At 41.5% G+C, this 72,089-nt stretch overlaps 1 protein-coding gene and 1 pseudogene across 1 annotated transcript; both read right to left on the reverse strand.

Annotated features, from left to right (window-relative positions):
* Positions 1–246: 246 nt before the first annotated feature.
* Positions 247–30,762, reverse strand: Sbspon (somatomedin B and thrombospondin type 1 domain containing). The gene is made up of 5 exons (XM_020180219.2): positions 30,443–30,762; positions 18,700–18,894; positions 9,508–9,598; positions 7,640–7,816; positions 247–5,721 (listed from the first exon to the last, which is right to left on the reverse strand). Exons 1-5 carry the CDS (start codon positions 30,654–30,656, stop codon positions 5,604–5,606), a joined length of 795 nt encoding a protein of 264 aa, XP_020035808.1. The 5' UTR covers positions 30,657–30,762; the 3' UTR covers positions 247–5,603.
* Positions 30,763–38,144: 7,382 nt separating this feature from the next.
* On the reverse strand, positions 38,145–39,213 carry LOC109676153 (4-hydroxybenzoate polyprenyltransferase, mitochondrial-like; annotated as a pseudogene).
* Positions 39,214–72,089: the final 32,876 nt, after the last annotated feature.

The following is a 72,089-nucleotide window of genomic DNA, read 5'->3' on the forward strand; positions in this document are numbered from 1 at the left end:
TCCCCCTCTGCTTTCTGTCCATCATAAGTAGTCTCTGACACTCCCTCTACCTCACCAATGCCCAGTCGATAGGACACTGAGGACTATGAATTGTAACCTCTGAAACCATGAGCCAAAATAAATAATTCTTATCTTTAAGTTGATCGATTTTCTCAGGTATTTTTTATAGTGATGGAAAAAGTGACTAACACATTAACATAAATTATATGATTCTCTCTCCCCCCCACCCCCAACCACCTACTCAGTAGCTCAAAATCATACCACAGTGATTTATACCACATTTTTATCATAATTTTATTTTCAATTTCTTACCGAAACTTTTATTTCCATTCTTACGAAAATAATACATGCTCATAATTTTAAAACTAGAATTGTTCTACATGGCTTAAAATGGAAAACTTTATTTCCTTCCACCAACTTTCCTTTCCACCTTAAGGTGACACTTCTCAACTCTTTTCTCTCTTTTCCTAGGTATTTTTGTTTTGTTTTTCGGTACGGGGTATTGAACTCAGGGCATCCTAGACAAGCACTCTACCACTTGAGCCATGCCCCAGTCCCCTTGGGTGTTTTATATTTATTAAAAACATGCTCATGTTTCTATTTGTTACTTTTCAGTTTGAGATATATCATTGATCTCTCATTGTGGGATGAGGTGTCAAGTCTCTAGCCTGATCCCCTAACCACATCCCACAGACAAACTCATCCCCCATACATGTGCTCCTCCTCCACTATTCTTTCAGTGTGTTTGACAGCTTTTCGCTAAATAGTCAATGTTTATGTTGTTACAGCTCTACAACCATTATTTATACTTATATTTACATTTGTAAGTGTAGTCTCCATGTGTCACTTGTTCATCTCCAAAATCTCTGACCAAACTGAAAATCTCCAAACATGTTGATATGTGTCAGCCATTTCTTTTCTCAATTCATCAAGAGATGAACTGTTTTCCTGCCATTCCTCCTCTGCTCCCAGGGAGCCTGGCTCTTTCTTCCCCAGCCCTGCTGGCAAGCTTACATTGTGCTTCTGCTGTGACCTGGGGATCCCATTTTTATCCCTCCTGAGCATGTTCCCTATTTCCTGGGCCCTTTTTTTTTTTTTCCCATGGGACAGGGGTTTGAACTCAGAGCTTCACACTTGCAAAGCAGGCACTCTACCACTTGAGCCACACTTCCAGTCCATTTTGCTCTGGTTATTTTGGAGATGGGGTCTTGAAAACTATTTGCTGGGGCTGACCTTGAAACTCAATCCTCCTGATCTCAGCCTCCCAAGTAGCTAGGATTACAGTGTGAGCCACTGGTGCCTGGCTGGACCCTCTTTCCTGGTTTACATTCCTGTTTAAGTTGAGCACCCCTTCCTTTACCCTCCCAGAAAAGATGCATACAATGGAGAGTTTTTGTGCCTTACTTGTCTGAAAACACCATTATTCTATCATCACATAGGATTAATAGCTTTATTGGATATAGAATTTTAATTTCAAAAATATTTTTTTTCTAATTTCAAAGGCATTGCTTTGTTGACTTCAGATGTTGCTTTAGGTAGTTTGAAATCCTAATGACTGATCCTACACATGACTTACTTTTTTTTTCCTCTCTTTCTCTCTAGATTTTAGATTCTTCTATGTTTGGAATTTCATGATAAGGTGGCTTGGGGTGATCCTTTTCTTAAAGAAAACTACTGAAGAAAACTAATTATTCAGATGTCAAATTTTTTTTTTTTTTTTTTTTTGCAGTACTGGGGTTTGAACTCAGGGTCTACACCTTGAGTCACTCCACCAATCCTTTTTTGTGAAGGGTTTTTTGAGATAGGGTCTCGCATACTATTTGCCCAGGCTTGCCTCAAACTTCTATCCTCCTAATCTCCACCTTCTGAGTAGCCAGGATTACAGTTGTGAGCTACCAGCGCCTGGCAGATGTTGGATATCTTTGATCCTCTAACTTCCTTCTATTTTTGTCTTCTAATATCTGTCTCTATAAATTTCACTTTCTGAGGAAAAGTAGGACTTTTAATAAAGGACTACTTTTAAGTTTGTGCACCCCTGAAAGTCTGTATCTTGCTTTTACACTTAATTAATAATGGTTGATAGAGAATGTGGGTTTCAATTTTATTTTCCCTCAGAGCTTGGGGGCTTTATTCTGTTAGATTTCAAACAGGAACCTACTGATGCTAATGCCTTCTCATGGGGACTTCTGCTCCTTTATTAGTTTATCTGGTTTTCTCTCTCTGGAAGATTTTGCGTTTTTGTTTTGTTTTGTAAATCCTTGTTTTTAAATTTTACAGTTTGTCTCTAGGGGTGTTTTTTCTTTTTTGTTTTGGTTTTTTTAGGTTGGATATTGCTGAGTAGATCAAGTTGGCCTCACCAAAGTCCTGCCTTAGCCTCCTGAGTGCTGGGATTCAAGTCTGTTCCACATACCTCTGTGAGGAGGGGATGAAAAAAAAATCCATCTTTCCGTTAATGAGACCTCCTGGCTCTAGGAAGAATGATTCTTACCTCTGATTCTACCTTCTTCTCTACAAGGCATGTAAGGCAGGTCTCTCCATCCACTGATGGATGGTTTATCCTTCAGTAGAATTTCATGTTTTCAATCTTCAAAAAACTTCAAAATCTCTGAGCTAAATCTGCCCACCCCTTCTTCTGGTCTACATTATAGGCTTAATCTCTTTCTTTTGTGAGTCCTGTTACCTCAAGGGGGTTTTAAGAGGAAAGGAAGATAAACAACTGTATCTGTCACTTAGAAGTTTCACTTCTTTTCCAAAAATGCTCACTGATTGCTTCTAACTCAGAATGCCCAGGCCTTGCTTTCTTTTCTTTTTTTTTTTTTAAAAGCAGGACTGGGTTTGACCTCAGGCTTCGAGCTTGCAAAGCAGCTGATCTACCACTTGGGCCATGCTTCTAGTCCATTTTGTGCTGGTTATTTTGGAGATAGGGTCTTCAGAACTATTTACCCAGGCTGACTTCGAACCACGATCCTCCTGATATCAACCTCCCAAGTAGATAGGATTACAGGCATGAGCCACCGGTGCCTGTGGGCACTACTTTCTAAGTCAACTTGCAATTGTTTATATGAACCTCTACTAGAATATTCTTAGAAGGGAGACACCAGTTTTAGTGTACATCATTTTTGTGCATACCTAGAAAAAGATGGCTAATTAAAATTTTTATGCCAAAAGAAACCCAAATAGTTTTAATTATTACCGTCTCTATTTATACTTAATTATGGCATTCTCAAATAAAAATAACCAAAGCAAGACTCTTAAAAAGAAATGGAGCCATTATAGCTCATCTTGTTCATTTTTTTTCCTTTCTCATTTTTTCCCTTTTCTAAGTGGTCATTATCCCTAATTCTTTTCCCCTTCTTTTGTGATGGGTGTATTTATTTTTGTTCAAATTGCTTTCCACATACACTTTTGAAAATCATTCTAATAAGATGATTTTCATAAATCATCCTAAGTGCCTGTGGAAAGGACTCTAACACTAAGCTACTCGTTTAAAAAGATGCCAAGAGGTCTTACATACTTTGATCTTTAACTCTGAAAATAAAAACTTTTGATTCTTCATTAATCATTTAGATTACATGTTGCAGTACTGAACTGTTTCCTAGGGCTTTGCTTAAATTAATAACAAGCTTTTCAAAGCCTTTATTAAATAGTTATGTCTTTCAGCCTATGAAAAATTTTCAAGAATAGAAATAAGAAAAATTTAACTTCAACATGAAAGTAATTGGTGGTTATGCACCAAAAATTAAATGTATAAAATGAAAAATTGATTTTATGCAACTCAATTATGTTGAATGTTGTAATATATTGGAACCAAAAACACATCATAGTCGTATTGCTGTTAGTAGTCATGGTACCTACAGCTATTAATTCTGAAGGATTTTTTGCTTGTGTGTAAAATTTTAGTCATTCTCAGGCCAGTCTAGAAATGTTGTATTATTTTTCAAACAAGTGAAAGCGTTTATTAATGTGAACAGAAAATTTATTTACCAGTGTAAAAATTTTAAGTAACACAGGAGAGTTCCCAGACATGTCTTCAAAAATCCTGCTATACAGTGTTAAAAATAGCCTTAACATGTTCATACTGAACTCGTAGTCGAAGTTTCTAGCCTTGAAAAGATTCAAATATTTTATGATAAATTTCTGAGGAATTTTATTTTCCATAAAACAACCTTGACAGTTAAATGAATATATGACCAGAAATACTGTTGCTCTTAGCATGAAATCTGGGAACTCTTCCATCCCTTCTATGCTTGCTCTTGTCATTCTGTTGCTACATACTAAATACCATAAAATGTGTAGTTTACTTAGCTATTTGTTAATGAATAACTTTTGAATCCAAAGGAACTTTATACAGTTCAAATCTCAAACTCGATTCTCCAAAGAAAATATTCTGAAACAGGCTAAATTCACACAGTGCAGTCTTGGCAGAGTCAAGCTGATTTTCTTTTTCTTTTTCTGAAAAAAAGCTGAATCCTGTATCAGACCCTACACTGAGCCAACTGCAGAGTGACCTTGTCATCTCAGACCTTTAACCATACCACTTTTCTCCCATCATAAATAAGGAGACTAAATCTCTCTCCTTGTGTGTGAGCTCACAGCATTTGCAATGATATTACTGACTTCTATCATCAGTATCTCTGCCTTCCACCCCAAGCACAAGATGTATGCTGTATAAAAGGAGTACACACTTAACTAAACTTAGACTCTGAAAGAATACAAAAGATTATTTTATTCAGTTCAGGCTTTAGGCCTTGGAAATAGTCTTAGATATGAACAACTGTTGCTCTAGAACAACCATTTAACTTTCCTCTTTTGATAGTACTGGGTCTTGAACTCAGGGACTCATGCCTGCTAGGCAGACATTCTATCACTTGAGCCACTCCACCAGTTCTGTTTTGCATTGGGTTTTTTCAGAATAGAGTCTCAAGAACTATTTGTCTCAGGCTGGCTTTGAACTGTGTTCTTCCTGATCTCTGCCTCCTGAGTAGCTAGAATTAAAGGTGTGAGCCACCAGCACCTGGCTTGACTGATCTTTTCAATTAACAAAAGAAAATTTCTTCTTCATTACACAATGTTTTTAGTATGGCTGTTGGTTTTTCATTACAAAATGCTTACTGAAGTTTTAAATTTGCCCTGTGGAAAATGACTTGCTTAAAGTTATCACTTCAGAATTTATGGGATAACATATGTGTAACCGTGTATAAATGAATACATTCTTTAAGCGAGAAGCTTTTAAGAGATTATGGAATATGGAATATAGAGAAAGACTGCAAGATTCAAAGCACGGATACCCTTAAACAACAACTTACCAAAACCTGGATCACATGTAGTAATTATAGTGTAGATAGACATATTCGGTGACTGCATGGAAAGACAAGGACATAAACCCACAGAGGTTTTAGGGTTCATCTTCAATTTAGTAAATAAAAGTAAAGATCCTGTGCTCCTTGAGAACCACCCCCTCAATTTCCTCTCTCAACAGCAGAGGGTGCCCAGGAATTTTGGTCAAGTAGTTTTGAAGGTTTCTGAAGCATTAAACACAATTTAACAATATCTAGCATGTTTACAAACATATTTTGAAACAAATTTTGAAATTTCTTGGCAATCTATATAAAAATGAAACTGTGCACAGCTGGACATGAGCACTGGTCTACTCGCCGGACTTTTTTCCAGGTTCCTTGACACCGAGGATTGCCAATAGCTTGCCAGTAGAGAGTTTCATTTCTGAAATGGTATTTTGGACATGTCAGTAACACTAAAAGCAAATGGAAGAAAACTAACAATTATAATTTGAAGGTTTGGTTTTTTTACAAAACAACAACAAAAAACTCATACAGAGTTGGGTTTTTTTGTTGTTGTTGTTTGCAGTACTGGGGTTTGAACTCAGGGCCTACACCTCAAGCCACTCCACCAGCTCTTTTTGTGATGGGTTTTTTTGAGATAGGGTCTTGCAAACTATTGCCTGAGACTGGCTTCAAACCACAATCCTCCTGAGTTGCTAGGATTACAGGCGTGAGCCACTGGTGCCCAGTTCATAGAGAGTTTTGAAGTACATTACAAATAAAAATTTTAAAAAATTATTACAAAGAGGGTTTCTTTTCCTTATGTCCTATCAAGGTAGGCTAGGGCACTCTCAGGCTGAGGGTGTTGTTTGAGGTTATTGCATCCATTTCTCCTACTTGATCTGAATACTAGCACTACAAAAAAGAAAATGGCATTTCGTGTATATTTAAATTAAGAGTCTAAACCAAATGATCTCTTTCATTCCTTTCCAACTCTTTGATTTTATAATAAAAAAATGGGAGAAGTAGAAAGAAAGCAATGCCAGACTATTCAAATTATTATTTTTAGAATCACTAGTACCTTAGCCAGGGTTTAAATGCTTTCTTTATTGGGTACAAATTGAATTATAAACTCATTTAAAATCAAAATATGGATGAGGTATTCAGAAAAGTATTAAGCCTAAATATTAAGTTTCATTTGATAGGCATTCCTCACCACTTTATTGTTCCTATGGTGTGCTCAATAGAGGCTGCTAGGCACGAGTGACTAATAAGCAAAAATTCAAATTATTAAATATTAAAAACTATAATGGGAATAATGATTAACTGGAAAGGTCAACATTTTACTTTTTAATCACCATTTTTACCAGTTCCACCTGACCTACTAAAAACCATAATCCATGAGTGACCTAACTTGGTCCTTGTGGTTCAGTGTGAAGTTGACTCCTCTCTTAGTTATGAATGACGTTATGATATTTATCTTATAAATAAATGAAGAACTGGGATAGTTCTGCAGGTGTGGCAAAAAGAATTGGAGGGAGCCAATTCTTTCAGAAAGACCTATAGACTTATACAGGGTTATCATCCTGCAGAGCTGTGCCTACCACTGTCTCAGGCATGATTTCATGAAAAAGCCCTGCTGTACAGTGGAACTGAAACAAGACTATAGGTTTGAATCACCTGGAAAGGGGTAGCAAACTGACCCCTTTATAGGCCAAATCCAGCCCACACCTTCTTTTTATGGACCCTAAGTTAAGAATGAATTTTAAGTTATCAAGAGTTTTAAAAAAAATCAAGAGAATAACAATATTTCATGACACATGAAAATTATATGAAACTTATATTTTAGTGTTAAAAAAAGGTTTTGTTAGTACAAAGCTGAGGTTTACATGTGCTGCTTTCATTCTACAATGTCAGTAGTTGAGTTCAGTTATTGACATAGAGGCATATGGGATGCAAAGCCAAAAACATCTATTCCCTGGCATTTTATAGAAGAAGTTTTCTGCCTTTAACCTAAGAGATGATTAAAAATCCACCCCCAAAAAACTGATTCAATTGGTCTGAAAGTGGACCTGGAATTTGCATATTTTTAACCTGCATCCCAAGATGGAGGTGGGCTTCAGAATACCACTTTGGGGCAATCAGGTCTTTGGTGGTCACTTGTAAGCTTCATCTTGAACCCAAGTATCCATATTGACCCCTGCAATTCTGGTACAGAGAGCCTAGACAGATGGTTCTCCTTACTGCCAAACTTGTCTTGATAGGTTCCATACTGGTCAGCTGCTCAGGACACAGAGAGGACAGAACCTCAGAGTGAGTAACCAGAAAAATTATTTGATCAGTTAGTTTCCCTCACTTACCCATCAGAGTCCAGGCCATCTCCCGAACAACGAAGGCTCACAGCATTCATAGCTGGAGGTTGACAGTCCACACACACCGTGTATCCCTCCCGGAGATACTGCATCCACCGAGTCAGGGGCCGGTTTTCCAGAGCACAGTGAGGAGTCAGGGACTCCGTCTTGAACTCCATACAGTATCTAAAACAAAAGAAGTAATGATTTCATTTGCAGTCACAAGTGGCCTAACGCTGTTCAGTCTTAGCCAGGGCATCCAGCATCCTGGAGCAGGGAGGGGTCACATCTCCACAAACTTTACATTCATCACAGAAAGTCTTTGAAACTTTTCAGTCACCTAACTATGATGACACATGAGTGACAACCCCAGAGAACCTATTTTTGCTCTTTATAAATCTGTGATTGAATTAACTGGTCAAGCATGAATTTTCAGATTTGATACCCTGTTTACTAACAGATTAAGAATGTGTATAATCAGACTAACAAATTGTGTATAAAAGCATGTATTTTATAGGAAATTAGCCCTTAATAGCTTTTCAAATACTTAAAAGAATTATGTAAATTGAACAAGTACTTGCACAAGCCTGAGAACCCTTCAATATGACCCAGGAGGACTTGTCCTTGACACCCAGGCTAGGACCTGTGCTTTCTGTTCCATGAAAGTTGCCAGGGGCCTTCCCTACACCCCCCACCCAGCCCAGTGCATGATCTTGGGTCATGTCAACGTGTCTTGAAGTCAAGCATCAAAGTTGCATCAGACATCATGGATGAAAGCAGAAATGGGAAGCTGAGGTATGTTTTTCTATGACAGGTAGGTGTCACATTATACTGGAAAACATGTTAACATTATATGTGACTAGATTCTAAAGGCCTCAGGGGAGCATCAAGACATTGGTGAAGCTGGTGGAGTAGCTCAAGTGGTAAAGCACCTGCCTAGCAAGCATGAGGCCCGAGTTCAAGACCCAATACTGCAAAATAAATCAATAAATCACTAAAATAGACATGGGTGAATATTTAAAAGCTTGGTATACTTAAAAGCAACACAATTATCTAGTTCTCCAAGGAAACAAAACACAATAAAAATCCTGAGTGTTGTAAAAGAAATTTATTGCATTTACAGTTCAGTAGGCTAATTTCTTATCTGTTGAATTATGAGTTATAATAGATTAAATGGAAAATGTCTGGGGATTCTGCTACAAAGATCTGTAGCCATGGTACTATTCCTTTACTGAAGGAGGAGATTCTACAAGGCAGCTTCAATCAAGGAGACAATCTGGATATCTCTGCAATGCTTTTTCTCATTAAATGTTCACACCAACCCCATGTGGCTGGTATTAATATTCTCATTTTTTAACTACCAAAAAACTTGAGCTGGAACAACTCATAACTTGTGAGTGGGACTGAGTGGGAATATCTGAATGTGCAGTCATTTGGTCCCTTTGTCTGATGGAAGAAGAGTGAGTCTCAAATGAGCATGGAGAAGGCCTTCCAGCCTATGCCATGAGGTTTCAATAAGAAGTCCTCTGAGTTGATTGTGTGCCACTTTCAAATTCATTAAGCAGACATGATGCTGGAGTCTGTGGTTCCATAAAGACTATCAGAGGAGCACCCTTAGTGTGATCAGTCAAATAATACCTCAGTTTATATAGTTTGTTTCTTCTTGGAGATCAGACTTGGAGACAGATAAATCTTTAGTGTCCCACACAAATGGTGAGGACAAGTACTTCTCAACTCTGTGATGAACTAATGTTTTACCCAAAGTTAATGAACAAATAACAGAAGAAAAAGGAGTCAAACCAAGTTCATGCTTTCATCTGTAACAAACTTGACTATATGACTGGAAAAACAGAACAATTTAAGCAACGCCAAATTACCCGGCATCCTCTGTGTGGGTAGACCACTGTGGAGACGCAACTTGTCTTGTTCTCTCCTTGTTGAATGCAGAGGTAGTTATAAAGGCAGGGACTGGAAAAGGGAGAATTACATTGAATTCACACAACCAAAGTACTCAGAGCAAGGTTTCCCAAACTTGGTTTCATGCCAGTATAAAGGCCTCCATTTCTAAATCCAAGGACCTTGGCATGCCATCGATGAGTGAAATAAGGCTAAGTTATGAGGTCTGCAAAACCAAATTGGCTAAAGATTCATGTGCATGCAGATGAGTCAAGGAGGGAATGCAAGCTCTGACAAGCACATTTGTCTGCAATAATAAAACTATGATAGGAAGGAGAGGGGCCAAAGAGAGAAAAGAGGATGGAAGGAGAGAAAACAGGCAATGAGACAGAAAATGAGAAAGACAAAAACAGAAGTGTGTGCACCCCCAAGTCTCTTGGTAACCACAGTCTGGAAGCTGTGCCACTGTGTGACTGCCCAGCGCAAGCCAGCACAACAAGTCCCCGGAGGCAGCAGACCCCTCCCTTTCCCTCTCCTCCCAATCCTACCCCAACTCTGCCACTCTGGATCAGAGAAAACAAGGAGCAAGGAATTCTTCCGTTCTTCCTCCTACCTTCTCTCTCTCTCTCTCTCTCTCTCAACTAGGGTCTGAACTCAGGCTTCTAGCTTACAAAACAGGTGCTCTCCTTCTTGAGCCACAACTCCAATACACTTCTGATCTCTTTATTTTGCTTTGTTTTTGTGTCTCATCCCTACATCTAGGGAGCCATCTGTAGCACCTATAGGTAACCCCTTCCTTCCAGTCTACTGTCAGTGCAAGGAAGCAGGATTTGCCTTGCTCATTATACCCCTTACTCATTTACACACCCAACAAATAGTTGTGCAGTAAGCGAATGGGCCAGTGAGTAAGCAAATGAAGTCACAGGATGGCTACCAAAACACAGAAGTCCTCCTTCCCTGTGGTCTTCTGTTCCTATACAGCCATCCTTCTTTACCTTGTGAGGACCCCTACCCTCTGCCCACACAGAGGACACTAAAATCCTTAAATGCTCAAGTCCCTTAAATAAAATGTCATAGCATTTGCATAATCTATGCACATCCTCCAGTACACTTTAAATCATCCCTATATTACTTATAATCCCCAGTACAATGTAAGGCTGTGTAAACAGTTATGATTCAGCATTGTTTAAGGAATAAAAATAAGAAAAAAATCTGTGCATATTCAGTACAAACAAAATTTTCCCCCAAATATTTTCTGTCTTCAGTTGATTGAATCTGCAGACACAGAACAAGTGGGTGTGGAAGGCTGACTGTACCAAGCCTCACAGCTGAGATGGCGTCACAGTTCTTCCTACCCTTTGTTTCAGAAACTGGACAATCCTGGGAAAGGTGGGGTCAAGCAGATGTTGCCTGGGAGATGTCAAAGCCATCATCACCATGAGCAAAGTGAGGTGAGGCCACCAGTTGCAAAGAAGATGCTTCCAGCCTGCATGTGGGTTTTAACTGTCTCCTCACTGCCACAAGATGGCAGACCTTCATTCTTTTTTAGATTTTTCTTAATGAAGAGTCATTTTGATATTACTGGGGACTACAAGCCAAGAACAGCCTAACACCAGGTTGCCTCTTGCTGCCACAAGTTGTAGGTACAGCTCTTGTCTCCTGTGGTTTGGTGTATCTAATTTTTGCAGTATGAAAATTATCCACACCTAGAGTAAACCCTGGAGTCCTGGGTTGCCAAGGCTTTCTTGTTGCACTGACATGTTTAATTGTTTTCCAAACAGAGCATGTCATGCTTTCTAAATGTGATCACAGCTTTTGCATTTCTAAAACTCAGAACTAAGAGAAGTAAGTGAGTGCATATATCGGATTCTTCTGTTTCTCTAAGACCCGATGATCAGAAACAAAACATCTAAAGGATTTTAGTCTTTCCATATGTTTTCATTTCTTTTGATATGCTTATGTGTTTATTCACTAGGTGAAGAATAATTTAGTGCTAAACACAAGTCAGACTACAAAATGTCCAGGATATTTCTTTAGCTCAAAGCATCTATGTGATCTTCTCATTTATACTGCATGTACCATTAAAAAGTTCAAAGGGAAGATACTTAATGTTACAGCTCAGAAAAAAATGAGATTAGGGGCTGGCAGAGTGGTTCAAGTGGTAAAGTGCCTGCCTGGCAAGCATGAGGCCTTGAATTCAAACCACTGTACTGCCAAAATAAACAAACAAAAAAAAACAAAAGCAAGAGAAGTGAAATAAAAGCCTCAGAAAAGGCTTAGGAAGTGAAACAAAAGCCTTAGAAAAGGTTCTACAACAACAAAAATAAAAGCTAACAATTATGATGCACTTCCAAGTTTCAAGGCACAGTGCTCAGTCACTTTTCATGTATTTATTAATTTCATTCTTACAGCTACCTTCAGGGATAGATTTCATTATTTCCCCATGTCACAGATGAGCAAACTGGATAGAGAGGTTAAGAAATGTGTTCAGGCTGGGCACAGTGGTACACACCCATTAAGTCCCAGATATGTGGGAGGCACAGGTAGGAGGATCTCCCTCCCAGGCCAGCCCCAGGCAAATATCTGAGACCCTAACTGAAGAACAACTAGAGCAAACAAAAGAGCTGAGGCATGGCTCAAGTGGTAAAGCAAGCTCAAGCTGTTAAAAATCTAGTGCCACCAAGAAAAAAAAGAAAAGGAAGGGGAAAATTTTAGCCCATTATAATCTGAATTCCCATCAGGCCCTGCCAGAGGGGTAACAAACCAGCTAGAGTGGGCACAGGCTGACCCTGCAGCAATATGGCCCCTGTGTTTTCATAGCCTGCTCATTTATAGAGTAATTTCATATCATCTGTGCTCATTCTTCACAAAAAAAAAATTGTAAAGAGGTGTTATACCAATTTTAATTCATCAGAAAACTGAGCCCCATAGAGGCTACATGGACGGAAAATAGCAAGAAGATGACTGTGCCAGGTTTCCAAACCAGAGGGCACTTTCTGCTTTTCGGAGTTCTCCATATTCAGTTTCTGTGCTCTGTGTCTGTGGTCTGTGGGTCTGGTGTATCCTAAAAGCCAGCCAGTTGCTCAGTTTCCCTTCCCAACCCCCACATCCCTGGGGTTTGGATCTGTGGTACATTCTACGGCGAGGCCATTCTCCCCACCTACTCCCCCCACCTACTCCCCGCCCCCCACTCTCCCACAGACCAGGAGCCAGATCGCCTGGAGCACTCCAGATCACAGTCACTATTTAACATGCCCCGCGAATTTAATTTTCACTACTTAAGAGTGGCAAATCATTTAGAAATAACTTTTTACCTTCAGTCCCATGTCTGTTTATGTGTGGAAGCACGTAGCTGATGCCCCAGGACAATGGCTCTCCATAAATGTTAGCTCCCCTTCCTTTCCCCTTCCTGGCACCAATATTCAAATGTAATATAGTCTTTGTTCACAGGCTATTTGCCAGCTTTTCTGGCAATCTAAGAGCCTACCATTGTTTGGTTTTACAACAACTTCCATTTTAAAAAAGCATGGCACTGCACATATTTCCTTTGAACATGAAAGTAAATTAAATTTGCTTTGGGAATTTCATAAGCCCTCTGACACAATAGGGTGTCACAAAAGCAGGCTTAGAATCACTGCTCTGCAGATGCAGTGCAGAAGAGAATAAAATGGAAATTCAACAACACCTCCTGGAAGCATCCAGTTTATAATAGTGCACACTGACCTTGAGGAGAGAAAAATGCATATATGAACATCAGTAATGTGCAATAAATTCAACAGTTCAGCCATTTACATTCGTTTTTGTGATAAAATCTAACCATATGCATTAACTGAAATAAGAAAAACTCATTAACAAGAAAGCTTCAATGGTCCACTGGCTTCCTAGGGCCTTTATAGTTCTACTTGGTTGCCAGAATCTGTAATTAAAATTTTAGCTCTAATGATGACACCTAACAGCAAAACAGTATGCAGGAGGGAAAATCTCCACAGAACTTGCAACCAGGAGATTCAGGTTTACATTCTGGTAGTTCTTCACAAGTTCTGCCACCTCCCAGAACTCTAATGTACTCTTGTGTAAGCCAAGGACCTCGTTCGTTCTACTCCTTATCTTGATAAAACAGAATGGCCAAAGATACCCATGTCCTAATCCCCAGAACCGGTGAATATGTCACATTACATGGCAAAGAGAAATGAGAGTTATGGATGGAATTAAAGTTGCTATTCAGTTGAATTTAAAATAAGGAAGATTTTCCTGGATCTTCCTGATGGGCCCCTTGTAATCATGGGGCCTTCAAAGAGATCAAGTCAGAAGGTGATGTGACTATAGATGAAAAGAACAGAGAGATGAAAGCAAGCTGGCTGTGAGATAAAGGAAGGGCCATGAAAGAAGGAACGTGTGAGGCAGTGGATTCTCCACCTGAGCCTCCATGAAGGAAAGCAACCTTGCTGACACCTTGACTTTAGCCCAGCACAACCTATGTCAGACCTCTGACTCACACAACTGTAAGATAATAAATTTGTGTTGCTCAGGTCACTTAGTTTGTGGTAATTTGTTACCTCTCGCTTTCTGAACTACTAAAAGGTTTTACAGCAGTATCCTCAGTATTTTTCTACAGAACCTGCTCATCAAACCTTGATTCCATTAGGATTAAACATGTTTTCCCTCCATCTACATCTTGTTACTTCTCTATGACAAGTAGCAAGAAGAAACCAGGTTGCACCTTTAACACTTTGCTTGGAACGCTTCTTAGCTAAATATCCAAGTTCAGCTCATGTCTTGCAAGTTCCACTATCTACATAACTGGAGGATACAATCTGCTCTGCTTTCTGTCTCTGAATATCAAGGACCCCTTTTATCTATACAAAGGCAAGGACATGGGTTCCCTCTAGCACCTATAGAAAAGAACAGAGTCTGCTGACACTCTGATTTTAGTCCAGGTAGACCTGTGTTGAAATTCTCTCCCATAGAATTATAAAAGATAATATTTTAAGCTTTTAAATTTGTGATAATTTGTTACAGTAGCTGTGGAAAACGAATACATTTCCTTGTAGGGTTGTTATGAAGACAGAATCAATAATATTGATAAAAGCTCTCTGCCATGCAAATGTGAGGGGTGAGTATGTACTGGGATTAAAAGGCTGACGGGAGTGCAGGGAGGAAGTAACAGGCACACAGGTGACAAAAACTGGAGTGACAGCCCCCAGATTGCTCCCACACCCACCTGCACATCTTTCCACCACAATGCTCATCACTCTGAGTTATAAAGAGCTGTGATACACTTATTATTCAAGTTTGGATTTCCAAAACCTAGCACACTGCTGGCACACAGAAGTGGGAGCCTTGAGTTAATGAATCACATAAATGAATGCACAGTAACTGGAGTAAAACAAACTGGAGGCCTGAAGAACCACCGGATTGGACACTCTTGTTACTGTCTCTCATTTCCCTCCTGCTTTCGTTAGCTGTCCATCATTTTCTCAAGTGTATTCCATAATTACTAGTGACTTTAGTGAAATTCCCCTACGAGAAAACGTTCATCCAATCAAAGTGGGAAAACACTCTCTTGTACAGTGTCATGCATATAGCATCATAACTTCTGAAAAGTTCTTCAGTACAGAAAACTAATCCTCTGTTTTTGCACACTATTTTATAAAAGAGGATGCACTTTGGGAACTTTTGCCAGCTGTGACACAGACAGGGGTGTGTGTCCCTGCTTAGGCTAGAGCCAGCAGTTCTCAAACTCCAGTGAGAACCGCAATCCCTAGAGGCCTTGTAATGACAGTCCACTCGCAGCGATTCTGAACCTATGGCTCTGGGTGGCACCACAGGAACTTGTATTTCTAACAAGTCCCCAGGTGAGGAGGATGTGGCTGGTCCAGAAGCAGTGTTAGGAACCACTGGACTGGAATACTCAAGGAGTCCTACAGTCCCCTCCACCAGGTTGCAACAGGAGTCACCATTGCCAAGACATCCCCAGAGGGAAGGAAACTCTTGGGAACAAAGTCAGGGCTAAAAATGGGGAGAATTCCTTTTCTTTCCAAAATTGGAGATTGATATTTTATGTTAGTAGGAAAGGAGACAAGTCCAGATCTCTCCTGCCAGTGTTAAACCAGTCATTAACAGCTTTCCAGCATGTGAGAAGAGGACTGCTTGCTCCATCAAATTCTATTAGTGAACTGTAGTGACAGGATCAGGAGGAGTAGTAATTTGGGAACATCTGGAGGAGGGCAGGTCAGCCAGAGGAGAGAGGAGGGACATCTCCAGACAGTGAGGAGTCCCTCAGGGGCTGTGTGGGGCCAGATTTACCCACACTGTCCCTGGTATCAATGATAATCACGTTCCCTGGCGCCTTTGGCCCATGTGCCATAGCATCCTCTTGACCTTCCTGCAGCATTGTCCTGTTGGAAAGAGAGCCAGGGATGGGAAAGAATATGCCACAGCCTGCGGCAGCACTCAAAGGCCTAATGTCCTGAGGAAACACTTTCTACAGCCAAACACCGTAAAGAAGAAGAGTGGATACTTTTCCTGAGTTGACCCTCAATTTAAGAGCCACCAAAAAAATCAATAATGTCCTACGGCAACCACCTCCCTGAACCTGTTCTGTTGTGTTTCTGCAGAGCACCTGAGCTGAATGTGATTGTGCTGTATGACTGCTTCTGTGAGCAACCACTTGGAAGCGATAAATTATTTTTCTGTGAGCTTAATGAGGCCTCCCACCACCCTCCACTACAGAGTGATTCTTTCCAATCACAGATGTGAGTATAATGGCCCCTGCAGAAAACACCTCAATGGCTTTCTAGGGCTCTTCAGGAAAATATCAGAATCCTAAATAGGGTGCCCTCTGTGATCCCATACAACAGCCTTCTTTTGGGTTCTGAAATGGCACTTGTGCTTCCCCAGTGTTATACAGTCAAGCCACAGATGGTCCCTAGCTCAGCTATGTCCTCAATACAGGTTGAGATCCTTTAGCTCAAAACCCTTTGGCACCAAACTCAAATTTTTACACATGTAGTTGTTTTTAAAATAGCCAAACAAGCAGATTTTTAGCCATGTAGGGCCTGCCTGCTTTGCATACCAGTGACCCTATACCCAGGACCTACTGGCCATTGATAAGGCAGAGCCTCATGCTCCTAACACACCAGCTGCCACTGCCCTCCATAGTTCTCTGATCCAGAGACTCCCACCATGCTGCTAGGTGTGGTCACCTACATGCACAAAGCCCCTCTTCAATCTCTTCTATCTTGGGAGGTCCTGTGCCTTCCTCTCCTTCTGGATGGTATTCCTACTCTCTCCCCAGCCAAGCCCACCATAAACATCTGGACAGCCTCATGCTGTGAGGACTTCCCCTTTCATGTCACCCTGTCCAAGCACTGCCCAGTAAGGTCTGCTGTGCTACTGCCCCTAGTGGTCATGTCTTTACCCTTGAGCAGCCCTCAAGCCCCTTAAGCCCCCTACAGCTGACCATCGGGTCTAACCACACTGCTCTATCTGTCCTGGCAGCTCTACATCTCTCAGTCCCCTCTCCAGGGAAGCCCTGCCCCAAAACCAAGAAGAATCACCTTAGATACTTGCACAGAGTTCCATGGACTGCTCACTCACTTACTACCAATTGTATCCATTACCACACCTATAAATTTGATGATTGTGTCCCCCTCCCACCAGACTATGGTCTATACGACTGCAGGCATCACATCACCTTTTCTCCCCACTGTAACCCTGGCACCCAACCCATGCCTGACATCAGGCTCGCTCTCAATACATAAATATTTATATGTGGAATAAAAGATGGAACAAAATGGCTTGATAAAAATTATATTGACATGAAATTTTCCACATTTCTACAAAACACATGGTCTTTGCTATCCTGAGATGTCATTGTTTTGCCCTGTTGGATTCAATCCAGATCAACACATTGGCTGGCATTAGCTTTTGATTTCTTTCTTTCTTTTTGGTGGGACTGGTATTTGAACTCAAGGCTTTGCACTTGTAAAGCAGGTGCTCTACCACTTGAGCCACACCTTGAGTCCATTTTGGTCTGGTTATTTTGGAGATGAGGTCTCTGAAACTATTTGCTAGGGCTGGCCTCAAACCACAATCCTCCAGATCTCAGCCTCCCAAGTAGTTAGGATTACAGGCTTGAGCCACCAGTGCCCAGCTCATTTATTTCTTTTTGAAGGATCTGTGGAGATCCTAGCTCATTAGTGAGACAGCTTCTTGCCCCTTCATAGCAACTCCAAACCAGAGCCATCTTCTCTTTCTTCTTCCTTTCTCCTTTCCTCCCTTCCTTCCTTTCTTTTTCTAAAATTCAATCTGGCTATGTTGCTCAGGCTGGCATCCAACTCTTGGCCTCAAGCTATCCTCCTGCCTCTGCCTCCCAAGTAGCTGGGACGACAGGTGTGTTCACCACTGCACCCAGCCAGAACAATTGTTTCCACCCAGTTTCAAAGCTGACCACAGCAGCCCTAGTTCAGTCAGCCTGAGAGGAGAGGTCCGTGCTTAAACCATTGTATCATTTCATTTAGAAATTTACCATTTTCTACCATTTTTCGCGTTTGTGAGTGTACAGTAGTAGTGTGCAAATTAAAATTCCCATTTGGGCTGGAGTGACTCAAGTGGTGGAGAGCCTACCTAGCAAGCAGGAGGCCCTGAGTTCAAACCCCAGTACCACCAAAACGAACAAACAAAAAATCCCGTTTAACCAGGAATCACAGTAGAAGTGAGATACTTACCATGGCTGGACTTTTCCTGTGAACTACCCTATGTAAGCCCTCTATGGACTGCATGACTGATGCAGTGAGGCCCACATGATTGTGAGGGCTGGGGAGCAGCTCAGTGACAGAGCCTTTCCCTTGCATGAGAGAGCTGAGAGACAGGGGGCGGGTGGAGGGGCCACATGCGTGTGGTTTGTTTTATTACTGAGTCCATGCACAATGGGAACGGGTTTAAAACCCACACAGACGGAAGGGAGGGACAGGTAGGCGTTTGTGCAGCTGGCCATCAGTTCCTCTATTAAGCACTTCCTGACCTCCCCACCTACTTCGGGCGGACCGGCCCATCCCACGCCTGCACTGAGTGGAACTTTCCCTGCACAGCACATGGCCTTTTACGGAATGCAGTGGCCCAGAAGTCATCAAAGATATCAGAGGCAGAACCGTGAACACACGAGTGAGTACCGAAGGCGTGCCCGCAGTCCCGGCCCCGCGACGTGGAGTACTCCAGGCAGCCGGCTCTCTCCTCCAGCGGCGGGCAGGGCGCCCCGCCGTTCTGCGGCTCCTGCCGCACCGCGCGTCTGCGCACGCGCGTCGTTGGCCGGCACTGGCCCGCGCAGCCACTCCAGCGGCTCCACTCCCCCACGAAGCACGGCCGGGCTGCAAAACAGCACAACAGGTGCTCACCTGAGTGAACTTCCCGCCAACACAGACCGCCAGATTAGCCCGTGCAGACTTCACCTGGAGAGGGCCCCGTATCAAGGGGAACACAAAGCCCCAGCAGGTCCCCTTGACAGGAACTCCACCCGCGATGATGGTTAACTGACTCTCAGACACCTGTGAGAGGAAGGTGGCTATCCCGGGATCTCTAAGCCAGGAACGCACACCCAGTGGAGTCCTTCGGGGTGTCTCCTCATACTTGCAGAGATCTTTGCTTCTATTCTGTCCTTGATATTAACTTTCTGCCGCTGTTCATAATATTCTTTTCCTTTTCGTATCATTTATTTCACTTACACATCTTTACGGGGTGCGGTGTAATATTTAAATACATGTAAACAATGTGTAATAATCAGATCAGGGCAATTGGCATGTCAACCACCTCAAACACTTGGCATTTCCTTGTGTGGGAACTTTCAAAATCTTCTCTACTAGCTGTTTTGAAATATATCATTTACTGTGGCCATCCATCGGCTCCCTACTGTGCTACAGAATATTAGAAGTTATTTGTCCCCAACTGCACCCCTATGCCCGGTAGCCATCCTCTCTCCATCCCCTCTGCGCCCCTCCCGCCAAGAACATTTTTATTATAACAGTAATACACAGTCCTTGTAGAAAGCAAAGGGGAAAGAACTGTAAGAAAATGTACTTGACCCACCGATAATCTCATCACTTACTCAGGTCAGTTCTCAGCAAATGCATGCCCATAAGCCACAAGGCTCAGGACCACACACAGGGTCCCCTACACTTTAGGCTTCTCCCACTTGCTCTCTCATCTTCCATGGCTTCTAGACTCATCAGCCATGAGAGCCAGGGTTTGGAGATGAGCAGCCAGGGCTCAGGGAAGTAAAGCGCACTCTCAGTCATGCGTGAAGAAGCAGCGTCACTGCAACACGCTAGATGCGGTCCTAAGGTTTGGTTCTCTTGGCCTGCGCCCCTCACACATTTGGTATCAAGACCGCAGACCTCGGAGTTTAGCTGGCTTCTAGCAGCCAGCCATGTGCTTGGCGGCTCTCTGGAGTCCAGCAATATGTCTTAAGATTCACCTGATAGACAAGACATGGCAATCTCTCATTGATTCCAAAGGCCACTTACCCAATCTGTAGATGGAAGTTAGAACTGCGATGTCCTCACCATGACTATAAAACCAATTGGCTTCATGGCGAACTCTCCCATTCAGGATTCTAGTGAATCTTTTAAAAGCACTGTAATGAGTTATTTTGTAACTTTATCTAATTATTAGCTTGAGACAGGGTTTTACTTATGTTACCCAGACTAGTCTTCAACTCCTGAGCACTGGGATTATAGGCATGTGCCACCCTGCCAGGCTTTATTGAGTTTTTAGTTGATTTGGGGGATGAGGGACGATACCGGGGTTTGAACTCATGACCTCATGCTTGCTAGGCAGGCTCTCTACCACTTGAGCCACTCTGCCAGCCCATGACAAGTTTTTAAATTGAGTTATTTCTGGACTTTAAATAAAATATAAGAGGAAAAAAAACAAACAAATAAGACAGGCTAAACATGGATGCTCACAACTGCAATCCCAGCTACTCAGGCGTCAGAGATCAGGGAGGATCATAATTCAAGCCCAGCCTGGGCCAAAAGCTAGCAACACCTCATATCAACAAATAATCCAGGTATGGTGGTATGCATCTGTCAATACAACAAGAGAGGTTTAAATAGGAGGCAGGCAAAAACTCAGATCTTTTCCAAAAAATAACTAAAGCCAAAAGGGCTGGGAGCATGGCTCAAGTGATAGATCACCAGCTTAGCAAGTAGGGAGGCCCTGAGTTCAAACCCCAGTATTGTAAAAAAATAAATATACTAGATTCTAAAACTTTCTTTTCCACAAAGTGAGACCGACGTTTTCTCTTACCCTCATACTTTCAAGTTCATAATGTCTTCTGTAGGAAATCCCTCTGACTTTTGAAACCTTGATTTGGACTCCTGGCAGTTCCATGTAAAAACTCATTTTATCTCTCAGCACAGTCTAGTTTAGGGTACATGGTTTGGAGAGGACACATTTGGCTGCACACAGCTTACCCCTGACACAAAAAGGGTCACAACATAAACATGTCAGTAATTAAAATTTTTCAATACTATGTTAAGCCTGCTTTCATTCATTTCAAAACTCATACGTATCATGTCTCCACTACTTAGGTAGCAGCAAGAATGAGTCACATTCGTATTCATTCCCATATCTGCCACACATAAATCCTCTGGAAAATCAGTAACAGGTCACTTCCTGCTCTGTTCATCTCCTACTGACCCCTTCCTTTTTATTTTCATGACACCATTATTTCATTGGTCCACTGAACCAGAAGGTATTTTAAAAGCTTCCCAGGCTGGGAGTTAGCTTGAGATGGACTCCTTCTATCTTTAATTCTTTCAGTACCTTGCTTTCTCCCTCAGACCTCTTTATCCTGAGTCTAGCTAGTCCTGCTTTTAGAAACGACACCTAATAAATGCATTTGTTTCAAATATTAGTATTTGTACATCACTGTAAAATAAAATGTACTATTCATTAATTAAAATTTAGTAATATAACTTTGGGTTTGAGAGCTTTCAAACTGAATTTAGCCTTTTAGGAATTCTTCAATATATGTGTCTTTTGCCCAATATTTCCTTATCTTATTCAGTTTGGTCTCATTGTTGAAATCCTCACAATCGCAAACTCATTGCATCAATTGTAGTTCTTACTGGCTAAGATTTGTCCTTGGTAAAAAGCTACTTCCAGTTTTTCCAATCCATGACTTTAAAAGCCACGTCAAGCCAGCTGCAGTGGTCCACCTGCAGCCCTAGCTACTCAGGAAATTGAGGTGGAATAATCACTTAAGCCAGGAGTTTGAGACTAGCCTGGCAATATAGTGAGACTCCATCTCAGAAATAATATAAGATAAAAACAATCAGAAAGTTCTAGGGTCCAGAACAAAGACAGCTCCATGAATTCATTGTAAGATAAAATGGGAAGAAATTCACAGACGTATGTGAATAAAAGGGTGTTCCATAAAATATTTTGTATTAGAACATTAATCTCAGGTATTTTTCCTCCTCCACACCAAAGATTTTAATCTTGATTTACTTAGGAACTTTTGATTGTTTGGCTTGGAAGCCATCATGGATCACAAGAGATCACTAGTCACAGAGTTAGGGGAAATACAGGAATTTCTGACAGATTTATTGCCACAAGTCACGTATTACTGCTGCATGACACACATTTCCTTTTGAACTATTCCATTAGTGTTCTCGTCCTTTTCTCACTAAAGCTTGTCTAATTTGCAACTATATACAGCATATCAAAATATCTTTCTTAAAAATCTGACTTTCTCAGTCATCACATCTAGTTTCACCAGATGTTAATGGGGTCTATTAGACGGTGTTACCTAGTGAGCCAAAAGGCATGACTGCCTGGACTCCATGCTTGTCACAGCTTCCCAAATGCTTAATAGTTAGGATTTGATGACATTATCCTAACCCCACTTAAAGGAGGGAAGCTTAGAATTAGTGGATGCAGGAAGCTCAGCAGGTTTTTTTTTTTCTTTTTATTTAAACTCAACCTAATATTCCGGTTGGGTTTCCCCAGAAGCAGCCCATGAAATGTGGATTTGAATGTAAGTCATTTATTTGGGAGGTGACCCCACAAAGCAGCATAAGGGAGTGACACCACAAAGTAGACATCTAAGCTCTACTGTACGCCTGCCCAGTACCTCTGGACTCTAAATAGTCCAGAATGTTAGGAACAATCGAGTCCTCGCCAACTGGTCTACCTCAAGAGCTTTCTGGTTCTCAGATATCCCTAACTCAGCCACAGGAGAGCAGTCAAGAACAGAGAGGTAATGAACCTGCAAAGTAAGGGTAGGATACATTTTTCCGTGATCTTACGGTACAAATGGCAAATCATATTCAAGTACAATGACCTTAAAAGATGTACCACTAATTTTTGTGTGTGTGTTTACTTTGTAAATTCCCTCATTTCATTTGGATTTCATTTGGAATGAAATCTAAACTCCCTGCCATGACCTGTGAGGTCTGTGTGACTTGACCTCTGCCTGACCCCCACTCCCACCTGGAGCTCTGCACGCCCACCCACCCCCATGCCCCACCTCAGCTCTAAGCTCCAGCACATTGGCCTCTTCACCCCTTGAACATAAGCGGCTTGTTCCACCCTGAGAGTACAGTTTTTACTCTGCCAAGAATATTCTCCTCACACTGAGCACAACTGACTTCTGCTCATCCTTTAGGTCTCAGATGAACTGTTTCCTTCTCAAGTCCTCTGACCAGCTTGACTTAGTTTCCCAGCTGCACTACACACACACACACACACACACACACACACACACACACACACACACACACACACTCACACACCTTCCTCTTGAAGCTCAATGCTCTTTGCCTTGTAGCAGCTTCATAATCTGACGTTGTTGTTCCCAAGGACTGTGGTAATTTTTAATTTCATGCTGGCTGTTTCCCACTCAGTAAATGGCCAATAAACATTTGTTGAATGAATGAATGAAATGACATTGGGCAAGTCCTCCCAAAATAATGTTCTGCGTAAACAGACTCTGCTCTACTCATACCACTAGTTGGAAGCCAAAGCACTGACTGAGGCCTTGGAGAGGGAGCAGAAGGACAGGGGCAAATCAGATGCTCCCAAAGCAAAAAACATGGGTGTTCTCAACTGGGGTCAGTGTGATCTGGCCCCACAGATTGTCCCCTGGACAGAGTATTGCTTTCTATGCCTTAAGCTTAGGGACAGCCAGCCTCATTTGGCAGCCACAAGTTCTTCAAATCCTTTCTAATCCATTTATATCTCCTGTCAGTAGTACCACATCTTCAAAGTAATAAGCTCCTTTAATTTTATAATCTGTGGTGTGAAGTGGTATTTCCTTTTATGTGAGTCCAATTGTCCTCACTCAAGAGTTTCAGAATATGGTGAAAAAATATCTACATTTATTTTCTCTGTGGCACTCATGGTCTGACCGTTCCTGAATGAAACAGTCCCCTTCCCTCTCGGTACAGACTTTTCACAGGAAGTACTCTAGCTTCTGGGCCCATCTTTCAGTGGATACCTCCCATCTCGGAGTTATTGCTGGATTTTCTCCAGGTCCACTCACAGCTCAGTGGGTTGTGCCAACAGTTCTATTCTCATACACTATTCTCAGTCTTTACTCTTTTGTACCCAAAGACCCTTTCACACACACACACACACACACACACACACACACAGAGCAACAAATTACACTGCCATCTAGAAAAGAGCCCTTCATTTTGTAAATACTGTTTGGATTATTTCCTCTTCAATGTAAGGCCTTGTTCTTGTTCTCGTGTAGCAGCGTCTCTTTGGTTAATCACACAGGCTCAAACACTCTCCTTTGTAATCTTGCCCTGCCTGGTTGGCTCTTTGCCAGCTAAAAGTTTAAGGCCACCCACAACCAAGTGCCTTCTCCCTCACATTGTTAAATTCAAATAGTCCTAATAGTCCTATGGAAATATTCTCTCCATATCTTACTCACAGTAGTACCCATCTATGCATAGCTAGTGCATCTTGACATCTGTGGAAGAAAAATGAAACAGTTCCTTTATCTCCTAGCACACTCACACAGTTCATGACGACATAATTTTAAATATCTGTCCTCTGCCCTTTTCTTTTTATGTATGTATTAGGCAGCCTTGTCAAAGACATGGATAATGTGCCCTAGGTAGAAGGACTCTGTACATTCTTTTGCCAAACATTAAGTGGCATTGTGATGGCTATAGGGGGATTATAAAGGGTGGGGTGTGTAGCTCAGCACATGCTTAGCTGCATGAGGTCCAGGTTTGACATCAGCACTAAAAAAAAAGGGAGGGGGAGGAGGGGAATAATGAAGAGGAGCAGGACACACTACCCTCAGGGAGCACAGAGTTGATAGACACTCTACCAGAATTTATGTGGGTTCTAACCTACAAAGTACACAGCTTTTCATAAACCCCCATTTCTTTGAGGCAGAAAAACATAATGTTTAAAAGATATGGGCCAGGTTCATCCAGATTTCCTGTGTTCAAATTTCACCCCATCACTTCTTAATGGTAATGTCCTTTTGACAAATTACCTAACCTTTCTGTGCCTTGGTTACCTTATCTACAAAATGGGACCAAAATGCAGAATGATTTCAGCAGGTTGGGAGACCCTAGTAAGTTAATAGCTATGAAGTGCTTAGGAGATTGCCAGGCACAGAGTAAATGCCTGGTGAGTGTTAACAGCTTCACCCTCCTTCACCACACACCCGAGAGCTGCTGCCAAACACTGCTAAGTCATTTTGAATGCTGCTTATTTTTTTTCCCCTGCAAAGTCAAAAGCAGAGGAAGCCATAAGATGTCTCTCAAGTGTTCCAGATCCTGTAAAGGCTTCATTTTCGCAATTGTCACACTGTAGCATCCTTCCTTTGGGTGAGTTTTGGAACCCATGTTTTCAAGCACAGTGCCCCTTTGTCTGCAGCTATGATGTCATCATCAGATTTCAGCCAGTTTGTTTCCTGGACTCCCCATAAATGTAATAGAAGACATGGATTTATAGAGACTACTTAATTTTTGCCTTGCTCTGTTTGAGTTTATTATTACCCTTCCCTTAAGATTCTGTCACTGGCCAACACAGCCTACTGCTTTGGCGATCTTAGCAAGTAGCCTTTAGGACCCCCATTGGTGAATTATAGATAGGGAATACATGCCTGGTAAGCAAGTTTTGCAAGAAGTTCTTACAAGGCAGGGTAAGTTGGATCTGTCCCCTCTTTTATTTCTGCTCATCCCTGGTCAGGCACAGCCAATAGAAAATACTTTTCTTTTTTCTCCTCTTTCTCTCTCTTTCTTTTGTTTTTGTAGAAGGGGATGGACTTGTGCTACATTACTAATGTTGAAACTCATGCCAACATCATCATAAGATTTTCTGAGATAATTCATTTCAGAATGGATTTCTTGGCAGTGTAGTTATTCTGTAGATCAAATAACATCTTTACACTTACATGAGAAAAAGACAAACCTTTCTACTTATGAAAAGAAATGCCAGTATTGCATCTCTTAGACACACACACACACACACACACACACACACACACACACACACATACACACACACACACACAAATCAAGATAAAAAGGTCAGATGGAACAAAAGTAAATTATGCTTAGTTATGCTGACGCAGTTACATTTTTCATTCAGATTGAATATCAATCGAAAAGATTTTGGGCAGCAGTAATAAGTAACATAACCTTGGGTGATAAGAAGAGATTCTAGGAGACAGAATGGTTCTAAATGCATAGCGTAACTGGGCTCATAAGTACTAAACCTTGATTTAACTAGGAATATATAACCACCACGAATTGACACTAAGAACTGTGTTGCTGAACTTGAAGTCAGACAGTCAGTCAAGGGTTCAAGTTCTTAGCTCTCCTGCTTAATCAGGCTATCTTGAGTAATGAGAACCCTAGGAAAGGAAAGTCGCAGTACAATGCTAGTACAGGTCAACAACACTTTTTCCCAAACCCTTGAAGGCGATGAGTTTCAGAATTCAGGATTTCCCAGATCTTAGAAGGATGCGTCTGAGAGAAACATCAGTGCATGTACCTTATGTTGGGGATCTTCTTTCCCATGCACTATGAATATATTTTGCTCAAAAAAGATTTATCAACAGTCTTTTATCAGTTCAAGGCAGGTGAAACTTTTGTCATCAATAAGTTATGGAAAAAAAGACTTCCAAATTTTAGCACTTTTCAGATTTTAGTATTGTTAACATTTGGACTTTGGGATTGTGACTCATAATTGCCTTTCCTATATGGCATTATTTCCTAAATGATACTAAGTATGTGAGTACATGGTGGGAGTTAAATAAAATATATCAAGTATTATTATATTTATATTAAATATAAAAGATATTAAAATAAAAGATATTTAGGCCAGAAGTGGTAGTACACATCTGTAATCACAGCACTCAGGAGGCTGAAGCAGGAGGATTACAATTTTGAGGGCAGCCTGGGATATTTCACAAGACCGTGTCTCAAAATAAGTGAGCAAATAATATTTATTTAAAAGATATTAATTTATCATTTATTTAGAGACAGAGCCTCACCATGTAGCCAGGCCAGCCTCTTTAACTCACTCTGTAGCCCGGGTTGGCCTGAACCCATGATTCTTCTGCCTGACTTCCCAAGTACTAGGCTTATAGGCATGTGCCACCAGTCCCTGCTAGGTATTTATGAATTAATATTAACTGACACAAATTATGGCACCATGCTGTCATCAAATGATTGTGTAACTATTACTCAAATGAAATCTTTACTAGTGCCCACTGGTACCAAGATCTGACCAACAGTCCACTTGCTACCTAAGTCCCCACCACATGCCAGGGCCTGGGCTGGCATGGGCATTATCTCAACAGTCCCATGTGGTGGTTTTGTCGTTTTCCCTTTTATACATGAGGTACTTTAGGCCCCAGGAAGCTCATACATGTTTTCCATGTTTTACAAAGCCAGGAGGTGGCAGGGTAAAAGTTCAACCCAGGATTCTCTGACTTTAGGGGCAACGTTGAGGCATTAGGACTATTTCTGGGGGAAAAAAATAAAAAGAAAACAATAAATATTTGGAGGAAAGACTGAGATTAGAAGCCTTCATTCCAGGAGTAGCTCCCCCACCCCCCAGGCAGCTCCCAGCTTCCTGATCAGCACAGACCCACGGCAATCTGGCTTCAAGCCTACAGGCAGCCCTGCTGTGCTTGTCCACAGCTGAGGAAACTTCCTCAGCTCTCACAGCTCTCACAGTGAACAGGCTCAGCCTCATTACATAACCAGCTTCCAGTAGTCTTATTTCCTTCCTCCCTTCATAAAAACCCTCAGACAGAGAAAATGTACCAGCTAAGAGCCTTTGGGTCCCAAGTCTACTTCTGCCTGGGCCTCTGCTAACCCCCAGGGAAAGTGTATTTAAGGCTACTGGATATGCTACTTTAAAACTGTTTCTGGCCTCAGTTTAACCAGCTACAGCCCTGCCCCCAGGCATTGCCTTCCTGTGATTCTCAGTTCTTCAGAGATGGTAAACTCCCCTCACCTATTCTGTACTCAGCTCTTGGTTTTACTATTTCTACCTCCTAGACTGAAAATAAGAGGTTTCTTTGTAGCCAAATAAAGGCTTAGGTTTTGCAGCTCCTTGTAGCCCTGTCAGGCCTCATTTGAAAGCAAGCTCCTGGGCTGGACGTGTGGCTGAAGTGGTAGTAAGCATGAGGCCCTGAGTTCAAACCCCAGTACTGCCACATTAAAAAAAAAAAAAAAAGCAACTAGGTTCCGTTCTCTCACCACTCTTGCTTCATCTTCCCCCATCCCTCCTGAGGGCCTGAATCTCTCAGGATCTGCTTGAATCCACCCTCTGTCTAAGGCTCACTGTTTTAGCCTCTATAGACTGACTTCCTGCCAGTAACTGTGGAGATCCTCCCTCCCCTTGGCCATTTTTCCTGGAGACTTCTGATCATTATTCGTACCAGGTTGCCCATGACTTCCTCTTCAAAGTCTTCCCAGAATTCCTTGGGTCTTCTAAGTTTTTCCTCCCAGACCACCTGTCTGCATGGTGATTCCCCCTTAGCTCTGGTTTCACTTTCCCTGGTTGCAGTTACCCACAGTCAACCACCACCTGAAAATATTAAATGGGAAATTCCTGAAATAGTCATACATCTCGCTCCCACTGCACTATTCTGAGTAGTGTGGTGAAATTTCACATGACCCTGCTGTCACCTAGGATGTCCAGGCATTTCAGTGCTGTATACGACATTAGCTACTTAGTAGCCTTCTCAGTTACCAGATCGACTGTGATGGTACTGCAGCACTTTGCGTTCAAGTAATCTTTATTTTATTTAGGAACAGTCTTAAAGTGCAAAAGTAAGGATGCAAAAGAAGGGCCAGGGCTTGAAACATGGAAGGATAGATTAACCCCGGTACTATGTGACAACACTGCAGAGCGTACAGGAAAAACAGTGTATGCAAGGATTGGTACTATCTGTAGTTTCAGATGTCCACTGGGCGTCTTGGAATGTATCACCTGCAGATAAGCGTGTGTCTTCTAGAATGAATCCCCTACTGTAGTAAGCATGTTGCACATAGTTTTGCTTTTTTTCCTGGCTGGACTAGGAACGGCTAGGGAGCAGAAAATGCATGTTCCTTATCTTCCATTCCTATGCTTACCACTGACTGGACATATTATCCTGACTCCACAAATTCTCTAACTGCCTTTAAAACAGCTTCCTCGTGAGGGAAAGAGTGATTCTGCCACGGAGGGAGAGACTTTGCTTGAATCATCCAGGCAAACAGGAGTTTAGGATGCTGTGGGGGAGGGGCTGGGGACACCAGACTTGAGTGCGCTGCATTTCTTGAATAGGTGACTTTTGCACCTTACTTTAGGGGTAAAATACCTGGCCTTGGAGCAGGACAGGCAAGGAAGTTTATCAAAAAGAATATCTCTATGCACAAAGTAAATCATTAACTCTCCACTCAAGTCAAGAAATTTTCACATTTTTCCATTGTGCTTTTTTTCAGGATCAGGTCTAGCTGACTGGCCTGAGCAGGGGCTGGCAGTCTCTTCCCTTGGCAGAGGCAGGGTCTCTGTAGGGCATCTTGTTCCTAGTGTACTCTGCCGGTTACTCTCCCCAGAAAATGCTGAGAACCCCACATGCTGGATCCTTGAGCTCCAGTCCTAACGTGTGTGGCTTTGGGGGCGACGTGATTTACAAGGAGCATGACTATTTTTACTCCTAGAGCTGGCTTCTCTCAGGGCCACCTCGTTCTTCAGGAATATACTCACCGTTTCGGTGAGGAACTGAAATACTGTGTGAAATATAAGACTGAAAAAAGCTGTAAAGGAAAATCAGCAAGATTAAAACCTAATACGGACTCCGAGAGAAAGCTTCTGGCCATGCTGCAGGGATGAACTTGAATTCCACTGAGCATGTGCTACATGTTGGGGTCCAGGTTGAGGAAGACCTCAGTCCTCTAAGAACTTGCTCTGCAGAGAAAAGTATCTCTCGGAGCAAGCTTGGTACAAAGCAGAACACGCCAGCTTCCTGTCCTCATCACCGCTCTCCAGCCCCAAAGATCACTGAGGGTTGATAGAGGGATGTGGTGCAGCCTGGCCCAGGGGCTTGCCCCCTGGAACCTGTCAAGGGCATCTTTCCAAGACCCATGTGGCCCTACCCAGCTGGAGTTTCTGGGCTGCGGATGAATTCGCAGAGGTGGCCCTATGAAAAGTGCAGAGGGATCCAGCCCCGTCCATCCAGGCCCTGGTGGGGAGAACTCTGGACCCCAGGATGGATTGAGCTGAGTGCACCTAGAAGGAGGTGGCTGGAATGGGCCAGCACAGATGGCCGGACACGCCGGAATGGAAGGGGCTAGGAGACTCCTAGCTCCTGGGTTGCAAACCTGCGCCCTGCCCCAAGCCGGTTCCAATGGCTGGCGCCCTTCCCTGGGCCCGGCCACCCACCTGGGCACGCCCTGGAGTAGTCGAAGCAGCAGTCCCCGGTGAGGCGGCAGGCTTGGTCGCAGAAGCAAGTCCCGTAGACCCTGTCCAGCCTCCAGCCGCGGACGAAGCAGGCTGGGTCCCGACCAGGGCAGCAGCGCCCGGCCTCGGCGCAGCCGGCCAAGGCCCCGGGCCACAGCCGCGCCAACGCGCACAGCGCCATCCACAGAGTCCTCATGGCCAGGGCTGCCGCGGCACCTGCGACGCCACAGACCCTCGGGGCAAGTGCTCTGCTCCTCCGCGCCGCGGCCCCCAAGCTGCCGGCCGGGCGAGGCCCCGCCGCCCTGCCCCGCGCCGCCCCCGCCCTCGGCCCTCCGCCCTCCCGCGCCCCTCCCCAGGCCTGGCCGCGCGCCCCGCGGGCCCCGGGCGGGTGGCCGCGGAGGCCCCGTCAGGTGGGACGCGCCCGCGAGCCGCGCTCTGCGCCACCCATTCCCCGCTGCCAGCCTGGCCGCCGCGCCCAGCCCCAGCCGGGAACGCCATGGGAAGGGAGGCCGGAAAAGCAGGTGCTTCGGGACGGCAGGGAGGAGGGCCCGACCAGGACGGCCACCTTGCCTGCCTCCAAACTCTGATCTCTTACGTCTGGGGACAAGTTAGCGACAACTTCACTCGATCGCCGGGAGAGAAGCAGCGCTCTGTGCGCTCCCAAGCCTCTGTCATAAACATTCTGTGCTCAGGCCACCTGCTCTCGCCCAGGAAAGTACATATGGCATTTTTTTCCCTCAACCATTGGGGAAAAAACCATTGCTCTGGGGCAGAGCAGAACACAAGAGATGAGACCAAAGATGCATCCTTTCTCTGTTGCATTTTATAGTGGGATTTTTCTGCCCCAGGAAAACGCCACTTTGCAGAGAAAGCTCTTGAATAATTGGGGAGGGGTAAGAGAGAGTAATAGAGGGGCTTACTCTCATTAAAATATAACATACTCATGGGTGAAATACCACCTGGCAAACTCTTTTGAACAATTAATATACACTGAAAAAAATGAAGGACAGAGCCTAGCGCCAGTGGTTCACACCTGTAATCCTAGCTACTCAGGAAGCAGAGATGTGGAGGATCGCGGTTTGGAGCTAGCCCTGGCAAATAGTTCCTGAGATCCTATCTCGATGTATATATATCTCAGGAAAGTAAAATAGGTCCAGTTAAGGAGGGGTGCAGTTTCCAGTGGGAGGGTGGGGGTGAACAGAGAGAGCAAAGGACAGTGAATATGGTTGATGCAACTTACATATTTGTATGAAAATAGACCAATGAAACCTGATGTTTTAACTGTGTGTGCGTGGGGCGGGGCGGGGGGGGGGGATGAGATGGAATGATGGTGGTGGTGAATGTAACCAAGGTACATTGTAAGCATATATGGAAATGTCACAAATGAACCCCACCTCCCTGCAACTTATATATGATGATAAAATGTTTTTAAAGAAAAGGCAATTAAGGAATATGAAGGAAAAGATAAATAAAATATAAACAGTGCTCTGCTTTCTATTAAAGCCTATGCCCCCCCCCCAAAAAACCCATTCAGTGATATTTTAGAAATAACTTCTACTTGCCAAAAGTACTTGCCAAACTTTTTGGGTTTTTGCTTGCCTATTTTGTGTGTGTGTGTGGTGAGGGGGTTTGGAGATGGAACCCAGGGCCTCCCACACCAGTGCTACCACTGAGCTACACTCCACACCTAACGTTCTCTGTGCAGTTTGTCCCCCTTTCCTCTAAATGCATTACATTTTCTCTACCTCACCCTTTTTGTTCACCAAATTTTATCCTAGAAGTTTCATGTTCTTTTGTGTTCTTAAATCACTTAAACTAAAATGGTTTTGTGAGAAATATTTGCCTCAGCGAACCTAAAAAGTCAAATTAAATTCAGATACTAATTTTCTTCCTCACTAATACAAGGACTTTCCACAGAGGAATTTTCTTTGCTCATCAGAGAGAGAAGTAACTAAAATAAAAATGAAAACCTTCACTACAAAAATAGTAAAACACTATAGCAACCAAATATAAAAAATAAGCATGCTGTGAAGTGAAAAAGACTTACTACATTATAAGAATTGTATCATATAAACTCTAATCACAGATAAAGTTTGACCAATGTAGAATGCAATCTTACTTTATTGTCCAAGGAAAATATCCTCTAAAGTCAAGAAGAAATTCTTTAAGAGTTTATGCAAATAAATTCTCAGTATTGGAAAACTTTTTTGTTTTCCTGTTTGGGTAAGTCTCTCTTCCTTTTGCAGTTTAAAGGAAAACTTTTTTATATTTTTAGTTCTTGGTAGTTGAGACTAAATAACCTTGCCAGCAAATTATACCCTCTGCCTTTTACTGATGTTCTAGGTTTTATTAGCAGTTTTTACTAATTTACTCATGTCATTTATCCCCCTTCTCTAGCTGTCTGCTTTATGGAATGCCTCTAGGCAGATACTTATTCTGTAAGGCCAGAAGACTCTGGAGTAGTTCCAGAAAGATGTGAAGGAAAATGATACAATGACAAGTTCCTTTTCCAGAATAAAACATGAAATGAAGTGATAACAGAAAGGTGAAGATCAACTCTGGTTTAAGAGAATTAAAAGTTTAATGCCAAATGCTTGCTCAAATACTGTATTTTTCACTCCTGTTCTTCTTATGGATGGACAAAACTCAAAAACAAAAAGGGTGGGGATGGGTTAGGAATGTAACTCAGTGTTTTCCCAGCATCAGAAAGCAGGAGAAAAGGAAAGGGGAGGGAAAAGGAGGGGAGGGGAGGGAACAAGAACAGAGGAGAGAAAAAAAAAAATTGGCTTTTGGAATTAGACAGAACTTGAGTCCAGTTCTCATTCTATGATCTCTACAATCAGCTCAATGTCCTCATTTCAAATACAGAATACTAATCAGATTGCCATGAGATGCCTATAGGAACAAGGTAAAAAGTGTAAATTGAACACAAAGTGGGTGCTAAATATCTTATTAGTGTCCCAATGTCCCACTCCTACTCAATAATTTAAGCATAAAGCCAAGTAAATCACAAATGCAGTGTTACCAGTGTGCAACATAGGGGACGGTACAAAGTTAAATTTATTTTTAAAAGCTAAGAAAATCACAAATAATTGATTATTACTTTAAAGCAAACATAAAAGAGAGTTTGTCTCTTGTAAGTAACATTGAAAGAAACTCATGGCTTCAAGTTTAAGCTCGTGTTGTCTTGAAACCATCAAGATAAGCCTCCCCAGCAGGCCCTAGGGAAGGCAGCAGTTCCTGCAGGACCACGCAAAGTCAGGGGACACTGACATTTAAGGCGATGTATTCACAACCTTACTGGAAACTGAATGCAGTCAAGCATAACAATGAGTTGCTTTGTTTTCCATGTTGTGTGGATGTTTGAAGAACAGAAACCATCTAGCAATCTTGTGGATAAGTATAGGAAGTAATCAAATGCGACTTAAAAGACATCCTTTCTTCTGAAGTGTTGTCTTTGGATTCGGTCCAAGATCAGTAGAAATATGGAGGGAAATGAAGACTTACCTGCTCATCAGATTCCAAAATACAGGAGTTTTAAGGGACCTCCACCTACATGACCTCACTCAATCCTGCATAACTGTGAGGAAAATATTAGCATCCTCATTTGGCAGAAGACAGACAGATCAGACAAGTAGCTAATTAGTAACAAAACAGGCTGGAGCTGAAATTATTCTTTCCAAAACACTACAAGATTCTTCCCATTCTTCTTCTTAAAGCTTATGGGAAGCAGGTCCTGAAGGAAGATGGTAATGGAAAGTAAAGACAAATAAAATTAAGTACTGCAACTAGTGTGTGTAAGAATCAAAATACAGTTTCCAAAAATGTTAAGATACATTTAAAATGTACATTTACATTTTTATCCATGTAAGATGTATAGAGAGTTATCAAAGGCAGCTAGGATACTACAAAGGAAATCTCTTGAGGTTGAAAAATGGGACAATTAATAGAGTTTTAAGGTATTTATCAGAGGCAGAATCAGAAAATGGCATGGATCTCTTTAACATATTTTGTTGAATATCAGATACCTTTTATTATAAGATGTACTATTATTTTGTTCCTACTAAGACAAAAAAAATTACCAGTGAAAGCACGATGCATACACACTCACACACAGATTGTAGGATAAACTTCAATTTCGGGATGTGCATCCTAGAATTAATAAAATACATAAAGCAATAACACACCACTGTACAACTTTGTAACACTCTTTTGTGATGACATTGTTAACTTGCCCATTGTGTTAAGGGCAGGTTCAGAGGAGATAGATGACCTGTGTGATATCCTGCAGGCTTAATTGTTCTCCCATGAGAGCTAGGGATGATCATTTGGTTGTAGTCATTCTTTTCCTGAGGTGAGATGCCACTCTGGGTTGAGGGTCAAAGATAGGTAAAAATGGTCTTTCCTTCAGGAGACTCGGGTTTAATGGAAGAGTTAGACAGGTAAACAGTCATTATAGCATATTTTGAGGAGAATTTAATAATAATTAGAGGGTAGTAGGAGGAGATCTGGAGCTGGGCAGACAAAGAGGACTTTGAATTTGGATTACGAAGATCAGGATCGAGTTACTGTTAGCCCCTTTGCTTTCACCCTGAAGTCTGCAGAGTCAGCCACCAGGAAAATCTCCAATAACTTTTGAGAAGGTCCTGCCTTGACAACTGATACTATTCATTTAATAATGCCAAAAGATGCAGTCATGTATCCAAAGAAGCCTGTTTAAGGTTGATGTGCATAATGTACTTTGAGTACTTCTTCCCCTAATATCTTCTAGCAAGCAGTCAAGGACATTGCTACCAAGGTCTGTGCTTCCAGTTCTATACCTTTGATCCTACTGGCTAGATAAATGCACAGTAGATATAGGGGTGGGAAATTAAATTCATAGGTTACCTATAAAAGATCCATTCTTCCCTTCTTTTTCTAACTGTCCTCAGAATTTTCTTTCCAGTAGAACACTCTTTCCTTCCCTTACTAGATTGCACCCCTAATCCTAGGAATGAGCTTTGAGCGTTAATTTAATCCTGAGTCTATGGACCACTCAGGGATTTGTCCAGTCAAAGCCCCAAGGAACAGAACACTTGTCAATAGATGAATTGGTTTCTCTTTTGCCCTTACTGCAGGTGAATCAGGACATGGCCCACGTGAAACCAGCCTGAGATCTTAGCAACAAGCCAGGGAGCCACAGGCTTTGTTGAATGACGCTTGAAGTCACACATGCCCCTTTTCAATCCCTTGCTCCAATAAGTCCTTTTTATAATTTATGCCAATTTCAGTTGCAATTTCTGTGGCTTAAGACAGAGGTGATAAGGGAAGAAAAAGAGATGAGGCTTTCAAGAGAAAAGTGAATTGTGGCTCTGTCACTTACTGGCTATATAACATAAAATAAATTATTGTAAACTCTCCAGGCCTCAGATTTCTGCTCTGCACAATTAGATAAGGATTAAATTATGTAATTTATGCATATCCACTATAGTTCTTGCCAAGTAAAAATGAGTTGGTAATTAATGGTAATTACTATATTTGTGCTCTAGACTTTAACACAGAAGACATGCTTTAATTATCAGTAACATTTTTTTCATAAACTCTTGTGTCAGACTATATGCTGCATTGGTACTAGAGATCCAAAGAATTGATTATGACCCTGCAGTGGATGATCTTGGGCAGTTCCTTTATTAGGCTCTCTGGATTTCAGTTTCCTCATAAAATTTGATGATGTAAACCCAGGGAATCTCCAAGAATTCTTTTAGTTCAAACATTATAATATTCAACTTAGATAGCAGTATCAGCTATGACAGAGAGAAATGTCTCCCATTTTTTCTTTGATCCTAAAAGTAGGCTACAAATAACAAGAAAGTGAACTTTTATAAAGTCCAAGTCTATCCAAGTTGAGGTGAGAGAGCTAATTTGGAGACAAACATTGATGTTCATAGATCAATTTCAAGTTCATCATGGATGCTTGCATGGATATTGTAGTAGTCATCTTTGTTGTACTATAACAAATAGCAAAGAAAATTAACTTATAAAAAGAAAGACTTATTTTAACTCATGGTTCTGGAGGTTCTAGTCCAAGATGTAGTGGTCCCATTGCTTGGACCTCTGGTAAGCATAGCACATCATGGTGGGAGTGGGTGGTGGAGCAAATCACTCACCTAATGAGCCAAGAAGCAGAGTGACACAGGAAGAGAAAGAGACTGGGGTGGGGGAGGGATGTCCCACAATCCCCTTCAAGGGCATGCCTCCAATGACCTAAGGATCTCCCACTGGGCTCCACTTTCCCAAGGCTCTCTCCTCCCAGTAGTACTACCCTGGGGACCAAATCTTCAACATATGGATCTTTAGGGGACATCTATCTGAACATAGCAGGTATCTATAAGTCATGGAGATTATTGAAGCAATGGCATGGTAAAAAATTTTGAAATATGATTTAGGAATTAAGAGAGGGCATTAGTTTTCTCTCCATAGGTCACTAGACTTCTGACCAAGGGGAAAATATTAAACTTCTTAAGCTTGGAATCCCAGCTATAAAATAGAGGAATTTGAGGAGCTTTATAAGGCAAATCCAACACTGATTTTATAAGTATAATCCTCTAGTTCAGAAGTAGGCAAATTCTACCCATTTTTGTATGGCCTGTGAGCTAAGAACATTTTTTTGGCTTTTTTTTTTTTACATGGTAGAGAGAAATCAAAAGAAGAAAATTATTTTGTTTCATATGAAAATTACATTAATCCAAATTTCAGTGTTCATATATAACATTCTTTTAAAAAAAATAATAAGTAAAAATTTAATTTGTTTATTTAAATTCTTCTAAGACACTAAAACCAGAATGGTGGAGTTAGGGGTATGGCTTAAGTGATAGAGCACCTTGCCTACCAAGCACAAAGCCCAAGTTCAAACCCCAGTACTACAAAAGCAAAACAAAACTCCAAATGGTTTTGAATTACAGCTTTTGGCAGGAAGTAAAGGTCACAATAAAGAATAATATGCCCCAACTTTTCATAGGAGCTTTTATTTCCCTGATAAAAAGAGCTTATTTTTCCAGAGATTCATTTAGATAAGATACACATCAGGTTTTTCCTAAAGTGCCCAAACTCACAGGATTCCTATAACTTTAGATGAGAATTGTAATAGGCAGAAGAATGCATCAATTTAAACATCCAAAGTCACCTTAAATCCTGAAAAGTCCCTAGTGTCTATGACAGGGGAAGAATTTTTCTAGAAAATTGTTGAATTAAAATCCAGGCTGTTATGTTCTAGATCTTCATCTTCTGATCCTTACTTCTTTAACATATTGTAACAGATTGCTCATTCAAATACAATAATGTGGTTATAAGACCAGAGTGTTTTATAAAAATTTGTTTCCATATTTTCTCTATAAACTTTAATTGATAACTTTTTTTTTGAAGTATTGGGGATCAAATCCAGGGCCTTGTCTATAAAACATAAGCACTTAATTTTTTTGAGACAGGATCTTACTATGTAGTTTGTATTGGCCTCAAACTCATGATCTTCCTATCTGTCTTCACCTTCTGAGTTCTGGGATTACAGGAATGCTCCATTATGCACAATTTATTTCCTAATTTTCTATTTTACCATCTTTATTTTTTTCATTTACTTACCTGTTTTATGAATTATTTTCTTTTCACAAATTCTGAAGGACAATCCCTTAAAAATGATTATTCATATCATTCACTTGAAGGTAAATACATCCCAACAATCCTGTGGATATCTAGAGCATAAATCTGGTGAACAAGATGGGTTCCTCCAGTGCCCCAAGAAATTAGTAGGGTGCAGTCTAACCACTGTTCAGTCCCACCAACTCAATACTCCCACTGTGGGAGCACTGAAGTCACTGAACCAGTGCTTGGTGTTTTCTCTGAACAGTAACACAGTGGACTTTTGACCAATCAGCCTATCCTCCTTTTCATCCTGATGGGCATAAATAGTAGCATAGATCACTGTCTACATAACTCTAGAAAAATAAAGAAGCAGCCACACAGATGGAAGATGGCAATCACAGGAACTCAAAAAAAAATTGCTGTTTTTTGTTGTTGTTGTTGTTGTTTTGGCAGCACTGGGGTTTGAGTTCAGGGCCTTGTGCTTGCTAGGCAGTGCTCTACAGCTTGAGCTACTCCAGCCCTTTTACTTTAGCTATTTTTTAAATAGGGTCTTGCTTTGATCTCTTGATCTTCACCTTCTGTGTGCCTAGGATTTACAGGCATGGGCCATTGTACCTGGCTCACAGCAACAATTTTTTTTTTTTTTTTGGTGGTGCTTCATGCTTGCTAGACAGTGCTCTACAATTTGAGCCACACCTCCAACCCATCACAGGAACTCTTAATCGCAGACTATCCAGGTAAGACTTCTTAATTAAAAGTTAATCCCAAGGCTAACTGAGGCCAGCATATGATTCTTTTCATTAGTGTGTAGGACACGTAAGGATGCTGCTCCCAGAGCTGTACTGCAGTATTTCAGACACAGAAGAAACCCAGCGCAAGGTCAGCTATCCCCTCCCCTCCCCCCAGAAAAACAAAAGATTGGAAAGTTGAAATATCTCCACCTGCTGTTCTTATAACTTTTTACCTTAGTCACTGTCTCTCATGTCATTAATAGTACAGCCTGCTCCACCCATTAGAATAGCTCCAGTGCCAAAAACAGATGGCATGGACTAATCTGGAAAACAACTTGGTTCAGCTGCCAAACCAATGCTCCGTGCACAGGGCAAATGAAATAGCCAGGTTCCAATGGGTGTTTCCATCACGTGAGGCAGGCACAGTAAGTTGGCTGCAAAGAGAAGGGGGCAAGCTCCCCACTACCTCAGCAACTCAGAGGCTAAACCAGAGCCTATGGCTCAGACGGGCAGGGACTGGCCCCTGTTGCACAGCCCCAAGCCACACCAGCACCCCAGCCTGAGTGAGACCTGCTCCCCACAACCATAAGTAAAGTTTTATTGAAACTCACCATGAGATTTAGTCCATTTCTATTCCTATAACTGAAATACAGATGGGTAATTTATAAAGAATAGATGCTTACTTAGCTCACAGGTCTGGGAAACCCAAGAGCACAGCACCAGCATCTACTCAGCTTCTGGTGAGGGTCTTCTTGCTATATCAGAACATGGCAGAAGGCATCACATGGTGAGACAGAACAAATGAGCCAGAGAGAGCTCACTGTCATAGCAAAGCCATTCCCACAATAACTCACTAATTAATTCATCAATGCATGGATTAACCCATTCATAAGGCCAGAGTCCTTGTGGCCCAGTCACCTCCCAAAAATTGTACTTGTCAACATTGCTGTATTTAAGATTGAGTTTCTAACACATGACCTTTTGAAGACACATGCAAGCCATAGCACAGAACTGAATTGTCTGTGGCTGCTTTCGTGCTAGAAGAACAGAGCTGAGAAGTTGCAGAAGAATGGAACTGTACAACCCACAAAGCCTAAAATATCTATTACCTGGGCCTTTATAGAAAAAGTCTGTTGACCCCTACTCAATGCATCCATGAACTCTTATACACTAAACACTTTGTAAATTACACTGCATTCATCTTTATGTAAGGGGTTCTTGTAAAATAACATTCTGAAATTAAAAAGACACAGTCAGAATACTCATGCCAGCAAACATTGTTTATGATGGCAAAACTATGGATGGTGCCAAAATTAATCCTGTGCTGTAGAAAATTCTTTGGAATTATAAGCAAAACTTAAAAAATGAAAAGGAGAAAATCATCTGGATGACATTAAAGAAGTCATTTAATTTTGCTCCTTTTATGGAAAAATAGCCTCTGATCCACAGCAGGGATCTTTATAGAGAATTGTTCTTTCTTCCCACATGCAAACTCTCGATGTCAGCGAAGAGCACAAAGCCCTAAGAGGGCGCCCCACAAGCCAGAAATGTGCCCCTTTAAGGGGGAGGAATGTTCCCTGCTCTATTTAGTTCTAACAAGTAAGTGGGAAGTGAGCATGCTCCCTGACCAGCACGCAGCCCTGTGTGGGTGTGAATGCAGGCCACTGGCTGCATATTATGACTTTGACCTTGAGCTTAGACACTGGCTTGAAAGAAAATATGTTCTTTGCAAGCTAATTCTCCAAATACTCTCAATCGTTAGGAATCATGGAGCTACCATTCGTGAAGAACTGTTGGGTAACAGGAGCTGTGCTAAATACTTAATGTATTTTATCTTGTTGGAGCTTATAGGACAGATGTTGCTGTTTATTCTTCATAGTTGAGGAAATAGAAGTTATACGATGTTAATTAACTTTCCCAAATTAGAGACATTCAAACCATTTCTGTGCAGTTTCTAGAGTTCCCTTCTTTCTTTTACACAGAAAATGGATTATAATTAACAACTGATTTTCTATTACAATATTACACAGCCTTTTAATGATAAATATCTTGACAAATAGGGCATAGAAAGACTAAACACATTAAACAATGTGTAATTATTTTCTACAGACAATTTCTTAAATTCTTAAATATTTAATTAACAATAGAGAATATTGAATTGGAAGTTGCAAGAATTGGGTTCTAATTTTGTTTTGCTGTGAGTTGGGGCATTTACTTAAACTCCACAAACTTTACTTTTCCTTATCTAGAGTGTCAGCAAAATATACCTGGAAGGTACTGGGAAGGCAGAGATCAGGAGGATCATGGTTCAAGGCCAGCCTGGGCAAAAAGTTTGCAAGACTCCAGCTTTACCAACAAAAGCTGGGGGTAGTGGCACACGCCTGTCATCCTAGTTAGGAGGATTGAGGTCCATGCTTACCTGAGGTTAGCTCAATTAGAAAAATACCTAAAAGTAAAAAGAGCTTGGGGGAGGAATGGTTCAAGTGGTAGAGCACCAATCTAGCAAGCATGAGGCCCTACGTTCAAACCCTAGTACCACCAAAAAAAAAAAAAAAATCCACCTGAAAACACTGTAGGGGGCTTGTGATGATCAAATAAAATAGTATATGTGAAAGTGCTTTAGAAACACTTGGTTTTTTGGGATCACTGTCAGATTTTTTTTAACATTGAAAGTTATCCATACTAAGATGCTAATATCCCCCAGAGAAATGCGACTATACCTTGAAGATTAAGTAGATATAAGTGCAGGCTTTATACATGCTATTGGTCTAAAAATATAATTTACAAAACCATATGTCTCCTTTTAGTAAGCTTAAAATAATAAAATTGTGGGGCTAGGGGTATGGTTCAGTGGTAGAGTTGCTACTTGTCATGCATGAAGCCCTGGATTCAATCCCTAGCACCACACACACACACACACACACACACACACACAAATTGTTATGGCAAAGAAAAAAGTTTGTTTTTTAGCTTTGTGTAAGATGCTATGCAAAGAGAACAGCACAACCACAATGAAAACCCTCTAGGAGGTGGCAAAAGTTTAGATTCCATGCCTGCATACCATACTGCACACATACACCAGAAATATTTCCAAGTCCCCACTTTCGAAGCCTCCCAAGAATATCAGGAGCTGCTGGACCAAAGCTTAGTAGCAGCTAGCATGCTCGGCAATGATCACATCCTGGCTACTTGGTTACCCCGCCTGCAAATACCTGACAAATGGAAAGACCCACCTGGACCAGCATTGTTCTTCCTCCCACAGAGAGCTGTTTCAATCAACAGCCCCATCTGCTGGCTGGCGCAGGAACTGAGTCAATGTCCTCTCACCTTTCTTCCTCCTCAGAACCATCTTGTTTGTACCAGGGGTCCTATTCAGACTCCTACGTTTCACAACTACAATTCAATTAATTCCACCTCAGGAAATTGTTATTTTACATGTATGTACACACACACACACACACACACACACACACACACACACACTTTCTCTCTTTCATTCCTGTATTAGTTTGCTAGAGCTACTGAAACAAACTACCACAAACTAGGTGGCTTACAGAAATTTATTGTCTCATTTAGGGAGATCAAGATAGTAGTCTGAGATCGTCCAAATTTTTGCTTTTTATGAGAACAGTCATCATATCAGATTCTGGCCCACTCAAATGACCTCATTTTAACTTAACTGCTTACATCTGAAATGACCTTATTCCCAAATAGGATATATTATGAGATACTGGGAGAACATGTGAATTTGAGGGAACACACTTCAACCACAACTTCCTTTCTTCTTCCTTCTTTCAATTTGCTCAAATACCCCAAGGTGATCTTTAATTCTCGTTATCACTTCTACTGTCCCACAACCTAACTTGTCAGCCAGTGAATATCCCATGTATGGCAAGAACAGGCATGTCTGGGGAAAGAAGACTGTGTGCTCTGAACTTCAGTTGGACCTGGGTAGAGTTGTGAGTCACCCCTAAGATTGCTCAGAGGAGCGGGTCCTCAGTCTCCTCTGTACATACCTGTTTGTTTTCTTCTCCTTGAGCACCATCTTTCAGGATAAGTATTTCCTACATCTTCCCATTCTAGTCACTAATATTCAAATAATACTGCATTCTGTTATATTTTCGTTGTCAATGCATCGTATTTTAACTGTTATAAAATAAAACTGGAATCCTTATCAGTCCTATCCCTTCTACCTTCCCCAGCCCACCCCTCCCCACAGTCATCAATACAATTATTTTTCTCAGTGTTTATTAAATAGCAAGTCTGTGCTGGGAATTGTAGTAGATGTGAGTCATTATGTCTGCTATAAAGAGACACATAATCTCAAGGGACAGACAGACATAACTAATATTCTAAGTGTTTTAATAGTAAGATGATTTGGCAGCCCAGAAGATGGACTGATTAAGAATCAGGGGATCAGAAATCATCAGCCCTTGTTGATTTAACAGAGGTGAAGGTGCATTTCCTAGTAGGTTGAATGAGAAGAGAGGAAGGCTGGCCTGCAGAAGAGAAAGGCTTTCTAGCACACAGGCGTGAACCAGGAAGGAGATGGGGCATATGAGTGTGATTTTGGATCAAAGGGTCTTTGAGCAGTCTTCCACCCACTGCTGGCCTCAATCTACGGCTGTGGATTGGTTTGAATTTGTTAATGTCCCTGGTATGTTGAAATGACAGATGCCATCTCTGACCTCAGGAACATGCACATGGCTCAGTGGAAATGAATGAAGTGTTTATGAACTTGCTTTTAAAAACTGCAATTCAAGCCTCTTCATCAACTTACAAGAGTCACTATAATCATCCAACCAATGAATTGTTGACACGCTATTTCATCTACCCTACAGATGACTATTAGGAGCTGCACTTTGGCCAGCCAACCATAGAAACTTTTAATTTTCTCTTGGTAATTAGTTTCACATCATTTCCACTTGCACCAATTCTCGAAGCTTGTTTGGGGCTGAATTATTTCAGCACTTTATATATTCACCAAACTAAAGCCTGGGTGAACTCATAAAGATACTTAAGAATTATTCTTTTCAAAGAATACTCTCGGAATCCCCATTGTCACTTGAAACATTTGATGGTGTTATCAAAATCAAGAAGGAACACATCAGTGTGAGTTTTTTGTTGTTGTTGTTTGTCTATAATGCCAAGATGAGATCTCACACACAGACTCTATCACCAATGATTTCTTACTTTTTCTTTTTTGCAATTAATAGGAAGTAAGTTTGCTATGGTTTGTATCTTGAATGTCCCCCGAAGGCCCACGTGTTAGAGTCTTGGTCCCTAGAGTGGCAATATTGGGAGGTGGTGGCCTGATAGAAGGTCCTTAAGTCACAGGTGATATGTGCTTAGATGACCAAGTTTGTTCTGTCATGTGTTCCCAGCCACTGCCACCCAGCATCCCACCCTCCAGAGGTCTAAAAGCAATGGGTCAACCTGATCATGGACTGGAACTTCTAGAATTATGAGCCAAAATGAAGTTAATTTATCTCACATATTTTGTTACAGTGACAGAATTCATGACCCATGTGGATCCAATCTATGCCCTACCTAGGAATGAATTTCTGTCCCCAAAATGTTGGTACCAACCCAAGAAACTTCAGAATATTTAAACTGAAAAAATTAGAGCTCGTCTTATCCACCATATACTTTTGATGGGGGTGGAGGAGTGAGTGATCTTACTATGTAGATGTGGCTCAAACTTGCTATGTAGCCTGGGCTGGCCTTGAACTTGAAATCCTTGCGCCTCAGCTTCTCAAGAGTTGGGATTACAGGCCTGCTTCATCAAGATGCACTGGAATTCTTGGGTGGTGAGGGGTCTTGTTCCGAGCTTAGATAGAAATCCAAAGGCAGGAACGCAAGCAAAGATAAAGGAATTTTATTTGCAGAGAAGTGAAAGAGGGCATGCAGTGTGACCCAGAATCCAGTAATACCCTGACATCAGGTTTAATAGGTTTTGTTGGTGGTGGTGCCAGTGGGAGGAGCATGTTTCTGCACAAAGATTTTGGCGCAAAATACAGGTGTCTCTTAGGAAGGAGATGGGGCATTTCTCCCCCTGGCTAATCGCCACCTTTGGGCAACACATGACTATCCAGCAGTGTGCCCTTTAATCACAGCTAGCAATAATATACTTTTATAGTTAAGAAACAGGTCAGAGAAGTTACACAAATGTCAGAATAATGCAGAATCTAAACCAGAATCCAACACCCCACCCCATTCAGTTTTGTTTTTAGTATTTCCCACTCCCATTTTTTTCTCTCTGTTACACCCTCTCCTCTTCTCTCCATATGAACCATACTAAGGATTTTGATCCTTACCTAAGAAGGTATGGGATCAATTGAAGGATTTTTAAGATGATGTGAGCATGATCTGATTCATACATGTTTTTTCAAAACTCTCTAGTGACAAGTAGAGAATGGATTGAAGGGAGCACTGTAACAAACATGTCTCAGGTTTGCCCTGATCAAGAGAACTCAGGCGTCTCTTAAAGCCCATCTACACAGACCACAGCTTAGTGTCTGGATGGACCCTTCACCCAGGGCAATCAGTCATCAACTGTGACAGTCTACCCAAATAGAGATAAGCTGGTTACCCCACCCCACCCAACCCCCAAAGATTATGATTGAATTAACAAGGATGAGACTTCTTTTTAATGGAGTCTTCAATTTTTTTTTTAACGCCCCCAAGTGATTTCAATGACAAGCCTGTCTTGGGAGTCATTACTTTAGAAAATTTGAATTAAGAGATTCAGAAACAATTTTCAGATATGGAAAAATTTGGGTGATATTAAAGCTTGAGATCATTTTGGGCTAAGTACCAAGAGAGTAATTCAAAGATGTTGCTTGGGAGACAGAGGAACTGATGGGATAGACAGGCAGGGAAGGGAGAGAGGGATTCTGTTGGTGTATACTAAATGGGGTAGGTTTCTGGTCCTATTAGAACACCCACCAAGTTGAAGCACATACCTCAAAATCTTTGCTTATCTTTCCCTTCCTTAACTCTCTCTTCTCCTTCATTCCTCCCACCTCCTCCCATACCTTTGTCAAGCTCTTCCTCTTCACAGGAAGGATCTAATCCAAGTAGGGGTGTTACTGAAAGCCAGATAAAGCTTTGGTGTGGTGTCTATATGCAGTCACATTTCCACTGAAGAATCTTCTCAGAATTCCTGTAGCATGCAGAGCACTCTGTATAGGAAACAGAGTGATCTGAGGAGGATGGCAGTTTATAACAGCCATGTTGGCGGGGGGGAACCATATTTCCCATTTTTCAATCACACATTGTCACTAGGGATCAGACAAGCCTGCTCAGAAAGCTCTGAAGTTAGCATCTACTCAGAATCCTAACAATTTAACCCCAAACCACCCTCACAAACAGAAACTTTAGGAATGACCTTAGTTAACAATGACCTGAAATTCCTATCCTATTACATAGTCTAAGAGTTAGTGTCTGGTAGATGAAGCTGAAGAAGCTCTACTGAAAGAGATGATTCTATTTAGAATTGGGTCAAATTGGTGGAAATACATGTCATTATTCTTCAGAAACTAAGTGAGATTAACTTTGGGTGCAGCTAGTTTGATTTGTTTAGTTGTTGCTTACCTGTATTGTTCTTAATGCTTTATAATGAACAACTACATTTACTCTTGCATTAATATTATAAGAAAACAAAAGAATGAAAATCATTTTTCTAAGAAGGAAGGAAAAGGAAAGGGGGAAAATGATAGAGAAGGGAGGGAGGGAAGGAGAAAGAAAGATTTTGGAAGGAGTGCTGTCATTATTCAGCCCCAACAGTGAGTGCTGGGGTATGTTTTGTCGACCTGTGCTGCAGAGAGGTGGGTTTCCAAGCCCTGTGTGTGAATTATGAAGCCTAAATGCACCAAGAGGAAGGGAAGAGCAGAAGGAAAACATCTCCGCTAACAGAGGATTTACTCAATAGTTAAAACACTTTGTTCCCGTTTCAAGTTTAAATTATAGCCACAGCAATATTGCAAACTTGATGAAAGGATCGTTCAGGTCAACTTCAAAGCAGGACTGAGAGGCAGGCTGTCAGGGTAGAGCGCCACACCTCCACCTCCTGGCTAGGACCCACCCAGCCGGGGACTACAAACAGCCCCGTTCGCTTTGTTTGTTCTCCAGGGGATTTAGATGATGGAATCAAGATGAGGAGACTTCAAACACGCTGCATTCTTCTGTTTCCCGTTTCCTTCTTCCCTCCCTTGCTATTTCCTTATTTCTGTTTACTTTTTAGAGATACATATCTCCACCCCTCTCTCAAAGACCCAGAATGAAAATCTCCTAAGAGCAGAAGCTGCTTGGTGTGGGTACTCGATGTGATTCTGTGACTCACAATATCATTCCTGGGTGACTAGGTGAATCGGCTCCTCTGGGCACCTATCCCAAGCTGGGAACTAACCTAGAGCCAGCTGCCCACTGGAGTCATTCTTGGATCTTTTAGGTTTAGTAAGGATTCTTTCTGTTTTGTTTTGGCAGTATTGACGTTTGAACCCAGAACCTCATACTTGCTAGGCAGGCAGTCTACTACTTGAGCCACTCTATCAGCCCTTTTTTGTGTTGGTTTTTTTTCAAGATAGACTCTTGCAAACTATTCACCTGGGCTAGCTTTGAGGGCAACCCTTCTGATCTCTGCCTTCTGAGTAGCTAGGATTACAGGCGTGAGCCAGCAGTGCCCCACCAATAGGAATTCTTTTAATTTTATTTTTAGAATTACTTCAAGGATCCCTAGAGACTTTTGTGTTTTTCTTTAGAAAAACACATTTGTTTTCATTCTGTTTTAATACCTGAAGTACTAAACCAGTCAGATTAAATTAGCATTAGCGTTATCAAGTTGCAATGCAAATTCTGGGTCTCAGAGGCCAAATTTCAGAAAGGGCATTTCCTTCTTTTACCAATAACAGTAATAGCAATTGTATTTTGTTCTTAATGCACACAAAGCATTTTTACATTTCCATTTTATCTTGAAACCAGGGCCTTGCTCAGGCTAGACAAGTACTCCATCCCTGAGCTAAACTTCAGCCCCTCTGGGGTTTGAACTCAAGGCTTCAGGCTTGCAAAGCAGGCCCTCTGCTGCTTGAGCCACACCTCCAGTCCATTTCCCTCTGGTTATTTGGAGATCAGGGTCTCGTGAACTATTTGCCAGGCTGGCCTTGAGCCACGATCCTCCTGATCTCAGCATCCCAAGTAGCTGGGATTACAGGCATGAGCCACTGGCACCTAGCTCAGTCCTTCATTTTTATATTGTCTCAGAGAAACTTTTTACAATTCTGTGAAGGAAACAGGGTGACTATTGTATTAATTCCAGTTTAAAAAGATGGGAAACAGAGACTAAAAGAAACTCATGCCCTTCAAAGTTCAGAGGAAGGTAACCAGCTGAGGAAAAACTGGGGTTCTTGAGTCTGGGGCTCTTTTCTGCTCAGCTCAGCTTCTTTCCCAGAGAGAAAACAACTCCTCTCCTGGACTGTGCCTGGCTGTCCTCAGCACCATGGTTAGGTATGTTCTGAGGGAGGAGCTGGAGGATTCCCAAAGTAAATACACGTCCAATAACATTTTATACTTTATATACAATAATTATTTATCAGAAATGTAAAACATATGTTGCTTCGATCAACTGATTCTAATACTATTTGACAACTCTCTCCAAAGTAAACTTTTAAACACAGTCTTAGAGTCTAGGAAATCAAAACATTTACTTAGTATTCTTATTGTAGAATATCATGATAGTGTGGTTAGTAAAAACTTTCAGGCACAACAAAATAACAGGATGAACTCCTACAGGAGAGGGCAATGGAAATACAAGCCCAAGGAGGCAAAGCACAGCACACTTTCCCCTACAGAAGAACTTTCCCATGTACCACAAATCCATTCCTCATTGTCTCTTGGTGGTTTGACAGCCAGCTAGTTGATGACAGTGGTTATAAAATAAATATGCTACTTGTAGTCCAGTGGATAGATTTTTTTTTATTTAAAAAATTGTTTTGGAAGGACTGGGGTTTGAACTCATGGCTTCACTCTTGCAAAGCAGGTGCTCTACAGCTTGAACCACACCTCCAGTCCATTTTGCTCTGGCTGTTTTGGAGATAAGAGCTCACAAACTATTTGTCTGGGCTGGCCTTGAACCTAGGACTCCCAAGTAGCTAGGATTACAGATGTGAGGCACAACGCCCAGTCAGGGATAGATTTAAAAATATAATAGTGTTTTAAGTGCTGGTATTTATAATACAAAAGAAATCACATCATTTTTATTAAATAACATCAATGATAAATAATTTTTAAGGGTGAAGGATACAAAGTTTTTCAGGATTCTTTGAAACAGATATTTTTATGACCTTGTATTAGGGAGCCCATTACCTTGTGCTTTTCTATTGGGTAGGAAAGAGAAACTTTCAAAGAAGTAACATAGACCAATCATCTATAGGCTGGAGCAGACATTTTAAAAGTCTTGAGTGACCCAAGAGCTGTAGGATGGGTGATGTGACATAGTACTTTTAAGTTGGAAAACTTGAACTGTTTTGTGCATGTAATCAGTTGAGTTCTAACTGTCAGTTACCTACTTCTAACCTTCCCACCAAAGCCATGGTCCTTTCCTTTACTTAATTTAGCTGAGCAGCATGAATGAGCTAAAGAACCAAGCACAGCATGTTCTCCTTAGTCAAGGCAGCCCACCAACCAGCCTACACACTCCCAGGAAGCAGGAAGTGCTTCTCCTAACCCACAGAAACTTCAGGGAGGGATGCTAGTACTGACAGGCCCTAAGGTATTCTGTGTGTGTGTGTGTGTGTGTGTGTGTGTGTGTGTGTGTGTGTGTGTGATATCTGGAAATATCTCTCTTGATCTTTGCTGGAACTAAAACCAAAATTCATGTATTCATGGATGTGTAAATACATATATTCATTGATTCACATGAGAGGGGGTTAGAATATATTTTATTCCTTTTTTATGTAAGCATTGAATAATAGGTCTCACAAATGGTTATGTGAGAATAGAAGGGGTTTTTTTGTTTTGTTTTGTTTTGCTTTGCTTTGTTTTTTGGCAGTACTGGAGTTTTGAACTCAGGGATTCACACTTGTAGGCAGGTACTCTACCATTTAAGCCATGTTGCTTCATTCCTTCTTTCCCCTTCAAGTCTCTCCACCAGCCTTTTCTTGCTTTAGTTATTTTTAGGATAGGATCTCACACTTTTTGCCTAGGAACAGCCTCAGACTATGATCCTCCTACCTATACCTCACACATGGCTGGGATTTCAGGAGTATGCTACCATACTTAGCTCATTTGTAGAGATGGGGGGGGTCTTGCTAACTTTTTGTCCAGGCTGGCCTCAAACCATGATCCTCCCTATCCAAGTAGTTGGAGGAAGGTATTTTGCTATAGCAAAGTCCTTCAGCCCTTAAACTTCCCTAGAATATTCTCTAATCAATTTTTTTTCAATATTGAAGCTCGAACTCAGGTCTTGAACTTGCTGGGCACGTGCTTGCTGCTTGAGCCATATCCCAGTCCTTTTGCTTTTAGCTTGTTTTTCAGGCAGGGTCTCATACTAAGTTTGCTTGGGCTGGCTTTGAATTGTGATCCTCCTATCCCTGCTTCTGGGGTAGCTAGGAACATAGGAATGTGTCACCATGCCTGGAGTCTCAAAATTATTTTTAATGGTTGGCTTACACCTCTAAAAGTTCACCCTTCAATTTTATTGAAAGCAAGACTTGGAAACCACCTGAGTTGCAAAAAAATGTGTGACCTGGTCATTAAGTCATTTTCTCAACCTCAACTCTGGCCCTATGTGTCAAACTGACCTTTGGACAGTTCCCCAGAGGTCTGTCAGATCCAGCACCACACAATGTGCTGTGTTAGAAGTGGGTGATACTTTTCTTTCATAGACAGAAGAGGGACAAGTGCCTCTCTGGGCAAGGCATTTTAAGAAATGCAGATGGCTCCTGACTTATGCTGGTTAAACTTACAAGTTTTCAACTTTACTGAAGGTGTGGAAGCGACACACATCCTGAAAACCATACTTCAGTGTTGAGTTTTGAGATTTTCCCAGCTCCTGATGATTCTGTACAATCCCCTCTAGAAATTCTGGCTGCAGTCCCCAGTTAAGAACACGATCACCAAGGAACACACGTTGCACCGTGCTGCCAGCAGTTTTTGGATTCAGGTATTCAAAAAATTACATGACACACTTTGTTATCAATTGTGTTAAATGACTTTGCCAAACTGTAGGCCAATGTTAAGTGTTCTGAGCACACTGAAGGTAGGCTAAGCGAGGCTAGGCTACAATGTTTGGTGGGTTAGAAGTATAAAATGTATTTTCAACTTAGGATATTTTTAACTTAGGATGGGTTTATTGGGGGTATAACCTCATGGTGAGACGAGGAACATCTGTCAATGGGATGTTGATGATTGAACTTGATTCTCTGAAGGCTATTTGGAAGAATTTGTGGACTGTGCAGGTAATATATTCCAGCTTGAACACCACTACTCAGGTAATATTTTTTTGTGATACTGGGGTTTGAACTCAGGGCTCACACTTGTTAGGCAGGTACTCTACCACTTGAGCCACTCTGCTAGCTCCTGCCCAGTAATCTTTTGGGTTCTATCTCACTCACTGTCTCCACCTACTTCCTTGACCCATTCACTCTGGTTTCATGGCACCTTTCCCAGGCATCTGCCTTCTGCTCTGTCTGTGGTGTGGTTGCTTGACTCCACAGTGCTTTCTGATGGTCAGTCCCATCCTTTTTCTCTTTCAAGACAAGCATCTCAGATTTCAGCCTGAGTCTAGTGCAAAACAAAAATAGATCTGCCCAGCCCATTATTAAATCACTCACAATTCAATAAGACATCAAGGCATCTCAAGAACCTCAGCAAAGCTCCTCTTCTATGAAATCACACAAAAAGGGGAAGGAGAGAAAGGGGAGAAAAGTAAAGGGCTATGAAAACAGCAACTGCAACACTGATTACAGTAACAGTACCATCTATTAAGTCCTTTCTGGGGGTGGGGAGCCTTGCATACATTACAGACACTGCAGCACAGTAAAATTAGAGATGGGTGATGCTTTCCCATGTAAGATGGAAAAGGGGCAATTAGGAAGGGAGAGGTGAGAAATGAGGTTCTCACAACAATAGAGATAATCTGTAGTCTATTTCATCCTCATTTTATAGGTGAGGAAACCAGGGATGCAGGGGGTTAGATGGCCTGCCTCACTGGTAAGCCTGACTAATTCCCAAGTTCACAGTCTTGACCACCCATGGCTCTCAGAGACACTGCCTCGAATGAGACCCCACCTCCTAGTAGAGCTCTCAGCTATGAACTCAGCAATGGAAATCCACTGATGAGGTTAGCGCTCTCATCATCCAGTCGCCTTCCTAAAGCAGCTTGAGAAGTGACCATTGTGGCTCATATTAACACTATGTGTGATTAAAGGTGGTGCTCCAAGTGTCCCTGCCTTCAGATCACCTTGTTTTCCTGTGTCCTACACTCACCTTGATCTTCCTTCTTTTGCCCTTTGCAGTTTTCTTTAGCTGTACCCTGTCTCCAGTCCTCTAAACGTACCGCAAACATCATTCCTCCCAGCATGGGAAAGCTCTGTGTACTGTCTTGTGGGAAGGATATTCAGGATTTGGACCTGTTTCTTTGCCACATTCCATCCCTGGACTTTTTTTTTTCCCCCCACGGAAGCCCACACAGAGTAATTAATACCCCAAAATCAGACAAGCACTTCAATAATTAATAACTGGAAAGAAGCCAGCCGCCTGGCACCAAAACCAGGCACGCTGCAATGGTGTTTTATGAAGAAAGGATCCTTTGGTCATTACTGGAGTATTTGGGCTGAAGTAGAACAATAAAAGCTGAACAATAAGCAAACAATGATAGGCCACTGGAAGCCACGTGGAGCAGCTAAACTGAAGGGACAAGTTGGAAATGGGACGCAGTAGAAAGCTTTCTGTAGTTAAAGCCACAGCTCGTCCTGAGCTCTCATATGTTCTGTGCTGCCTGTGAAAAGGGGAATTAGGAATAGCTAAGCAATTGTTCTGAAATCAATTCCGTTCCAGTAGAGCTGGCTGTGCCCAAGGGCAATATGGTAAACCTGGTGCAAAGTGAGCAGAAAGCACCCCCATCTTCTTTATTTACTGCCCTGGTGTGGTGCTTTGAATTCACTTAGAAGTTATCCTCCTGATGACAACGCCGGAAGAGTCTATCACGCTGTGCATGTGGACAGCATGCTGGAGGATTAGAGTGCAAATGCCACTCCTCTGCCTGCCACTGGTGATAGGGGACCTTTCCCGTCTGGCAGGTTCCCTCCTCCACCAGGCAAGCTGTTTCCTGACCTGTGCATTGCAAGGACCAACCTGCCCACCTCCTTGGCCAGCCATTGAGGCTGGAACAGCTCTAACAGCAGGAGGTACATATGCAGATCTGCTGTGACTCTGAAACGCAGTCTAAAGTCCAGAGATTATGAGTTTTCTTGTGTGCTTTTGCTTTTCAAAGAAAGTACTTCCTCAAATATCTCTTTGGTTTATTGAAATAGTCGTGTGGTGCATAGCAGTGCTTCAGCCAGTGGTGGATCACTGTTGGGTAAGTGAAATTAAACCATCATAATCATCTTAGTGTAAGTACAGCTCTATGACAGTCACACAAAGAAGTCCCCTAACAACGCAGTAGTCCCCTAACAAGGCAGCTCTTGGAATGTGTCCACCTTGTCCAGCAGCACAGGATCACCCCTAAGAAAATACCTAGCATGTGGGGCACTGGTGGCTCACACCTGTAATCCTAGCTACTCAGGGGGCAGAGATCAGGACAATCACAGTTTAAAGTCAGTCCAGGCAAATAGTTCACAAGACCCTCTCTCGAAAAACCTATCACAAGAAAAAGGGGCTTGTGGAGTGGCTCAAGGTGAAAGCCCTGAGTTCAAACCCCATACCACAAAACAAAAAGAAAATACCTAGCTCCTGTAATCTGAGGAGGCTGAGGCAGGAGAGTCACTAGTTCCAGGCCAGCCTGGACTAAATAGTGAGACCCTGACTAAAAGAAAATACATAGAGAATATACCTTCTACTTCAGTGAAGTATTAAATGCCCTGAAAATAATCACCTTCATCTTTTTTTTGTTTGTGGTACTGAGGTTTGAACCCAGAGCCTTGTATTTGCTAGGCAGGCAACTACTACTTGAGCCGCACCTCAGCCCATTTTTTTAAAAAATTGAGGTAAAATTCACACAGCATAAAATTAACCATTTGACTATGAATGATTCAGCCAGCTAACATCAAAGCCAGACTCGATGCAATTTGGTTTCATTGAGCTGGACAGATAACAAAGAAAGTGAACAATATTCAGTCACTATCATTGTATTTGGACCCATGGTGGAATAATAAAAGCTGTGTAATGGTAATGTTTGGTACATTCACAATAACATGCAACCGTAACCTCTCTGTAGTCCCAAAACATTTTCACACACCCCAATCGCCCCCCAAAGGAAGCCTTGTACCTATTAAGCAGCTATTCCTCATTCTTTCTTTCCCTCAGTCCCTGGCAACTACCAGTCTGTATTCTGTCTCCATGGATTTACTTATTCTGATAGTTTCATATGGATAGAATCACACAATATGTGACTTTTAGTGGCGGGCATCTTCCCCTTAGCATAATTTTGTTCAACTTGTATCCACATTGTAGTGTGTACCAACAATTCATTTCCTTTTTAAACAATTTATTTTATTTATTTTTTTGTAGTACTGGCATTTGAACTCAGGACCTACACTTGGAGCCACTCCACCAACCCTTTTTTGTGATGGGTTTTTCAAGATAGGTTCTCAAGAACTGTTTACCCAGGCTGGCTTTGAACTGAGATCCTCCTGATCTCTGCTTCCTGAGTAGCTAGAATTACAGGTGTGAGCCATCAGCACTGTACTTTATTTTTAACTTTGTGAGGAAATGCTAAACTCTTTTTCTCAGTAGCTGTACCATCTTACATTTCCACCAGCAGTTTGTAAGAGTTCAATTTTCTTCACAATCTCATCAACACTTGTTATTTTCTTTTAAAAAAATGATTACAACTATCCCAGTGCATATGAATTGTATCTTGTGGTTTTGATTTGCATTTCCCTAATGACTAGTTGTACTGAATGTATTTTCATGTATTTGTTGCCCATTTATATATCTTCCTTAAAGAAACGACTATTCAAGTCCTTTTTCAAAGTTTGTGTGTGTGTGATAACTCACTTTAAAAAGTGATGTTTGTTGCTTCACAAAACCACTCATAGTTGACATTTTCTAACTGTTCGTAATGAGGAACTGCATCCTAACTCATTCTTGTTAGAATTCTCGTCTCTCATTCCAAATCCATTCCAAGAAAAATGTTAAGAGCTTTCTTTTGGAGCTATTCTCCAGTCCCAATCCTGATAATAATAGCGCTAACTTTTACTGAATCCTTACTATGTCCCCACAGTTTTAACTGTTTTTATATTATTAACTCATCTACACCTCATAATATCCTATAAAATGCATTTCACAGAGGACAAAACTGAGACCAGCTGGAAAATTGTAGAACTTGGAATTTAAGCCTAACATCCTCATCTCTCTCTCTCTCTATTTTTTTTTTTTGGTCCTGGTAATGCTCCAGACTTCTATAAAACTATTAGGACAGGAAGATGAACATCTCTATGTGGAACTGAAAAATGTTCAAGAGAACAATACTCAAGGAACAAGATAATGATCTTAAAAGATGATCCAGAAATATAGCAAAGGAGCTGACAACATTTAGCACCTCTCAGTGTGAAATGGACACATTTCACTGGAAAATATGAATTTCCACTCATGAGTGAGATCAATGATAGAAGAGGGGTGAGGAAGAGGAGGGCAGCTCTAGAAAGTGTTGAGAACAAGTTGTAAATACACAGAACATGTGATCTTCTCATTCCCTTCGTCAGAAAGTCGGGCAAGCATGCTGGTGGCTGGGAGATGCATCGCCAGATATAAACGTAATGAAAACCAGGACATTCACTAGGGAGTTTTTTTTTAAACAAATAAAATCTCAAAGGTCTAGTCCATATTTTAATACAGAAGAAAAGTCATTCTAAATAGACTGAGTAATTGTATTTTCTTAAAAACCAGATTCATTAAGCACAGGATGTGCCCAAACTTCTCCCTAAAAGTATGCCAAGTAGACTTTGATGATGTTATTGGCTTAATAGTAAATGTAACAATAAACCTAAAAATGTGAATATATTTTGACATAACTGCGTCCTGGATCTGAGATATACCATATTCCCCCAAAGCCTTAGTTTCTCTATCTTCTGTTCTTTTACTTACTTAACTCTTTCTTTTAAGTCTTTTTTTCCCTCACTAGAAATTACATATGACTTTATAGCCAGAATTTAGGTATATAAGAAACTGTTACAAAATGGAGTGTTAAATGTTAGACCTACCCTTCCAAAAAATGAAGAGGGAGAAGTTTGGAAAACAAAATTAATTTGGAGCAGAGAGCAAAATTGACAATGCATGGAGAGAAAGCAAACTGCCCTGTGATTCATGTCTGATATACAAGGAACTTTGTTAGTAGCTACTCACTCACTGCCTAGACACTAATTTTTGAGCTATAAGTAGACATAGAACATACAAGTTTGGCCAAGATAAACATGAGAAACAGCTTTGAAATTTGCCACAACTGCTGTGCAAAAATATTCAGAAAAGGCAAAAAAAACAGTGAAGTGTCTCCTCAGATTTAATGCAATTGCTTGTTACCCCAATGTTATCAAATGATGTTCTTATCTGAATCTGCCCACCGAGGAGTGAACAGAGAGATCCAGTTATGGGAAAGCTGTGGGAGGAGACTGCTAGACAGGGAAGGTGTCCCTGTGGAGTAGGGTTTGGAAAAGATTCTGTGAAAAAGAGGGCAGTGGGATGTTGGGTAGGAAGGGTATGGAGGCTCTCAGCTGAAGTGGGGGTAGGGAACAGAGACATCCTAAGGAACAAGAAAGAGGCCAAGAGTGTGTCAGTTTGGACAAGATGAGAAGGAGGAGCCCACCAAGGTGAACAGGATGTCATAGTGTGCAAGCACAGAGGAGAGATCCTGGGAGGTGAAAATGTTCTGGAAGCACCACTGGGTAAGAGCGTGGATGAAAGCCTGCAGGTAATATGGGCAAGGTCCGTCCTTAGGAGCAGGTTTTTTATTTTGGTTTTGTGGTTTGGCAGGTGGGATGTGAGACAGGGGGGGCACCTATACAGAATGTTGGGAAACTTCCAAATGATGTCATTCCCCAGGAGCTCACTATGTGACTATCCCTGTCTCCATGATAAATTTGGTTGGCAACAAGAGGAGTAAAATGACCATATGGAGAGCAGTGGTTGTCCGCAGAGGGCACCTTGGACAATGTCTGGAGGCATTTTTGGTTATCACACCTGGGAGGGAGGTAATGCTCCCTGTGTCTGATGGGTAGGGGACAGGCGTGTTGATGAGCACCCACAAGGCAGCTCCCACAGCGAACAGTTACCTGGTTCAAAATGTCATTGATGCCAAGGTGAGAAACCTGGGAATAGACAGATCCATCATCTCTCTTGTACTCCATACCCAGGACACACACACACACACACACACACAAGCACATAAGAACATACATATATATACACGCACATATGCCACCCATGTGTACACATGCACCGCACTCACAAACACATACACACAGGTGCCAACATGTTGGGCTGCCACCTGGAGAGGAAAGTGCCTGAATAATGATAATACTAGCGATCGACCTGGAATATCATATGCAGGATATTGTATTTTATAATCACTTCTCTTATCTCCACAGCAGCCCTGCAAGTCAGGAAGCATTCCCAATTTGACTCATGGAGAAAGAAACTGAAACTCGGGGCCACATGGCCAGCTCCTCAAAGGGCTTAGCCAGGATTCAGAACTCAGCTCTGTACACCTGAAGCCATGGTTCTGATTCTGATGACTCTGGTTTCTTTCTCTCTTTCTATTTCTCTTCCTCCCTCCCTGCCTCCCTGCCTCCCTTCCTTCCTTCTTTCCTTTCTTTTTGAGGGAGAGTATTGGGGATTGAACCTAGGGCCTGATCCTTGCTAGGCAAACATTTTACCACTTGAGCCACACCCCTAGTTCTTTTGTTTGTACTGTGTTTTTAAAACAAAGCTAGGGTCTTCTTAGTTTTGCCTGGGCTGGTGTCAAACTAACCACCCTCCTGCCTCTACCTCCCAAGTAACTGAGATTAGAGACACGCACCACCATGCCCAGCTATCATGACACTGGTTTAACATCCACCGTGAAGCCAGAGCCAGGAGTATTTTGCTGTGAAGAAAAAGACATTAAACACTCAGATTTTTTTTAACTGATGACATTCTGACTTGTTCCCAACCTCACTTCTTTGGTTGCCTGAGTGAGGGTAAAACTCAGTGAGGCTCAGATTGGGCTAAGGAGACAGACTCAGAAATATCTGTCATTTCAGGTTTTATGAGGTAATGAAAATAAAACAACACTAAATCAGTTTCACTTTGGTCTTTTTTCCTGTACCAAGCTACCACATTTCTTCCTTCATATGTCATCTTGGGAGGGAGTGCCTACACATATTTTCATATGTAACAAAGTGCTCTGTCTTCCTGACCATTCCCACCCCTTCTCCATAATCTGTCAGCACCACGAACATCATTTCTTCACCGTCATGTCCACAGCAACATTTCATAAATACGAACTCTGTTACTATATTACCTCTTCAATTCTGTGCACATTGTAATGTGAAGTTTTATTATGTATTCACCCATCTTCTTTCCAGAACTGGGACATCCTCCAAGGCAGGGACTGTGTCTTTCCCATCTTTGAAATCCAGCTCTTGGCACATGGCTCAAACTCAATGAGTTTGTTGAGTGACTACTTTATGGGAAAGTAGGTCTCAAACACCAAGTTCTGATGGTTGAGGAGGTCTGGTGGGTACCTTCACTTAGCACTTCTGGTCCACAAGGCTGTGGACTGCTCCTTCAAAGCCATAATGCTACAGAAACATGGTGGTTTTGGTGCTTTAAGCATGGTGCGTGGCCACTAGCTCCAGTAGAGAGGAAGACAAGACAGTCGTCGTGTTTGTCAGAAAAGAACTTGATGGAGATGTACACTTTCTCCTGAATTTTGATCTGCTCTTAATTTTTAAATTCTTTTGTTTTGTTTCATTTTGGCGGGGAGGTTCGTTTGTCTTTGCAGTGCTGGCTTTCAAACCCAGGATTTTGTACATGCTAAGCAGGTGGTCTCTACCACTGAGCCACACTTTTAGTCCCTAATTTTCTTACTCTTAACGTTCAAAATAGCCTAAATGTTAAACATTTAAAGTTTGCTGTGCATGTTTACATACTATAATTTTAAATAAAATTAATTTAAAATACAATAAAGAAGAAGAGGGGAAGAGAAGAGAGAGAAGACGAGTTATACTTCTCATAATTCTATTACCTTGTAGTTTCTTAAAAATAATGAGTGATCAGAAAATTGATCTTGGAATTGAAAAACAAACAAAATATGCTCTTGAGCTAGTAAATAAGACTTTCCTTTTTTTTTTTCTATTGATTTGTATAGTGCAAATTGTTTTTTTACTTCTTCGCTTGATAATCACTCCAGAAAATGATTTTGGAAGGCTAGTGATTACAAGAGATTGTTTGTTACATTACTTCCACTCTGACCAAGCCCATGTCTTTCTCGCAAGTATGGTCTATTTTAGGGCTTATAAATCAAATCTATGGTAGAGCTGGAATGCAGCGTGACATGCACTCACAAACAAAACTCCTGCCTTATTTGGCCGCCTTTACACAGGACAAACAGGAGCACGGCTACTCAGACGTCTTTGCTCTGCCGAAGGCCTTTCGTGAGATATTTAATATGTGTTCTTATAAAAAAAATGAGAGGGCTGGTGGTGTGGCTCAAGTGGTAGATGCCCTGAATTCAGTACTTCCAAGTACCCCCTACAAAAAAATAAAAACAAAAACCACCAACGTAGAAATCTACCTTTAAAGAAAATCTGGCTGCTTGAACAATGTTCAAGAAAAGCCAACACTTAATTCTTACTCATTTCAACATTTTAAATATTTAAAGCCCACTAGAGCTATATGAATATTTAAAATGAGCATAAAAATGAGAATAAGTAGCAGAAAACAATTCATTAATATGTGATCAACTCCTTGTCTAAAAGGCAAGTGTGTGTCCTTGGTAAGTGGCTCCTGCCTGGGTCCAGGGCCCTCACCTGAGAGCCAAACAGGTGTGACCAAACAGGTTCAGTGCCCTCCTGGCTGCCATCAATCCCTTCTCACTCTATCCACCTCGTAAGTCACCTGTATTTTCAATAATGCTGACCCAGACATTTGGTGGACTTGTTTTTGACAGGAGTTCTGTGGGGATTTTTAGTTTGTCATGATAGTAGAGGAAGTTTGTAGAGGAGTGGGGCTGCGAGGGAGGGGCCAGCTGAGCTGGGATTTGTTTCCATTTATTGTTGATGGTCTGACGCCACATTCAGGATGGAAAATTTTTCTCATGTCTCTGTCAGTGTGTCCTGAGCTCCTTATCCCCTTACTGGGGACTGCAGCCCCTAAGAATGGTCACCTGCCAGTTCTCACTTTGAGAATTAGACTCATCACTGCCAGGGCTGTGTATTCAACTAACAACACTCCTTAGAGCACATCACACATATTTCTTCTGGACCCTTCTTTTATTCCTTGCAAAGTTTTTATGCCTAGGAGGTCACTGGATATTTGGAAATGGCAGTGGCCAGCAAAAACCTCAGAACACCTGACTTCTAATCTCAGCCCCACTGTTAAACACACACACACACACACACACACACACACACACACACTCCTACAGCCTATGTGTTTCCTTGTGCCTTAATTTACTCATCTGGAGAAGAGTGTGGAGAATTAAAGAGAAGATGGAGGGGGTGAATTCAACTATGATGTATTGTAAGAACTTTTGTAAATATCACAATGTACCCCCAGCACAGCAATAATATAATTAAAAAAGAAAAAAATTTACTCATCTGGAAAAATTAAAACTGGTTGCTACAAAATGGAAATAGTGCCTCCTCACTCATATACTATAAGAATAAAATCATATATGTAAATAGTTAAATAAAATTTATAAGAGGATATTGTTTTGGTCTGAGCTCTTGAAATAGATCCAATAGACCAAAACAAAATGGAATCACTCATGTTGATGTTTCACACCAACAAACTGAAATTAAATTGTTTATATGACCTTCTAATAAAGAGAGAGAAAGAATAGCCAAATCCACAAGCAAGGCAGTTTTAGCTAGCATGACAAGAGCTTCCCTCTGCTTTAGTAAGGAAAGTGATTTTGAAATAACCAATGCACCTTTTATTCTTTGTTTCTGCCTTCCTTTGCCCTTGCTGTCTATAAAGCTAGCCTCCTCTACTCAGCTCATGGGAATACTCATTCTATTTTTTAGGATAAAATGTTACCAGAGTTTAGAATCACCAATAAAAAGCAATTAAGATCTTTAAATTTGTTGTAATTCTGTCTTCTGGCAATATGTTAAAGAGATCTGAAAGTTTTCATTAGGTTTGGTATCAATATAAAACAATATTCCATAATGAAATTAATGTTAGAACAATCTCCAAGAGATATTTTTAAATGCGTGTGATGCCTCTTTATATCAGGTGCCTGATAAATTATAGCTTTCAGATCCAAGTTAATGGAGCGGTGGGAAAGAATCCTTCTTCTCCCCATGCCTCCCACCCGTTCTTTCCTCCTTGCTGAAACATCTGGCGGCCCTTTGTAGTTCTGGATGATTTGATTTGGAATTCATTAGTAATAATTGATGTGCTTTCTGGAATTTGTTTAAACAGTTAATCGTGTGGTGAGTAACTAAGCCAAAAAGGATTGTTCAAAAGAGCTGCCAACCTGTTGGAACTGAGGTGGGCAATAGCCAACTGGTCCACACCTAAGGCTTACTAAAGCTCCTACACTCCGTCCCTCACCCACTGGGAAGGAGCTTGTCTGTCATTGCCTGGAAGAGTTTGTTTTAAGACCTCCCTTTTGGCAGAGTGATGAAGACAGCAGTCAAGCAAAGATATTCATGTTTTAATGACTATGGGTGAGGGTTCATAGCCCTCACCCATAGTGTAGAGGTGTACAGCTGGGAATTAGCACTTGAGAAGGGCTCTCACCTTTTGGGGGGTCTAGGACCTCTATAAGAATCTGATGAGAAGCTGGGTATGGTGATGCAAGCCTGTCACCCCAGTAATTGGGAGCTGAGGCAGGAAGATAATGAATTCAAGGCCAGCCTGGGCTGCATAGTGAGACCGTATCTCAAAAGAAAAAGGAGAGAGAAGTCATTAGTTGTGAAACTGTTACAGGTAAGAGGGAGTCCATTTTCAAATCATTCAATGAATTATAAAATTACTTTGTCAAATTGCTATAAACGTTTCTAAAGGTGACTCCCAATTTCTGTACTTATTGGGGGTCCAGTATCACTTTGTAAGTTATCATGGGTTCATGGCCCACTCTGAGTAGTTACCTCTGTCCTAGGTCACAATACTTCTTGCCTGGTCAGTAACACTACTCTAGAAACCTTCCCCGTTCTCTCCTGAGAAAGCCCTTTTTGCTAAATAACCACCAACAACGTTCATATGTACTGTTAAAAGTTCAAAAGTGGTTTAGCTTACTATTCTAAAAATTAAAGGCAGTTTCTTATATAACCTGCTACATTGTATCAAGGCAATGTAACAATAACTCCTTATTAGGAGTTAATTTCTCTGATCAAATCTTTTATCCATTGTATTTCCTATAAACTAGAAATTAGATCTAAAGGCTTGATTAAATTTAGATTTATACTTTTTGATTACAATAGTAGATAATGCAATGCATTCACAATATATGATATTAGTGGTATAATGCCTTATTCTCTCCCTTTTCGTGAGACAAAGATTGATCAGTGGGTTCAGGAAGTGATAACTTTTCTCTCCTTTGTAAAGAAATACTTCTTTACTCATGATCAACAAATCACTTTTGCCTGGGCCAGCCTTGGACCATTATCCTCCTACTTCTGCCTCCTGTATAGCTAGGATTATAGGCATGTGCCACCACACCTGGCAAAAGTATGCTTTTAATCTTATAAAACAATGTACCACAATAGTAAGAGTCATTAGACTGTTTCCCATTGTGTTCTGGAAATAGAATTTAAGTAAATGAGAATATAAAATATTTGTAACTTATGTAGACAAATTATGACACTGTAGATTTCTGACCTCCTCCCAAAAACCCCATAAACTTTTTAATAAATTTTCCTTCAGATGCAGATGTTGGCATTTCTGAAGTTTTCTAGATACATAAGAACTGTAGAGTCTCAGGGGTTTGAGGAATCCTAAAATCATGGGATCCAGCCATCCGTCTTATCCCTGACTCCCACACTTCTGTCAAATGATGGATCAAGTTACCTATGTTTGAGGTCACAAGTGCAGCCTCTCTGTCCCCAGCACTCTCCTACTTGTTTATTGGGCACCTGAAATGTTCCAGGTGCTGGACCAGGAATCAGCTACCTCCAGAGAAACTCATGTGTGTGCAAAGCATGGGAGTACATAGGAGGAATAAGCAAGAAAGCTCGAACAAAATGAGATAGTTTGGGATGCTGCAAGTCAAAACAAAATGTGGTACATCCCATAATGTGACAAGCATTTCCTTTTTGCCATTCCCCACCCCCTGACCTGCCACACTGACAGTTGTTAAGTATATGGACATAAGTGACTCTGGGTTTCAATTCTATGCTCTCAAAAGCACCATTTTACCATGTTGACTCATGTTATAATGAGCCATTCTTTAAAAGTTTCATAATCTAAATTCTGTCATACCCACGGTGATACTTAAAAACAGTTAGGGTTGATCCCCCAGTTTCTCTCCTGTCATGTCACCACCTGTTCTTTTCAGGAGGAATTCTGGTACTTTGAGGTGCCAACAGTGTGGGATTCCTGAAAGCCATGTTATGGGTCCTCTGTCCTGTCATTTTCTAGCCTACACTATCCCCACTACACCCCTCAGCATAGCCTTCAGACAGCGCAGATGACCTGTAGACAGGTAACCTCTCCACATGGTCTCTAAGACCCAGTGGTTTGAAAAACAGGAGAAGAGAGGAGGCTGGCAGCAAATCTGAGTCAACCATGGATGCTCAAGAGGAAGGGAAGGAGCCCAGGGGAAGTTGGTAACAGCTGCTCTCTATAAAGCTGCTCTCTGTAACACTCACCACTTCTCTCAGGGTTAGGATGGTGCTTCTGTCCTAAAGGAACCAGATTTTTGTTTCCATGGAAGATTATGTCTCCCAATTGCCTTTTAGGGTCCATTTTCTTTCTTCTTCTTTCTCATTTCTTCCTTTCCTTATCTTTCCTTGTCTTTTGTTTTCTTCCCTTCTTTCACTTCTTTTGTTCTCTCTCTTTTCCTCTCTCTGGCTGGCTGTCTCCTCCCTCCCCCATCATATCTGCCCTGTAGATGGAAGAACATTTTGGACATTGAGTTGGAAAAGGAGATCAAAGTGTTGCAGGAGCATGAGGCCTGCAGAACATGGGGTTAAGGTTCAGGAAACCTGGACTCTCTTTCTGGCTTTTCTCATTAATATCTGTGACAGACAGGACAAAATGAAAGATGTGAATGTGCTTTCAAAAGTAAAACAGAGTACAATTGTCTATTCTCCCCAAGCTACTAGTCCCAAAGTGTACTTGAGGATGCCTATGACAATAAGAAATCTATTCAGTCACCCTGCTGCCTGGCATTGGGTCCACTCTGCACATGGAACTCTTTCTGAGTTTAAAAAGGGCCATTTACAGCAAGAAAACCTGAAGAATGTGTGCAATACCAGGCATGCAGTGAAACCTGAGAACACAGTAATTCCCAAGCTCAGTTTAAAATCAAGATCAATGTTGTCATTCCAAAGCCACTGTTCCATTTAGCTCTTTGCCAGGGATTACTGCCATGCTGAGTGATGTGCCATTGGATCCAGTTCTGTACCATGAAAGCATAACACAGGCAGATGTGCATGTCTCTAGTTACATTCCTGATCTCTGTGACAGGGGCCCATCCTATAAATGTGTTGCAGGGGGAAGTGCCTTTGCCACACTTCTCTGTGCATGCATGGTGATCATTACTTGTACTCATACATTTGAGTCCTCTTTTCCCTTCTGTTTTTTTTTTTTTTTTCAAGCCAAGGCATACAAAGAAGAGTCAAATAAATAAAACGAAACACTTTAGCAGCTAAGTGTCCTGCTCCAATTTAGAGCTTAAATTAGATAAAACAGAAATTCTCCGTGTGCTCGCCACAACCTAGCAGCATAGCATCTCTCAAGAACTTATTAGAAATGCAGTTTTCAGGCACCTGCCAAGATCTACTGAGTCAGAAACTATGGAGGGTGGTGCCCAGAAATCTGTATCTTTTTTTTTTTTTTCAGTGCTAGAGGTGAAACCCAGGGCCTTACACATGCTAGGCAAGCACTGTACCACTGGGCTATATTCCTAGTTCTTATATCTTTTTTAAAAATTCTTCCAGGTGTTTCTGTACACATTAAATATATTTGTTTTCTATCACTGTCTATTCCATGGCTTAATACAATGCTAATGTGTTACCTTGCAGTTCTGTGGATGAAAAGTCTAACGCAGTATCACTGGGCTGAAATCGGGGTGTTGTCAGAGCTGAGTCTGCAGGCTCTGGGAAGAATCCCGTGTCTTTTCCAGCAAATCTAGGCTGCCTGCATTCCTCTGCTCATGGCCCCTTTCCTCCATTGTCAAAGTCAGCTGCAGTGTGTCCATTCCTTTTCAGGTGCCATCTCTTGTTCTCTGACCTTTTTTGCACTTTTAAAGACTCATATGATCAGATTGGACCCACTGAGGTAATCTAGACTAACCTGCCTATCTCAAAGTCAGATGCAACCCTTTTGCTCTGCCACATAACACGTTCACAGGTTCCAAAGTATTTGGATGTGGATACATTGGGTGGCTGCACATTATTCTGCTACCAAAGATCTATGTTGTCTCCTATTCAAGATACATTTGATAACTCTGATCCTTGTCCCCAAAATTTCAACCCGCTATAGCATCAACTCAAAGTCTCAAATCTCATCAGCTCAAAAGATTCAAATCCCACCATCTAACTCATCTAAATAAGGTAGAGTGAGCCTCTGGGTGTAATTCACCTAATTCCTCTCCGTCTGTGGATTTTGAAGTAAAGAAACATTTATCAGAATTACTTGCTCTGAAAATACAATGAATGGAAAAATACAATCATAGGATAACAGTTTTAGACATTCCCATTCAAAATAGGAGAAAATAGAGATGGGGGAAGGAATCACTAATCAAGCAATTTAAAAATCCAATTAGACAAAGTCCATGTGGATTTAGGACCTGGGAATAATTCTCTGTGGCTGACTGCTCTGCTTTCTGGATCATCTTTCCTTTTTCAGAAAAGAAAGCTGTGTAGATTTAGGAGCCTGTTCCCTGAATTTTGAAGGATCACCAGGCTTCTTTCACTATGTACTCTTTCTGTATCTTTCTGTAGCTCTTTCAGTCCAGGTTGGAAGTGTTTCTGCTGACATAAGATCCTCTGGAATCTGGCAGTTCTTCTATGTGAGTCATGATTCACTCCATTAGATAAGAGCATCCTTCAAGGATCTTTCTTCGATAACCCCATATCTAGTTTTTGATCTATGTTTTGCTCCGTTGATACAGCTAATGGAATTTATGAGTCACATTCTTAATTTCGACAAAGAACTTTTTTGTGACAGATGACTCATGGAGAAGTATTGTTATTTTTAATTACATAAATAAAAAACTTTAAAAAGGAGAATAAATATGAGACAATTTGAACCACAATAACTCAAGTAATATTGTGTTTATGATCTCATCTTTAAAAATCTATTTGATAAACACAGGCACCCAAAAGATAAATCAACATAAAGAACACAGAAATAAGAAGCTGTAATAAGAGGATAAAAGGACTGTCTAACTTTGTTCCCATTAAGTATAGAACTAAGAGTAACAATAATTGGGGATATTCTAGATTGTAGAATGGAACATAAATGCTGTGAATTCTACCTAACAATGTAAAAAATAATATAGGTTACAAAATCTGGAGATGGGTTGTGAGCAGATAGAGAAATTTTCATAATAAAGGAGACTTTGAAAGTATCTAAAATCTTTCAGTGCATTTAAAAATAAAATAAAGACCCAGAGTGTTAAGAATGTTATACCTGATCCTCTTTTAGAAGATTCATAACATACTTGAGGGTACTAAGGATCTACATAACCACAGTCAACAAAGAGGACAGAACTTTTCAAGTTTCCTGAAAAATGTTTTCTCACACGATGTTTCATGGGACACATTTTTGAGACTGCAACTTGCAGATCAGAACCATCAGGGATTATGCAGAGCATTGGGGCTATTTGATCTAAAAAATGACAGAAATGGAGTAACCATACGAAGGATTATTACAAACAGTGGTCTGATCATCTCTAAATGCACTAATAAAAGAAGAAGAAAATATCTGCACCATCCAATCAGGTATTTATTGAAAATTGACCCTGGACTCAGAGCAATGTGAGCACCACAGGAGACAAAGAAGTGGAAGAAAAGGCCCTCACTTAGCATATCCTACCTGGGGGATAAAATAAGCCTGGTGAAATAAGGCAAAACCACAGGAAGCTGTGTAATTGGGCATTTCAGATGGTAGTGAGAATGAAGCATAGTAAAGGCTGTGGGAGGTGGGGAGCAAGAAAAGAGGGAGCAGGTAGTCTCAGGGAGCTGGGAAGAGGAGCTGGAGGAGATGAAATTTGAGCTAGACTTAGGGTGTGGGAGAGATGTAGACAGCCAACAAGGAGGCCAGGATGTTGTAGGGCATTCTGGGTATGAAGAATAGGGCAGTCTTAGAACAAAGATGGGCTCTGTGTGCAGGGCAACCTGACTAATAAACCAAAGGTAAAGCCAGAGACATTTGGCTGGAAATAAAAGATTTAAATTCTGATTTGTTTTGTTTTGTTTTGAGGTAGGGTCTCAGTATGTAGCATAGATTGGCCTTGAACTTGTGATCTTCCTGCCTCAGCCTCCTGAGTACTGGGATTACAGGCCTCACCACCACAGCCAGCTACAAGGATTTAAATTCTTTAAGAGCAAGGACTCACCATGTGTCTAAAATCCATTGACGTACCTGACATTGAATAGGCACTCAATAATACTGGTAAAATGACTGGAACTTTCTTAAACAGGCTTACTGGTTTTTAAACTATTAATGAGGAAGCTGTGAGAGCCACGAAGCGGTGTTTCTTTCTTGTGTGTAGTCCTGGGGGTTTGAACTCAGGGCCTACACCTTGAATCACTCCACCAGCCCTTTTCTGTGATGGGATTTTGTGATCCCTATCGAGATAGGGTCTCAAGAGCTATTTGCCGGGCTGTCTTCGAACCACTATCCTCCTGATCACTACTTCCTGAGTAGCTAGGATTACTGGTGTGAGCCACTGATGTCTGGCCGAAGCAGTGTTTCTTGAGTGCCCACAAAGTGCTAGGCTGTGTGACAAATGCTGGAAAAACAGTAGGAGGAGAAGTCCAGGTTCCTTCTGTGTGGGGCCTCTCTCTTAGTGGAGTTGTTTCCTTGGAAGACTTGAGTGACAGGGAGGAATTAAACACAACCATATTTAAAGTCAAAAGGGTGAATTACATCCTCATCCTCTTGAGAGTCTACAACCAATAGTGGATTGTGTGAAGATTCCATGTGCTTTGCAGCAAAATGGCCTACAGAAGACTGTCATATACTCGGTCAGGCGGTGGACAGACACATCCACAACCAGGAGCTTCCATGCTATCTATTACAGTGTCCCCAAATCAGGCTGCAAAGGTCAGCTCGACCACCAACCCCCTCACATGTATCTCAGAATCCTTCCCCATCAATGGAGTGTGAAAAAGGCACAGCCCAAAGTGACTTCATCTATTATGCACTTAACTGTCTGGCAACCTACTGGTGACCACGATTTTTGGTGGGTGTGGTCAGTACCAGCTCCCATGGAAGGTTGTTCAGTTTGTTTTTTGTCTTTAAATAAATGTCAAGAAAAGAATCAGTGAAGGTGTTTTTAAATGATGGAGAGGAGAGGGTCCTCAGAGGTGTGCTGTCATCCCACTTTGGAGGAGTTTCTGAGTTGGGCCTTGTGTTGATTTACACGCAGGATACATTAAAAGGATATAATGGGATCTGAACCCACAGAGCCAAATTTCATCATAAATTTTCCTTCCAGATTAACACTCAATTAAATTTAATGGTGAAGATGTTCTTCAACGTTTTATTACTTCATTTGTTTTTCTTCTCTCTTCCCATCTCTTTTCTTCCCCTCCCTTCCCTCTTTCATTTTTCCCTTCCCACTTCTCTTCCCAACTTAAAAATTGGAAGACTCAAGTACATCAGAACACCTTAGTTAATAACATATTTACTTTGCACACACAGATCTTTCTACGAATTCCTAAGCCCAACCTGAGTATTTCAACACAGTGCAGCATCCTGGATGCTAATGTGGTGTGGCTTCTGGGGAAGCAAGTCAATATGGCCCTGAGGGGCTGCAGGACCCTCAACCCCACAGTGCTCACTGGGGGTTAATGACGAGATTTGCCATGGAGCAAAAGTGCCATCTTCTTTGCCTAATTCCATTGAGGCCATGAGATGTTGGCCTTAACAGCCAGCTACTGTTTCAAGGACTGTAGCAGCACTAAGATGGAGATGTTTTACTCCCCAGTTTGTAGCTAGGGAAACAGAGGCACTTGGCCCAAGGACAGTAAACAAAGAAATTGACCCAGATCATTTAACTCCAAAGTCTTTTTTACCACTTTGCCTTACTATCTTGAATTGAAGTGTTGTAACATGACAAAATGCAATAGTTTGAAGGAAAACAGGCCCAAGTCTGTGATGTTTCCATGCTATTTCACCCTTCAAATTCCTGTTCCCAAGCTATCATCACATCTAACATGTATGCATACATAACTAACACCGTGCTACGGAACATATGTAGCTTTTCAAATCAATTGTTGCAGTATGCGCATTGATTTCTATTATTTTAGGTGACAAACCAGTTCTTGTACAGTTGTCCAAAGATAATCTGGCTTTCCGATCACCTCATATTCAAGCACTTTTTTTCTCTGCTTGCCTGGCATCAGCAAGCCTTAGGGTCAGAAAGCACATGTTGGAAAATCTTTAGGAATAATTGTATCGAAGAGGGGGGTTAAGAAAAAGTAATATAGATGAGGTAAATTTGATCAAAGTCATTATATGCATGTTGTAAATATCACAATGAAACCCTTCTGCACAATTAAATCATGCTAATAAGTTTAAAAGAATAAAAAACTGGATTAAGGGTATTAGTAAATCCAGACTGAGAAAATTTGGCTTCTAACAATGGAGAAAAATGTGTGGTTTTGAGCAAGAGACGAATAATCAAATGTTCAAGTAGAAAACAACGAAGCTTCAAGATCATCCAAACCAGCACCAGCAAGTTCATGCAGAGGCCATCACTGAATCCTCCATGGTGAGCTCACATGGAACCTCAGAATCCTTTTCATCCCAGCACTTTGGGTACTGAGCAAATTGCCTGGAGAAGAACCTATTTTCTGTATTTAATTCAGATCAGTCCTTCTCAGAGGATGTAGCTCAGTGGTAGAGGATTTGCCTAGCATGCATGAGATCATGGGTTCAATACCTAGCACCAAAAAAAAAAAAAAAAAACCCTAGATTAATGTTTTAATTTTATAAATGTAGAAACTAGTACCAGAACTGCTCAACTGCACAAGATCACACCACACCTTACTGGAAAAGTAGGGCTGGCATCTGTGCTTTTTTTTTTGGTGGCAGTACTGGGGTTTAAACTCAGAGCCTCACGCCTGTATGTGCTCTTCCATTTGTGCCACACCTCTTCTGTGCCTTCTCATCTCTACTCTGATACTCTTTCAACATGACACAGGATGACAGCTGTTTTCCAGGAAGATTATTGGAGTGGGCCATGAAGAATGGGAGTGGGAGTTGTGAAGCCAGCTCAGCAGGAGCTCTACAACTTGAGCCACACCTCCAGCCCTGTTTTGCTTTTAGTTATAGGTTCTTGTGCTTTTTGCCCAGGGCTGGCCTTGGACCTTGATCCTCCTGCCCATGCCACCTACATAGCTGGGACCACAGACATGCACACTTGTTTGTTAGGATAGTGTCTCGATGACTTTTTCATTTGGCTGGCCTTGAATTGCAATCCTCCTGATGTTAACCTTCTGAGCGTCTGGGATTGCAGGCATGTACCACCACACCTGGCTTATTATTACCTTAGAGTGTACTCTTACTTACTGTAAAACAGTGTGCTGTGTTACAAGAATGGCTGCCTTATGCATTTTCTGTTTACCATGTCTCTTGATTGCTTCATAAGGCCATGCCCAGTGATGGTCTTATACCATGTAGGCTTGCATAGCCACACTTTAGGACGTTCATACAATGCATTTCTCAGAATATATCCCTGATGTTAAGCAACATGTAACTGTATTTCAAAGCAGTGTATGATAATGTTATTCTCAGAAACAAGGAAACCAGACACAGACCCTCCAAACAGAACAAACTATTCAACTGCATGTGTGGTTGTATTGCTTGTTCTGAGGTCACGATGAAAAAACCAAACTGTTCTGCTGATTCACAAGGGCTAGGCTAAGTATTTCAAGTTAGAATTTCTTAGCTTGGAGCAGAAATGGATCTATGAATCTGTTTATCACTTACCTCTGAAGAACCCCTCGGTTCTCTTTACTTGAAAAAGCTTCAGATGTTGAAAATGGCAAGCTTGTTGGTGACATGAGGTGGTGAGAACCAGTACAGGTGTAACTGGATGGAGAAAGAGCAGGGGAAATTGGGAATGAAGAGCCCCTGTTCATCCAGGCCACTTGAAAAGAGAAGTATTTATTGACTTAAAACAAGATCTAGAAAATAAGATCCTAATTGTTGGCAACACCACGGAAAGGCACTACCACGATACTCCTAAGAGACACCCACTAGTAAAATAAAGAGGGCCAAATTTTCACAAATTATCTAGACCTCAAATGTCACTCAACTAATGTAATTGTTACCAAATACCTGTGTCCAAGTTGTGATGACTCAGAGTCTGGCAATCAACTCTCCGGGTCGTAAACTGGTCTTGTGAAGTAGAGTGTGTGGAAAGCAAGGTTTTCATTAAAGTTTCAGCCATTGACAGAAAATATATCTACATGGAGGTCTCCTTTGGAAAAAGTGGTATTTTTTCCTATATAATCATA

The sequence above is a fragment of the Castor canadensis genome, chromosome 3 (assembly GCF_047511655.1).
Source record: "Castor canadensis chromosome 3, mCasCan1.hap1v2, whole genome shotgun sequence".
NCBI classification, from domain to species: domain Eukaryota; kingdom Metazoa; phylum Chordata; class Mammalia; order Rodentia; family Castoridae; genus Castor; species Castor canadensis.

What these genes read in the sequence shown, in the direction of transcription:
- Sbspon (XM_020180219.2), bottom strand. Translation starts at nt 30,656, where the DNA reads ATGAGGACTCTGTGGATGGCGCTGTGCGCGTTGGCGCGGCTGTGGCCC. An exon ending in CTACTCCAGGGCGTGCCCAG is followed by an intron (nt 18,895 to 30,442) that starts GTGGGTGGCCGG and finishes GCTGTTTTGCAG; the next exon opens with CCCGGCCGTGCTTCGTGGGG. An exon ending in ACCCACACAGAGGATGCCGG is followed by an intron (nt 7,817 to 9,507) that starts GTAATTTGGCGT and finishes CTTTTGTTTTAG; the next exon opens with ATACTGTATGGAGTTCAAGA.